This window comes from Diadema antillarum, unplaced genomic scaffold (assembly GCF_040938485.1).
Source record: "Diadema antillarum isolate AM-2024a unplaced genomic scaffold, OU_Dant_1.0 seq00000696_RagTag, whole genome shotgun sequence".
NCBI classification, from domain to species: Eukaryota; Metazoa; Echinodermata; class Echinoidea; order Diadematoida; family Diadematidae; genus Diadema; species Diadema antillarum.
The window spans coordinates 2,485,880-2,541,434 of record NW_027271601.1 but is presented as its reverse complement, the minus strand read 5'-3'; the positions used below and the strand labels follow the sequence as shown (position 1 = coordinate 2,541,434).

The window sequence follows — 55,555 nt, the reverse complement described above, 5'->3', positions numbered from 1 at the left end:
CGTAATGGAATCGTAGACTTTCTTTGTGCACAACAGAATAAAAAGATGAAACGCTTTAGGTGGAACAAATTTAAGAAATTAGTTTTAACTCAGCTGGTGACTCATAATCTTGTTTTTAAATCACTGTCAGATCTTCTTAGCTTCAGCAGATTTAACTGTGTTTAATTGTAAGATCAGGTACAAGTGTATCAATATTTAGAACAACTGCATCGGAGAAAGGGACCAGGGCAAGATATATTGTTTTTCTCAATTAAGCCCTTGTAATGTAAAAGACCAGCCATCTCGATATCTTCTTAGAAAACAAGTCCGAGATAGTAACGACCGCGTGATGATCCATGTGGTGTATATGTTATCGCCTGAAGCTCAATTATACACCTCAGAGAGGTGAGGGCACATTAATCAAACTATGAGCGTAGATTATAGGTTCTTATAGGTTCATATATTCATAGTGAGGTGCAGTTAACATACATTGTGGGGTTGTTTGATACAGTTGGACTTCCCGTAATGCCAAATTGAAGGCATTGAGTGATGGGTAGTCAGCTGGACCCTCCTCAAGTGTATTCCGTACACATCTCAGTATAAAGTGTAACGGAATGAGGAGTAGTTGAGAAACTGGTTAAAATGCAAACTGGTGTCCAGAAACCGCATGTGTGGCCGCTAGTGATAGACGATGGTGTAAAATAGTCAACAATCAAACACGATCAAGATCCTATCGTTTTGCACCAAAATCTAGTCCAGTAACACCTTCGAAAGGTAAAATAATTATGCGAGGTGCTTATTTTCTTTCTTTTATGTCAGTAGTTTAATGGCAATCTATATCCTATGATGATATGTAAGATACATACCAAATTTGAAATACTCTAAAATTTCTGTCATTTAGCATTTGAATATGCGCATCAAAAATCGTGTTGGTTTTGTGTCAGGACTTTTCTTATTTTCCTTTGTAGATGAAATCCATGCACTTGATGACGGTGTTTGATTTATGTTTTTAACACATTGTATTGTAAATATATATTCAATACATATACATATTGGGAATAATTTATTCCAATATACTGTGAAATTTCCTGTATCATGTGTGAACGTGAATATTAATTGACCTTGTAATCTAGATATCATAAATTCTTGGACTTGTCATCTGACTTGTCATAGACAAGAATAAATCATTCATACAACGAGTTTATTCATAAACCTGCTCAATCTATTGCGTCAGATAATGGTATCTAAAACAACCCCTTCCTATATCAATGAATGGAATATTTATTTTTGTTGTAAGATTCAGACCTCAGTCGAATCTAGTGTTCATAATTGGTACTCGTGTCGAAGAATGTATGGACTTATTTTGTTTGGAATAATACAAAATGTATAGTAATCACACTGAAATTGAACACGAGCATTCCCTTACCAACCATCATTTTCTGTCTGTGTGATGTGCTCTCTCTCTCTCTCTCTCTCTCTGTGTGTGTGTGTGTGTGTGTATGTGTGTGAGAGAGAGATACACTATGTTGAACGAAATCTATTTCAAAACACATGCATAAATACATCTATTTTTAATACAGCCTTCTTTTCACCAGTTGGTGTGTATACATTTTGAATAAGAAAGAGATATACAAGGCTAGTGAGTTTACAGCATCGAGGCCCTGGTTCCCATTCGAACACAAGTAGCCTCTTGTTCCTCCTGGCATAAGGATTTTTTCCCTTGATAATTATTGATTTCATTCAAATCATTCATGAATTAACCCATTGTGGGCGTGACATGAACAAAAACAATACAATACAATTTAGAACACAAACAAATCCATTTTTCCATTTATACTGCATCTCTCTTTAAGATAAATAACTCGATTATGAATCAATCCCACTTTCTTCACGAGAAAATATTGCCATATACCGAACATATATCCCTTTAGTATATTGAATCATATAACTCATTCTCACTTAAAATTAAAAGAGAAATAAATCATACAAATCTAGAATGAAAACATAAAAACCCAACCAGTCTTTTCCCTCCCAACCTAAAGAAATCTTCATCTATCCTAAATATGTAATCCTACCAATATCTTTCGTACAATTTATAACTACATTTCTTCAAATCAATTCCCAATCCCACCAAACCCCCGATTAACAAAAACGAAAGCACAACCACACCCACAAAAATCAATCCACAAACACACACACACTCACACACACACACACACACACACACACACACATACGCATAACTTACCAGTCATACCCATCCCACCAAAGCCTAACACCGGAGGAACCACCCCGAGCCCGGGGCGACAATCCGTGACGGGGCGACAATCCGTGTCGCAACAAATTTTTTGCCAGCACGGATTGTCGCCTTCGAGGTAAAAAACTGGGAACTGCGACAATCCGTGCCGCCAGCGCCCGTCACGGATTGTCGCCCCGAGCAGGAGGCGACAATCCGTGTAGGGGCGACAATCCGTGTCGCAACATACGTTCATGAAACAAAGTTCTGGTACAGTGGACTCCCGTTATAACGAAGTCCTCGGGACCGGCAGTTTTCTTTCGTTATATTGGTATTCCATTATAACCGAACAAATAAACAATAGAAATACATAGAGTGGATGACATTGCAGCCCAAATTTTTACTTCATTATAACCGGAATTTTGTTATAACCGTGTTCGTTATAACGGGAGTACACTGTAGTAATGCATTGCTTGACAGAAAAGTAGAATGCATGTGTAAGTACATGCATGGAAAATTTCTTAAATATGAAAATAACATATCTCATTCATGCAACTCATTCAAGATGTGAAAGCCCTTATACACACACAAACACCAAAACATTCATGGACATTGCATACCCTATTTGGTGGTACAAGCACAAATACATTCATTCACATTTACACTGCAAAGAAAGAAATTTTTTGTGGCATGTAATTTTGCAAATCTTGGCTCTCCCTAAATTTGCAAAATTAAAAATGCACAAGAAAAAATTTCTTGTTTTACAGTAAGCCAGCACATTCTATCTCAATGGCCCACTATCTCAGTGCCTGATCAGCCCTGTTCCATATTATCAAACAAGTATGTTTGAAATAAGATGTTGTAATATTAATTGACAGCAACAACATCCAGTAAAAAAAAAAAAGATCAGTTTTGCCTGGCTGAAAAGGCTATATAAAACATGTGTTAGATCTGCATCATTTTTTTTTAGTTTATGTAACAGGGCCAAGGACTGAAGAGCATTTCAACAGATTGAAACAAACACCACACAAGACAATATTACTCCAAATAATTTCAAAGTAGTCTGTGTGTTGACATCAAAATAATTTTCCCTCCAATAAATTTAATCTTCATCATTGTTTCCCCCCACCCAAACCCTCATTATCAGACATAATTGGCATCTTTAATAATAAACATAACTTATAATCCTTACTCAGTAATAAACAAACCAATAAAAAATAATAACAACAAGAGAAGTGAAGCCAAAACATAAGTATTGGAGTGATAGCTTGGGCAATGGCTTGAGAGCTCTTCTCACACACATATTCAGCTATGATACAAGAAAAGTACCATCTATTACATTTCTGCAGGTTGCCATTGCAAAGTCGAATAGTTGCACTACGTGGCTACAATCGCAGCACATTATACCAAACTACATTTTACTACGGACAAAGGAAAAAAAAAACTAGATACACTTTCATACAGATGTGATGTTAGTCTTGCTAGAAAAGTATGTTAAACCATCAATATGTCTTATCAAAATCAATTGTTACATTCACAGTCGGTGAAATCATAGCAACATGCATTCATGGTATACAAAATTAAATCTATTCCTACTTCCACAGCTGTCTGGCTGCAAGATTTCTTTAGATGTTTCGAAGGTATGCTCTTATCTAACAACATAAATCATTTGCATTCCAGGAATTCAAACATCCATTCCAACTACACATCAGTTATAAGTGGATTTCTTCACTGGCCAATCAACAGTTGCTTTAATATCAGTTATTGGACAGTCAACACAACCGTAGATAAAAAGTAAGTTGCTCTTGAGTCATCTGTAATAATACATGTGAACATGAACATCAGTTCTTAACTTGCAATCAAACTTTTTGCCTGGAAATCACACAACACATCCAACCTGACCCCCACCCCCTAAAAAAGCAATTTATAACAGAAAATGTGATTACATATATATATAGCACTAAGACAATTGCAGGTGAGGTTCAGTGTTGTATGCATATTGTTTCGATAAACTAATAAATGATCATAGACTGGTCGATATTCTTCCGTTTGTAAGTGACTGTCTATACAATGTAGAGTTGAGATTTAACGGAATATCATAGGAAAAAAAAGCATGATGTGAACTTGTAACAACTGAAGTGATGATAAAATGATTGCTTGTCAACAGTTTCAAAAGACATACAGACATGACCAAATTTACTACTGTATCAGACAGAAAACACTACAATGAAGTCTGGAATAAGGCATGAAGATGTGTGATCTCCACTAGCTTATTTCTCTTCTTCCTCTTCCTCTTCATCAGACTCTGCAAGAGGAAACAATTGGAAATGAAGAAAGGATTATTCCAAAAGATGAACGACAATATAACAAAACATTAAAAGCTAAAAAGCACTACATACCATGACCACTAAAATATCTTACACCGATCTGCAAACTATTACACAAATCATTACACATTCAAAGTGGAATATTTTATTTCTTTCCATAATTACTGCTGTTATTGTAAAATCTTGGCCTTTGACCTCTTAAATCAACATCTAAATACACACAGTCTGACAGACTAATGATATGAGCAAAGCAAGTGGAAGCTCCACAGCAAATGTGGGACAGAAGCATGCTGATATTAACAAACTTTCATCTTGTCAGCATGAATGTACAAATATTCCTTCATTTCCTCCTATTGTTAGCATCAAATTTTTCATGACGGCCATTTCTCCTAGATCAAGTTGGAAAATAATTGTCCTTCATTAAAACAAACAAACAAATAAACAAACAAGAGACCCCATGGGTCTAGCACTCATATGAGCAGCACCCTTCACCTTCATGGCATTCCACCTGAGGCAAACAATTAACTTAAAACAATTTAAGAATAAAACTCCATATTCAGGGATTGCTGTGTGGCTGCTGGGCAACATGCTTCCAATTTGGGATTTTGGGGATACACTCTTGGGGCCCCCTGGGGTCAATAGGGTGCACCACCACCATTTGTACAAACTATAATCTCCTCTCTCCATTAATTAATGTTCAGTCAAAATTCAGTCACCAGTTTAAAATTGAGGTGAAATGTGAAAAGGATTATGCACAATGCAAGACAGATGCTGAACACTGCAACATATCACATAAGCTTAAAGTGTTGCTTGAATTTGGAAGGAAGCTCATACAAACCTTCTTCAGCAGTATTGAGCCATTCGACAAACTTTTTCATCTGTTCCTTGAAGTGCGCCTTGCCTTTGGGGTTATCATTGCTGTTGTACCACTTCAGAATCTCGTCCTCTGACAGAATGTCGGCTGCAAGCAGTGAAAGACAGAAGGGTGATTAAAATACTAAAAATTCCCTGAAATTCAGGGCCTGAAACTGGACACTGTAGAACCCTCTATGACTTTGTGTTGCCTTTTCTTTCACTGTAATCAAAGTTTACATGTACAAGGCAAAAGATAAATCCTTGTCACACAACAATGAGACTTACACAGACAAGCCTTCATCCAGAGTAATTGCTATATGATACAAAGTGATCACAGTAACAGAAAATTCCTAATATACTGAGCTGAACTTCACATCTAATATGACATACAATCAGGGACACACTATTCAAATTGATCTGGCATGAGCCGATATTACATTTATCACTATTATTTGTTTCATTTCGCTTTGTTTTGTTTTGTTTTATTTCATTTATTTATTCATTTATTGTATATAAAATGGAAAAGCTTTGTGAATCAAGAGTCATATAAGATACACATATTCATTTCATTTCAATTATAAATGGAAAAGCTTCATGAATCATGGGGCATATTAGATAAACATTTTCCTGCAAAAGCATTTTAATGTTATTAGAACTTTACTATCCTTCATTGCACACAATCAAGACAATTCCTTCTATAGCATAACAATGAATAAAGTAGAAAATCCCACTGCATATAATCATATAAATTGTGCATTTCCTTGCCCTTACTAACCCTATAACATTTAACAGTAATGAGGACAAGATCTAACATCACTTAGAATATTACCTTGGTAAAGCCAAGTGACCATCTTTGTGAAGACCTTGCGCATGACAATGTTCGTGTGACAGTACTCCTAAGACACAAGAAGAGAGGACAAAGGTTGAGTGATTACAAAAACCTGCGAACTACAATACAATGTATATGTATTCTCCCCTTACTACAAAGACACGATACATTTCTGTGAAACCTTCAAGAAGTTATAGTGCATCATATTCAACTGGATTCTGTGTACGAATGGAAGAAAATAACAAACCAAACGATACAAATATCAGCACCAGTGCTGGAGACTAGCTCAAAATCAATGGGCATGGATCATTAACAATTTCTTCTGAAGATAGGTTCTGTAAGTGCTCTGTTATGAAAGCAGTGACCAATACCTCATTTCACATCAAAGTATCCCCACATCTACTAATTAAAAACGACAAAACTCCTTGAGAATTCTTATATTTCACTTGACAAATTGATTTTTTTTTTCTTTTCAATCTGCTACAATATTGCTTTCTCAAGATGTCCTGTATCTACTACGAGAGCAATCTCGTTATGCTACAAAGAACTTGGTTCAGTCCAAGAGAAAATTCCTCTAATATCTGCATTTTGATTGTTTAACTTACTTGCATCTTCAGCAGCAGTTCAGCTTCTGTGCGGTTGTGGGTGACCAAGGTCTTGAGAAGAGGTATGTATTTCTGTTAACACAAACAAACACAAAAATAGACCACAATGACTACGGTTTCATAGGGAATTTTTTTATCCTTCTTGCCTTTCATACAAATTTCCAAAGTTACATCTGCCAAGTCTTCTGATTACTCAAAATGCAAATATAACATGAAAACCTAGTTCTTGCTTGAAGTTTTTTTTTTTCTCTCTTTCATAAAAAGAAAGGGAAGAGTTATATAAACACATTTAAATCTTGCATAATTGGCAGTAATAAAATGGTAATATTCCATTTCTACCATGTAAGAAGTTACATATCACTAATAAGTTTGATGCTGCTGCATACTTGTACTTCACTGCCGCACAGCTTGGTTTTCGATGGTGGATACAAACTGTATTGTGATTGACTTACAAGCAGTGTTACCTACTGGATTTGCATGTAAATTCTTAGTTTTTGTCACTGTTATGCGTGGAAAAGTCATGCCTTTACAGTAATTTAGCTACAAGTCAATTAAAAGAAAAACAACCATAGATTTGTCAAACAATTTACATAAAAACAAAGCTTTGCATTTTCTCTATAACTAATAACTAACTATCATTTTAGCTTTACAGAAATCTATAGAAGTAATGTAGGTTTGAAAGCAGAATGTTTTCTCAAAGCATGACAACGTTGGTGTCTCAGAATAATATGGCACACAGGGGGTTTCCATCATGGCACATAAAGAGTTCAGCAAAAAACACAGACCTTGAAACACCGTCCCACTTGTTCAGGAACCAGATCCTCCTTCTTGGGCCATTCATTGGAGTTCATCACCACTTTGAATACCTGGAAAAGAGCAAGAAATACTTTGTCAATTGCCATGGACACATATGCACTCAAACACTACACTGGCATCAGGAGCTTTTTTCACTCTGCCACTTGAACTACCTATCTCTCCAAGTAGTCAAATAACATTTTGAGGACTTAAATAATAGCACAGGCAGATACCCACTGAACTTTATATGACCAAACACAAATCTAACAATTGCAATACATATCTTTTTTTTTTTAATGACCAAAAGTGAACATGTTTGGCAATTCCCTAATCACATACAAGCACAACTATGCGTAGGAGGGAAATCAAGAAGAGCTTGAATTGTTTCATTTTTTTAATGTGACTGCTAAAAGAGACAATGAATGCTTGTGGGCAGGCAACCACAGGACCAACAGCTTCAAGTCGCCTCTACAGGACTGCACAATGATGATGAAGTGCCTTGCCTAGGGCACACCAGTTGAAGCCAGGGGACTTGAACCATGGACCTTGTGATTCATAGTCCAGGACATATTCTGCAAAGTAACAGCCCCTCATTCAAAGTTCAAAGATCAAACTAACAGCAATTAAAGGCACATGGTCCCGGTGGTTTAGTCAAATGCGTACGCAGGCGCACGGCGAAAGTTTCCTATAGAGACCTACGCTTTATCGACTCCTCTTTAGCGCTTACGCGGTGACCCATTTCTCCCGAGTCCGAAGAAGTCCGATCCACTGTAGTCAGTGGTCCGATCACAGTTCGGTTCATGATTCGGCTGAGGAGGATGACAGCCTGAGCAAACTTCTTTTGTGATGTCATAATAAGAAGCACATATGCACGCACCCTGGCATTACTACAGATTGCGTGATGCGCAGACAAGACAGCGAAGGCAACGTTACTTAGCAACACCTTTACTCTTGATGACAGCTCAACTTCGGCAATTTTCATATCAATGCTAACGGTGTTCGGCAGTATCATCAACAGCGCCCTCTACACTACAGGGACTATGTGCCTTTAACCCTTTCTGTGCAAATGAGTCAAATGTTTAGAAGTATCGCACACAAACCTATGAGCAGGTATTATGATGTGGCAAGCAGAGGGTTAAATTTGAGACATGGCATTCTTGCTTTGGGCACACTACCATAAAACAGCTGGAAAAAGATACTCACAACACCAATGATGTCCTTGCCAGTGAATCCGTTCTTCTTCATCGTGTCCACGATAGTGTTCTCCATCTGTGACAAAAAGATTTATTACATGAAGTGTCAATACCCAGCCATCCTTTGAAATCTCATGTACTGATGACCATTAATCCATCTTCAGACTTAACTACTACGAATTAGACCAAGTCCATTTCATAACAAGCAATTTCAAGATATATGTGAACTATTTCATGGGACACCTCACAATTACATACTACATACAGCATACAGCACAGTATGAAACAACATTACAAAGCCCTTAAGATAGGTTACTTTTCAGTAAGCTCAGTAAACAGAGATCATACGAGTTCAGCTACAATTAGAGATGTCGGCTCATAAGCCAGCCAAATAAGTTTTAGTGCAAGATTTACTTTCAAGGTAACGATGTGTCACTGAAATGATTCATACATTTTTTTTTTTTTGTTCTGTTGTTGTTGTTGTTGCTTTTTTTTCTTCTGGAGGACAAAGGACGGTGAAATGTCACTGAAGGTCAGGGAATGATGATCACTTTATTTTTGAAAACCTTGAGGCAGCCAGAAGCAAAATGTAATCCCTGGCTGATATTTCTTCAGGAAGGAGAAGCTATTACCCTTTCTCTTAAGATTATATTACCTCTTTGATGTCTCCAGTGTCATGGATGATCTCAGACAGTTCTTGGTACAGCTCCTTCTTGCTTTCAGCATGAGCTCTTGCACGCTAATGGTACATCATGAGAGAGGAAAACAACCAAACATCCCACATAAAGGTTATTTTGGATTCTAGACTCCATAAAAGGGTAATTGGCAAAATGTTCTTAAACTTCATATGGATAATAAAACAGATGTTATCGTTTCATGAAACTGCAAAAATAATGTGCTGTTTCAATTCTTTTAGCAATGGAAACATTGGATACCTATCTATATTAAGAAAGTACAAGCATATTCCTATTAAGTGAATCTTCATTATAAAGCAAGTATCAGAAGGGATAATAAGGTTGTATTTCTGTATTTCTAAAAAGCTACTACAGTCGAACCCGTTTATAGCGACCACTGTCTATAGTGGCCACCTGTCGTATGCGACCATTAAACCCAATTCCCCCCAAGAGAAAAAGCCATAATAACCACCCTGTCTACAGCAGCCACCTGTCTACAACGGCCACTTTTTATCTCTCTTGGGGTGGTCACTCTAGACAGCTTTGACTATACTTCAGAACATTAGTCAACACAATGAATAACACTATTTAAATTCCAGGAACACATCAATTTATAAGTCAAGCTTATGCCATGAGGTCATACACAGGAAATTATCAGGTCAGGTGTTCTTCTCATGGCATGATTCAAGTCTTATCAGATTAAATCAGTCACAAGTGACTTCCACATTACAAGTCAAGGCTCTAGATACATCACTTAAGACTTGAACACAACCTCTTCATGAGAAAATAGGACACCCAGAACAAAATGCATGGGGCAATTACAACTTGCATGTAGTATTTACATGACGTTCCATTTCTAAGCCTTTCAAAGCCACTTGTGCGAAAACTAAGCGATCAACATAACTTCTGGCGATGTTTTTGATACTCTACATTACAGGCCCATGTGTTTCAGCACAATAACCCTGTTATATCCCACTTATCTACCAGCAATTTCCTTCAAATAAATGTCTTCTTCTGGTGTTAGAAGCAAAACACATACAAAAAGATTTCAGACATATGTACATGAAAAGAAAACTCTACTCATTCAAGATAATAAAGATTATACAGTGCACTCCCGTTAAAACGAACACGGTTGTAACGAAATTCCAGTTATAACAAAGCAAAATTCAGGTCGCAACATTATCCACACTATGAATATTTATTGCTTATTTGTTCTGTTATAACAAAAATTTGATATAACAAAAGAAAACTGCCAGTCCCCCAGACTCTGGTATAACAGGAGTCCAGTGTACTGCAAAAAAAAAGTATGACATATTAAGCCCACAGGAACTTTACGATAGAAGTTACTATATTTGACATGCAAGCATCACACAGAATATTACGAGTAGCCTTTAAAGTCTCCTAAAAATATCCAATCTACTGTAAAACCAGTAATTTTCGTGAATTTTGCAAGCCTAGGTTCACGAGAGTAAAATGCATGCAAAAGTTTTTGCCTACACAACCCAGCACATGCAGTATACTCATAATTTTTTCATGGTTAGCAATTCGCAAAAGTTTCATGTGGCGACAAAGGCTGTCGGTTCCCATTTGCGCAAGTTTCAAGCTGCGAATGTTTCTGGCATTACAGTGTACACGTTGTGAAAATGAGAGAATGCAGCAGAGATTTATTACCTGGTAGTTTGCGATCTCCGTCAGGCCAGCTTCACTGAAGATGTGCTCAAAGTTGGCTTCACTCCTCTTGGAAACTGGCATGAGTTCCTAGATGTCAAGAGAGAAAATAGCCTGGTATGTCACTCCCAAAATGAGTTGAGATTTGGATGACAGTGGAATACAAAAACGTGCAACTTGGTAATCTGACGCATATTGACTCCAGCCCTTCAATATTGTTCACATATCGCCTTAAAATCATAATTTCATGATTCCACATGAAACACAGCAAACTGAACCTGATACTTTACTTTGTCTAATCTTTGCATCCCATCAGCCTCATTAAATCAGTTTTACGTATGTTGACCTTCATCCACAGATGTCAGGTCAAAAGAGAACATCATTTGGGATGAGCAAGAGTCATATTCATTGGCCCTGCGATAACGCCTGTCCTGCCGAATACCTTCAATTTCTGATGCAGCAAAGAAGCATGCAGTCTTCTCCTCCCCACTCCCCCTCCCCCCCCCCCATGAGAAATATTGCATGTAATTGCGAGCTTGCTATTCTATTGCAACTCCATGTGATCTAAAATGTTGTCACAAGACAGATTTCTCATGTATAACTGTTAGTAATTCCACATTTCCCCTAAAAATAAAACGATGAATAAAAATATGCCATGTGTATATTTGAAAGTCTATTGTGCATATTTGTCAAGATTGAGTTCTTGCTCGTCAATTTTCATAACCAATCATGGTGGGAGATTTCTCTAGCTCTGTTCACTTGAACTGAGTAAAAAAATGCTTAACGCTAACCTTCATGAGATGCTGAGAAAATAGCAGACCCTTTGCTTACAAATACTGGTAGTATTACAACTACTATGTAAAGAAACTGAATCTACACTGCTTCATTCTGTGGTTCACATCTGCGCGTTCAACACTCAAACAATTAGAACATTCTAGGAACGTGCACAGACTTAAAATCTGAAACATTAAATTACAGGTTGGTGCGACATACAAAGCTGCCAAGCCTAAAATAAAAAAAGAAGACAAAAAAGTCGCGCTGCCATGCTACAGGAAGGCCAGAGCACTATCCTGTTCTGTTGACGAGTACATAATCCAAAGTTGGGTAATCATCATAACAGCGGATATAGGAGTGTCAGGAAAATAAGGTCCCTGAGCAGACAGGAAAGCTATGGCTCCTACTATCTGTACTGTCAGTGGCCGCATGCCTGACAGATGTGAATGCATACCAGCAGTCTGTTGTCAAGTTGCGCCTTGGTGAGTGTTGCGATGACGCTGTTCATGTCTCGCATCTCCAGCCACACAGTGAACATGTCCACAGCAAACTGTAAGGCAATGCCTGTCAAGCACGGAGATAGGAACATGCAGGGTGAGATAGATTAGGATATAGATACTACAAATGTATGTGATCCTACCTGAATAATTCATCACTGTCCAGAACAACAAACAGACTGATAGTCCACAGGCTAATTAGGAATAAGATAATGTATTTTAATACTACTATTTAGCTATGGTAAATAATCTGTTGACACACCGTCATCTCTGGGCAAAGAAATAATAGAGCTTAATATTTCCATTACTAATGCTAAGATAAACATGAACACAATATAAAATATCAATAAGTTTTCTCAGTAACTTTCTTTCACTTTATAGTACAGGCAAGATTTCAATATAAAATGGTTTTTTTTAAGATATAATGACAGAAATTATTGCACAACCCTCTCATAATCAAAGACATGAAATGAAAAACATGTGACCAACCCATCCCATTGCATTTGGTTTGTCACACCTTGGATTTGTTTTTCCTCTCACAACATGGTGCTCAATCTCTACTTTTGATGTTCTTTGTGGTAGGTAAGTCCTCATCGCACATTCCCCCTGATGACAAAATTTCAAGTTGCAAAATATAATCATGAATGGGAAGCCACATGCAGAAACTCACCATCTTTAACAAGATGGTCATTGAAGAGGCTGGTAAGGCATTTGGCATCCACCAAGTTTCTGGCCTGGAGGACGCCAGTAATCATGGCTACCTTCTTACGCTCAATCTCTGAGAACCCTTTGAGGAACAAGAGGATCTGCACATAAAGAGAAGTGGAGAAACACAGTGTTCAGTACAAATATTGTAGAACTTTATGTCTCGATCAACTCTCTTTACACAGTATTCTAAATCAAAGAATGCTTGTTTGCATCTCTGTATTTTGAGTCTGCTACTTCTCTCCATGGTAAGGCATTTATCCCATCAGTCTCATTAAATCAGATTTTAACCTCCATTGATACATGTCAGGCTAAAGAGAAACATCACATGGGATGCACATGAATACACAAATTAACTGGAAGTTGATAAGAAACCAGAATAATATCCCTCATAAAAATCTACATCTTTAAAAGTTTTGTCAATTGAAAATTTGTACTGTCTCACTAGCAAAGCTGTGTTAATGGCAATCATGATTGAAGGAGCAAATCATGATTTTAACAAAGATCAGAAATGCTAACATTTTGACAGAAGATGATTCAGAATACCTGACATATTGGTTGAATGGCGAGGTTCAAGGTTGGTGAGGTGAACAGATAATACACCACAGGTAAATGACAACTGCTGCAGATTCAAGATATGCAAAGCTGGTAAGAAAGCAGATTTTTTTTTTTCTTTTTAATGGTGGTTTTTGTTGTTGTTGTTGTTTTTTGTATTCTGTTGTTCCATGTTGGTCATTAAATGAGACAGGATTTTGCAGCTTAATGTCATCGTAGGCTCTGTAATCTGTAATCAAAACCCGATTCTCACCTTCTGGAGTTCATCTTGCAGTTTCTTCTCAAGGTACTTGTATCGTCTAGTCAGCTTGCTGAACACCTAATATGCAAAAAGAGAAAAAGAAAAAAGGAGAAGTGACAATTTGTACAACAACTGATATCTGTAGCAAAATGCTGGGAGCTTTCAATCTGTCTCTGATGGGCCTTCACGATACATATCGCTTTCTAGATACAACATGTGAAAATTAGACATTATGATGCAAGCATGAGCTTCCCTCATACAGTCCTTGAAATCTAAATACAGCATTCAATATCAAATATTATAAAATGGGTTCAAGAATGTAGCCAATTGGAAGCGCTGAAATGAGTCACGTGTGCGTGCATGAATTTCTCACTAACATGCACGGCCTGACGTCACAATGTTTACACTAGCAGTGCGCACTCAATCAGTTGTTACAAATGCGTCGCGCGCATCTATACAAGCTGTCGATCCTGTAAACAACTTCTAGTTCGGGCTGCTGCCAGCCGGCCTTTCTTGTGCATACATGTGGCGTACGTATACTCTTATACGACACATCTCACAGTACTTATATGTGTGGGATTTCCGAGTGCGACGTGCGTAATATGTTTGGGACGAACATCTTCGGACATCTTGACTTTTTGACTTCAGCTAGTGCTACATGTAGCTGACTGGTATTGACCCACAAAGGTACGTGAAAAATGCTGTTAGTTTTCGACCCATTTTATAAAACAAATGATGCACAGGATTATTTCGTGGCGTTAGTGGAGATGCAGCTCACTCTTGGGTATTTACAATGTAGCGCAACATGCACTCGGCTTCGCCTCGTGCATGTTTCACAATTGTAAATACCCTCGAGTGCGCTACGCCTCCACTAACGCACTCTATCCTGTGCATCATTTGTATACAATCACTTGTGGGGACTGCTTCACACATTACATTTACTGCACACTACCAGCCATATCCCAAGAAAGATTGTTTGATAAACGCTAGTGCATTTGAGTGTAATTTTTTTGTTCATTTCAGCAACACATGTAAAATAATTAACATGGTGAATAATGGAGGTCAGCATTAACTTACCTTTAATTTTCTGAAGCAAATACTGTTTAGACATGCAAAATTTTACCATGCCCCCATGACTCAAAGTGACAGCTTACCTCACCAAAGTTTTGCATAGCCTGGGCATTGTCTTCGGTGGTGAACACGCAGACCTCGCTGCGGCAGACCTTGGTCTTATCAGAGTCTTCAACTACTGATCCTCCAGGGGCTGTCACGGTTGCACAGGTGATGGTGGGTAAAATCAATATGAACATTTGTTGGTTTAAGATTGCATGAAGGAATGTGACATTTACCTGAAGAAACAACAATTTCATGTGTGTTTCTTAATGAAGTAGATTCTAAAATGTCCGGAGATGTCAATGTTTGTAAAACTTCATTAAGCCTGTATTTATTTTCTGTAAGAACAAGCTTACAGTCTTGGATATCATGATTACAAAGAGAAGAGCCTTACAAGAAAACAGTGTATTCTGGTAAAAGAAAACATGAACTTGAAAACATAAGTATTCAGCACTTAACATGAATTGCCATACATTCGTAACAAAAAGATCATCTTTCCAAGCAGTATTTTTCATCATTATAAATAAATGTAAATTCCCCCTTTTTTTTTCTTATTCAAAGAGTTTACACAGTACAGTGCTTAAAATTTAAAAGTACAAGTACAAAGCACAAAATAAAGCACATAGAATTCACACACACACACACATACACATTACAGACCACTTATTGGAACTGTAAAGTGAAGTTCTCTTTTTACATCCCATCAGTCTCATTAAATCAGTTTTTAGCCTCCATTGCAATGAGTCAGGTTTAATGGGAAACATCATCTGGGCTTCCGTATCACTTCACATTCTGAATGTGATATAAAAAAGAAATGCACCTACCCAGGATTCCACCAGCAAACAAAATGTCAAAGAGTGTTTCAGCATAGGACCGGTAGTTCAACTTAGAACCGGCGCCATCCAAGAATTTGGAAACTTGTTCCAAGTCGGTGCCTGCGTCGTTAAGACCTTGCAGGATGTTATCGCGGAACCCGATTGGGTCGTATTTCTCTTTTTCATCTGCAAGAAACAGAACGCATGATACAACATCTGTTAGTCAATCTTATATGAAATTTAAGTTGTCACCAAGACAAATCCATCTCAACTTGCAATCATGCAGAATGGAGAGAAACACTTAGTTTCCTATTTTCCTATCCCAGAGCTATGACTTGAAACAATGCTTGCAATGTACAAATGTATAGCCAATGTTAATTGTACAGGTATGAGCTTCAGTTGGAAGGTTTGACAATTTCAAGAATATCTCCGATTGGAATTCATACATCTGTGTATATTCTCTCCAGCATTGTCTCAAGTACATACGGAAAAAAAAATAACATTAAAAGTCCACAAATGCACACTGTAGATTCTCTTGAATATTAACAATACTGTTAAATAATCAATTAAGCTTGAAATTACATTCTTCATTAATACATACCGGTATTACAATACAAGAGATACTCTATTTAGAGTTTTTCAGCATATTCATCCAGATCTAAACAATGTACATACCCCTCTTTCGGGTCCGAGTTCGCTGGCCCGTGAGCGTAGGCTTTTGCTCCTTTTGACTCATAAAGTTTTTCTGAAAGAGAATGCAATGCAAGTTTATTAGGTCAAGGTTAAAAAACCTAACATTGCTTTGACAGATTTCTAATGTACTAAAACTAGTTGAGACGATGGAAAATGTACTGTACTGGAACACAATATATTCGCGGCATGAAAATTTTGCAGATTGGAGCCAACGGCCTTTCTCGCAGCATGAAATTTTCGCGACTTGAAACCGACATCCAATGTACATTGAGTACGGAAGAACTTTGGCGTGAATTTTAAGTTTGCTAATGTTGCTGCTCTTAAAAGCAAGGAGGCAGCAAGGAAATAAAAGACAGGAGCCGGAATCATTGACTTCGTCTTCGGTCTGTATACGGAGGGCATCCGTGAAGCCAGACGCAGTCTCCGCGGAACATTCCCCGACGGACAGATACAGACCGATCTTTCGGTCAAATTTTGGATATTTTCTATCAAACCAAATCACAGCGGCACGGCCCACAGCAGCTGCCAGCCAATCCACTTTGTCTCAGTCGCTCAATTCACTCTCGACTTCATTCAATACCCGGGCCGTGCCGCCGTGGACTATTGCCATTTGCATTGCCATTCGACTATATCCACACATTTACTAGTGTAGTAGAAACCCACCACACGCATTTGCACGCACGCACTGCACGACAGGGACATGACCACGGCATGCAGCACACCGTTGTAGACAATACTTCATGTAGGGCTACGTACAACGTGTAGCTCACCATCACGTTCATATCGCCTACCCACCCTTCCTCACTCGTGCCATATAACACTTATTTCGAATAATTCCTTCAGGATAAACACAAACATACGTACATATTTCGAATAAACTAATCAAAATCTTTCAGTCTACGTACACAAGTCTCTACTTCTGACAGCTGCGTGCAGTAAAATGTACAGATATTGAAGACAAACTTACGCGAATACTCTGTACTTGCAGAAATATCAGGTCACAACAGGTTCATTACCCGAACGGGGGTAGAAGACCTACGATTCAACGCATGTCACAAAATAGATAAAAATTGATGTTTGTAACTTAGTGTGATTTAATATACACAATTATGACTCGATTCATTCATAATATTAAATAAATTCTATGCATGGAACTACTAGCATTTTAAGAATTTTCACTTTTTCGTCAACATATTCTTTATTATGAAGAAATGAGCTTCTACCACTTTTTAACATAGAGTACGACCCCGTATTTAAGACTGTATCATGTGTCTCATCCAAAAATTAGATATTTATTTCAATTTATTAACAAATGTTTGGGAAATAAAAAAATTTGTGAAATTTAAATAATATTTTTTAACATCAGATTTTATGGAAAATTGTTTTTTATATATAGAAAAAATACCTACTTCTTGTTTGCTAGTAAATCAAAATGTGCTCACACACTTCTGGCCCATTCGCGTATTGTTTTGTTAACCGGAAGTGTACGTAACGTCATACTCGACGGAATTGCAACTTTCAGGTGTAACATCCCGTGTCGTGTCCTCCTACTCATGTGAGTAAACCAGGAAGTTCTTGGAAAAGCAGCTTTCCGCGCTCACACGCTGTGCTGGACAGATGGAAAAGCAAAAGGAAGAAAGAGAAATAAGAAAAGAACAGCCAAAGGCTACAACTCGATGTAAGATAATCAGGAAGTTCCCTTTCAGCGATAATCAGAAGAAAAAATAATAATGCGGATATACCACCATTAGCTCGCTCTTTCAGCTGCGAGAGCCGATTCATTAGACAAAGTAGATATAACAAAACAGGCAAATCGGAAATGTTAATGTCACCATTTTATCATAAAATATTAGTACTACATATTCCATATTTTCGGTGACGATAGCAATAGGAATATTCTACAATGATAAAAATGGTATCCATGGCAATGATGATGATGATGATGATGATAATAATATTGATAGTAATAATTATAATAATAATAATAATAATAATAATAATAATAATAATAATAATAATAATAACAATAACACCAATAATATTGGAAGCCACATTATATAGTTGCCAGGTATGATGACATGAGTTTTGCATTTTATGGTGTAACCCAGGCATAGCACAGTTTTGTTTTTGTTTTTTAATGTGGGAAAGTATGATAAACAGGAATACTCTAAAATTCCGTAGACAATTTAGATACCGCTTCTCGGCCTTTTGGCTGAGATCATGTGTAGAAGTTGGTCTTTATGAAATTTTCTATTCCATTTCCGGTGTAAATTTGAACGATGGTGTTTCGCATGCAGTAACGCTTCTCTAACTTTTCTTGGGTTGACCATGTATGTGCAGTGTGTCTTGAGGGCGGAGAGTAATCAAACTTTTATGAACTTTTTTATCTAAGGATTATATTTGTTGTTTTTTTCATATACTCCCAGATTGTGATCAGTATCAGAAGTACTTTTCACTGAAAAACTGTGATAAGACGACACTGCAATATTCCAACCCACTGCCAGGCAAATCATACTGGCTGTCAAAAAGCCCTGTATCTTTGGGGCAAGCATTATACGATGTATGTCAACATAGATTTGGTGCAATGACTAAAATGTCTAGTTAAGTGCGGACACGATTGTCTGTGGATCACTGCGCTGTCGATTCTTCTCCACAATCACATTATCGCAGTAGCATGCTTTATGATCGTCTTTGACATTGTATAAACAAAAATAGGTCTACTGGATAGTGTAACTGCATGTATGGGGAGGGGTATTATTGTATTCATTCCGGCTTCATAGTTTATGTGTACAAAGATTTGCACTATGTGTTTGATCCATCATTCAATCACTGTAATCTCTATACCTCCTAAAAAGTCATCATCGTTTTGCACATTGCTGTAATAACCCAATCACTTCTGGGGGAACTATTATGTAAAACTTCAGAATTGTATACAGACCCTATTTTGTTATTTCAGATCCAATTTTACTTTATAAACAACAACAGAAATGATGGAAGCAAGGTTGATGAGTATAGGCATAAGGCTGTTGAGATGTTTGTGTTGAGGCTGAGCTTGTCCCAAAGCTATCCTTTTGAAATCAGATCCCGGAAGTCACTAATATCGGTATTATAGATAACCGTTTGCTACGGGGAAAAAAAAGGGAGGGAATGGACATGAAAAGTCCCAAATTGCTGCGATTTGCAGAGATACTTGACCTATTTTGAAAGATGTGCGTCTATTTCACTTTTAGCTCAATTACTCCGCTGCTGAAGTGTGAAAGCAGAAATGAAAGGGCTTGGAACGTGCTTGCCTTTCTCTATTTTGCGTGAGTGTGTGATGCAGGGGAGGGATGGGGTCGGGGTTGTTTTTGATCTTGGGCGTGGGGAGGAATCCGGTGAAATTCTTAGTCATTGCCGTTTTTTGTTTTGTTTTGTTTTGTTTTGTTTATACTGGTTTGCACGGCAGGGGTGAACAAAGAGGTTACGTAATCACAATGCTTCGATATCCTCTTATGGCAATAAAACAATTATAATGGAAATGGGGAGTGTAAAACAGAATGGGCACACCCCAGTGGCCCACATATACGCGCGCGCGCGCACACACACACACACACACACCTTTGTTTTAATTAATAATTGAAATGAAAAATAACAACAACACACCATCGAGTATTGTACAAGAAAACATTATGAGAAGAATAATGTTATGGGAAGAATAATAACATTGTGGGAAGAATTATTGCTTTGACTACAGCACAGTCTTACACCTCAAGCCAAGGTCCCTCCATCTCATCTACCACTGAGAAGGACCTGGCTGTCACGTTCGACAACCAGCTGAAATTCTCAATCATGTAGATAACATGACAGCAAGCTCAAATCGTATAAAGATGGGAATTAGCAAATTGTCGTTTTCTTCCCGAGATCAACGACCATTCATCCAACTCTACAAATCTGTAACCATTATAGTACGCCCGTCACTGGAATATTGCTCCCAGATATGGCACCCTTGCTTGAAAAGGGATACACAGAAGATAAAGAAGATGCAATTTCTTTTTTTTTTTCAACTTGAGAACAGACAATAGAACTAGAGGGCACAAGTATATACAGGGTAACGAAGAACAGATGTAAAACTCAAAAGCAGTCATCTTCTCACAGCGCATTATCACTGAATGGGACACTCTCCAGGATTATGTGGTAAACAGCACATCACTCAACTCTTTAATCTAACTTGGAGAAAGGATGAAAAAAAAAAGGACAAATACAACCCTGAGCAGCGATTTTCATGCCTATGCTCTCAATAAACCGCACAGCACAGAAAACACAAGTTTGAATAGTCACAGCATCCAGACAATGGAGGAGCAGAGAAGCAAATAAATTCAGTACATAAGAACCAGGCAGGTATGGTCATTGCATATTGACCAAAAACACTCACCCCCCCCCCCCCCCCCCCCCCCCCCCCCGGCAGCTCTCCTCAACCTCTCCCTCTCTTGCACCTGTCGACTCCCCCCCCCCCCCCCCCCCCACCTCTGCCAGCTTCCTCCACAAACACCTGACACAAGTCATACACACACACACACACACACACACACTACACGCAAAAAACAAAGAATAAGAAAACACACGCACACACACGCATGTGTGTTGCCATTGCGCATGCGGTCAGCAGGCCACAGGCAGGCCAACAGGGTGTGGAATGCAGACTAATCACCCAACTGTAGAAATGGCGATCGTAAGGACGGAAAGGGTTGTTATTCTTTTATCCCTGTTGCATATGGTAAGTTATTGACACAACTCTGAACTAAATTAATTGGTAGGTATATTGCTTAGGCTCATAACTGTACGTAATTTACATGTGTTTGATGAACGATTTCGTCGAAAAGGACTTTTTATTTACTGTACCTAATTAGTCATCGGCAGGGATATGCTGAGTTAGCTAGTCCCATACCTTAAGATCTGTGATGGTCGTGACCTGAGTACGAGTACATTTTCAGCAGGCCTAGCACTCAATCTACAGAATAGGAGATGACGACAAAGACTCTTAGTGACAATTATAACATCGTTTCCTAACCAATTACGTTGACATTGTCTTTGCTAATGTTCATACCATGATGTTGTATGATTGATTAATTTTCCTGCATTTGTACTTGTACCTCAGTATGTAGACCTACATACATTCTAGGTCAGTTCGGGAAACCCACTCACAAGGGGGGCCCCTCCTTATGTAACCCGTCCCCCTTATAAGTAACCCCGTCCCCCTTATAAGTAACCCCCGGGGCACCCCTTATAAGGAGTCTCCACGCTTTTTTGCAATGCAACGCGAAAATGAAAGGACTGCGGCAATTCGCTTGATTATGTCCATATAAAGCTTCACAAGTTTCCTAGTTACTCACGAAATATGAGCAAAATCGGTTCAAGGCATCATATCTAAAATCATGGATTTAAATGCGATGTCAAACGACCCATGCGAATGCTGAAATGCGAGCGATTACTGGCGTGAGTGTCGCCAGGCGCGGCAAAGGGTGTGAAAACCAGACTATGTTCACGCCGTGTTTGTGCCGAGACCGTTTAGAGTCCCCTCGTCTGGCGTGAACACAGCACAACCTCCAGAGGTTGTGCTAGACTCGTGCTAGGCTGTCTAGCACGACATTCACCCCAGACTCACGCCAGGCTCACTCCAGACTCGTGCTAGATGCTTTGTGCCGAGACCGTTTAGAGTCCCCATCGTCTGGCATGAACACGGCACAACCTCTAGAGGTTGTGCAGTGTTTGGTCGGACTCTAAACGGGGTATGGCCCTTTCCTGTGCGGTGCGGCGTGATCGAGCGCAAGCAGACCCTAGACAAACAGGGTGCTGTGCATTGGCACACAACTTCCGTGCTTCAATCATGATTTTAAATGAATGAATTTTGCGTTATACCTTAAGCAGGGAATCACTAATTAACCTATTGCGGAGGACATATGTCCACTTGCGGCCTTGGCGAAATTATTCTGTGAAATAATAATAAAAAACCCTGAAATCTTATCCCGATTCGTCGGTCTGTTAGTGTTTATTTCGTCTACACAGTTACCGTTTAAAGAGCCCGACCAGACGCCGTGCGAAGTGTAATAGCTACCGATTTACGGGCAGCCACTACATGGACACACACACACAAGCCTCGCCCGCGTGGTTGGTTTGCGTGATTTTTGATAGGTTCGGATCGGGATGGATGAAGAGGCATGAAAATATTCACGTAACTGTTGTGGCGAGCTGGCGCAAGCTTAGCTAGGATGTTCAAAAATGGAATCTATTGTATCACTGACTACTGCCTACTTTCTCACACTTTGCGCCTAGCCCCGGAGACCGCGCCGCCAGGCGCGGTCCTGGCGGCTTCCCCGCAGTTTCGCTTATGTTAGTTCCTAAGTATTCTGTGCGCTTGTGCAAGTGATTGTGAATTCTGTGAACATCGGTGAGCTGCTTATAAGACATCATTTTGTGCATCACAAGCAATGAAATGCATCAAACAGTCGCCGATGATAGTCATTTAGGTTTCATCGACCCATGTAAGTATTCCTAGTAGTTTCTGTTGAAAAATTAAGGAAATATAGCGCCGCAAAGGCACCCGTTTGTTCAACATGAAGATCTTTTATGGGAGCACGGCGCAGCCGCCACACTGCGTGTGGCGGCTGTCGCAGTTAACTTTGCGCCATGATCATGGCAATTTTCTGCGATGCAACATTGTATGTAAACTTCAAAGCTGGATAATCCTGCAGCGGAGAGGAAAGGCACGCGAAATCGCGATCGCACATCAGTGTTCGATGTGTCCGCTAGCGCTGCAGAAGCACAGTGAGTGAGGCAGGCTTTTAGTGACCTTATAACTTGTCAAACGGCGTTCCATACAGCAAGAGAAGCTCACCAGCTGCTCAGTGCGGGGTGGTTCATGGGATGTCACTTTGGCATACGGCGAATGAGGTACCGATAATATAGGGCCGTGAAGTGCACAATTGCCAGTTCTGCTTCTGGGCAGTTCTGGTATTAGATTAGTGGTAAGGGTTTGAGAACCATCTTGCACCATTTCATATTTGCTTCCAATATATCAAAAGAGACCAAGAAACTTACTTGGCTGGTGCGATTTGCTGGGATGATGAGTTGTTTTGAGTTTTGGAGTATTTTGAGATCAAAGTGTAGAATATTATAGTCAGTATACCGATTTTTATTCCAGAAGGATCCATGCTAACTCGGTCTCAGGGCAGGGACAACTCGACCCTGTTTCGGACAATTCAAATGCAGTTCGCGATAGCCATATTTTATAGATAGGTGCACATTCATTTTGTATGCACCCCAATTTCAAAGAGGTTCTTTGATGCGCGCGTTGTATCAACTCGGCCCATAATTGCGACCAGCCAGAACACGAAGCGCTCCCATAATAGTAGATAGTAGATTTCTACAACACTTTACAATACAGAGAGACAACTTGGCCCCGCCGTCAAAGCGAGGCCGAGTTGTCCCCGAGTCCGAGTTAGCCTGACCCCGATCGGGTAAGTTCTGAGATTGCGACTCTGGCAAACCTTTTTGGGTAATATTTCACATTTTCGTCATTTCCCAACGGATACCTTGTTATTACAGTGTTATTCCACACATTTCTTAATCATACGTGTACATTTTGGAGCGAAATTTGACAGTTCTGCAGGCGTACCACAATTATTTTTTACCTTTATTAATGCTTACTGAAAATAAACTGAACTGAACTAAAATAATTGTACAGTTTGGCAAGTTATTCATGGCTACAAATGATTGTGGCGCAATGTAGATGACCTTAAACATATTTTTATTTGAAGTTGACAAGTTTGTTAATCAAAACTCTCATGGTAAATTACTAAGGTAAGCTGACTTCTTCATTTCCACTCAACAGAGTTGTGAAGGATATAGAGTATTCAGAGAATGGTGCAAGTTCTGCAATAAAGGGATCATATAGTTTTGATTGAGACCTAACTTGAGGATTCAAATATTTTTTGGCGAGATGAGAAACCTCTTATAAAATGTGAAAGGGCGTGTAATTCAAAGAGGAATTCAATGATTGTTTGATGAAAATTGGTGTTAAAATGGCTGAGACATCCAAAACAGAGTGATCCTAATAAAAGATGGGACCTACCTTTTATTACAATTGCTTTCTTTTACTCTGTTTTTGGCTGTCTGAGCCATTCCAAAACCAATTGTCATTGAATGAACATTGAATTCCTCTTAGAATGGTACACTTTGTACTAGTTATTTCATAACTAGTTTCCTGGTATCTCACAAAAAGTGAAAAGTTCAGTCTTCATCTCCACCAATACTATGCTTTCCCTTTAAGTCAAGACAATTGGTTACAGAGGTAATAACTGTACTTGTGAGTATAATTTTCCATCGATTAAATCAATCAATCATCAATCAACATTTAAATGCAATGTGCCTTGTAAGTTCCCCATCCCACTAGTTGAACATCGCAGGAACGTTATGAAAGAAAATATCTGTCGATTATATTTCTTCATATTTCTAGAGTACCTTTCTGATCGCTAATGGTTTGTTTTGATTTATAGAGATAGGCAAATTGCCACTTAATATTCATTGATGATGAAACATGCCCACAGTTTTGATGTTAAAGAGGAAGTTACAATTGTACATATTGAGCAATTATTACAAACTATCGTTAATGCCTGACGCATCACTCAGAAATTTGCCTAGAATATTCTAATAAATGGTTTGTGGGACATGACTGTCACACAATATTAAGTGATGAATAATCAGACCACATCATCATTATCATCTTCCATAAGTCATCCATTTTTATCCATTTTTGTCCCCCTCTAATGGGGATGACTGGATTTACCTCAGTCTTGCAGCAACCGCTATCACACCTTCTCTCCACCTCGCCATATTTGGGGTGTCCTCCTTTCTCATGCAAACCTTCATAAGCTCCTCCTCCACCTGTCTCTTCCATGTCTTCTTCAGTCGTCCTTTTCATTCATTGCTCGACGATATCCTTAACAATAAGACAATTCTTTTTCATAAAGATGTAAAGGGGGAATTTATTGTTGAGATAATGATGGCCTCATCATGTAATGTTATCCTTATTTTCTTTTTCAGATTCATGCCTACTACGGAATTCTCTCCGTGAAATACAATGATGGAAGAAGTAGTAGAGAATACTGTATCACCTACGACCCTGCACAGTTTCGTTTAGCCAAAGAACTTCAGCCAACTGTAAGATTATATTACTATTCTATCCATCTGTGGAACCATTGTTTATGATTAATTTACATGTGTGAAATTTAAATGATAATAATGATAGTAATTTAATAAAGCTGCAATAGATATGTTGAACATTGCTGGAATGTTTGATATATGAGAAACTTCAAATTACTCAAGGCTTAGTCCAAATAGAAAGTTTTTGATATTATGAAACAAATATTATCCAAGTTTCATTTGTTGACAATTTCAAATGATCTTCTATGACAATAGAAGATGCATGCCTTGTTATTTATAATTTCTTTGTACATTGTATGAAAACATACAAGTACTACAAAGAAAGTAAACCTCATCATATTCTCATGCTCGTGATATATCATATTTTCTCATATTTCTTTGTACAGTGGACTCCCGTTGAAACGTAGTCTTTGGGACCGGCAGTTTCCTTTTGTTGTGTCAAAATTTTCTCATCAATGAACAGATTAACAATGAAAAACATAGAGCGGATGATGTTGCAGCCTGAACTTTTACTCCGTTGTGACCGGAATTTTGTTATAACCGTGTTCGTTATAACAGGAGTGCACCGTATGTGTAAATGTTATAAAAGTACTACAAAGATACAATTTTCATGCTCATAATCTTGTTTCATTAAAAGGACTACAGACCCTTGGCGGATCTCCTGCCTTCCCCTGTGTGTAGCACTCCCAAGGTGTCCCTAGAGGGCCACATAGCTGCCATGCTTAGGGGAAACTGCACCTTCAGTGAGAAAGGCTTCTATGCGCAGCAGGCCAAAGCTGAGGGGGCAATAGTCGTCAGCAAAACAGGCACAGTGAGTTTGATGTCTGATTGTATGTGGTTCAAATGTTTCATCAACCATAAGTACTGTATTCCACGAATAGGAATTTTATTTGAGGTAAAAGATCAGTATTTAGGAATCAGTAAGAAGCACACTGGAAAATGACTTGGTAGTGCCATTATAGACCTCCTATACTGTATACGCTATATATTTCGCGGGGGTTTTATTTTCGCGAATTTCGCGAGTCGGGAGCTATTCGCGAAATTAACAACACGCGAAAATATCACCTTCCAAAATGAATCCCTTGCCTTGATGATGCGAACATTTTCAGTACTAGTATACCATGTCACGGCTTACCGAACAGACCATACTGGCTAAGCTTGTTTACGCACGTCCACGTCTACTTACGAATACTGTAGAGAGCCAATCCATTATCGCAAGGGGACCACTCATCAGAAATCTAGCGCGATGAACTTAACCACTTCAAAAATGTTGAATTCTAACTTACTAGTTCGCATAGTTTGGTAAGTTTTTTTTTTTTTCATGCAGTGTACAACTAGTATCATTCTTATTTGCGAGTAAGTTGAAAATTCACACTTTCTTTGCCACTTCATATTTTCTCTGGTCCCCCAATCGCGAATTTAACCACTCGCGAAAATGTGTGACAGCGGCAATTCGCGAAAATTTATGTACGCGAAAATTATAGAGTATACAGTATTATCAATTTTTATGGTTGAATTATATGTAATACTTAATGTAAAACTACAAGGTACCCATTGTGCATGATATTCATATCATCATGTTAAAGTAGTACACTTAGTGTATATTCCTAAGAATCTTGTGTGGTTTTCATGGTAATTATGATATGGAAGAATTTATTTCTGTGAGGATGATGAAGCACAGGATAATGATATGATATGACAGCTCATGTTCATTTGAAACATGCTCTCAGGCAGGAAGATGTAAAATAGCAAAAAACAGAAGCCCAGCACTTGTAATGTTATCAGAAAACATTGTGCCAACTAATTTACAAGCAATTGACACAGATCAATTAGAGTATGGTTCTCTTTCTTTTCCCTTCTACAGACCCCACCATCCTTCAATGAGTCCATTAAGGTCAATATTCCTGTTGTCATAGTGGACTACAAGGATTATACAGACATAAAGGTAAAGTGATTCAAAGTTTCTATCCTCTGTGTGTATTGAATACTTCTGAAGTAAAGTACGTCACATACTTATGTCCAGCAGTTGAAGATGAGGTGCATTGGATGTCAGTTGCTTGTATACATTATCATCACTTGATAATTCATAATAGCCAAGGGCCCAGCAAATGCATGATATATCATTAGACAGTATTCATATGCTTTAAGTGCGATAGTAATAGGTTGCCATACATTCATTGTGGAATTAATATGTTATTGGTACACATAAAGTTGAGTATCCTCAGAGTAGCATTATGGCAAGCATGGACATGGACATGCACTTGATCTCTGACAACTACATTGTAGATTCTTAAAGAAAAAAGAAAAACATCTATGACATTTGTAAAGTAAAAATGGTTAGTTTTATATCATAGGAGATACAGAACAATTGTAATTCATCACCACAGTGAAAGGAAACGGCTGTAAACTTCTTAACTTTCCCTGCTGGCATACAGGATAGAAGTGCCAGCCCTCAAGCAGCCCTATACAGCCCGGATGTGCCCGAGTGGGACTACAATATCTTCGTCATCTGGCTGATGGCTACTGGTACCGTTGCTGTGGGTGGATACTGGGCTGGTATCCTGGGATACAAACAGTATGTGAAGTCATCATCCGTGATTTTTTTTTTTTTCATTAGAGAGTTCCCTGCATATGTATCCACTCTCATTAGCTACTGTAAAGCAAAATATTTTCGCGCATTCAATTTTCGCAAATTGGAGCTGACAGCCTTTTGCTCATGGCATGAAATGTTTATGAATTGCCACTGGCATTCAATGCATAAAATGTAGACCAGAACTTTTACGTGCATTTTAATTTTGTGTATTTTGACTCGTAAAATTCGCAAAATTAAAATGCATGCAAACATTTCTGGTCATACAGTATCACATTTCAACCCTGTATTTCACCAAGTGAAAATCTTGAAATGAGATAATGGCCATGTAGCAGAGACCACAATTTTTTTTAAAATGAATATATGTCAAATGCTCTTCAATTACCAATCGATATTCTCTACCCATCGAATCAAAATGTATTGTCTTATATAGCTCATCATGCCAGTTATCAGCACTTGAGTAATCAATCCGAAGGTAATGTCAACCCACGGTCCTTGAGATCCCATGGAACAGATGTTCAGACCTGATCATGTGTAGACTGTTTTTTCAATTAATTTGTTTGAAGCTCTCGCTAAGAAAACATCATACGTGAATATTACATCTCAGACGATACAATGTAGATCTTCAAATGTTGTTCTATTTGTCTTAGTCTCTCTTTTCCTTTGCTCTGAATTTCTCACAAAAACTGACTTCGATATACAAATTAACAACTCCTTCATACGTACATGCACACACACATGTTTCCAGAAGCATGTACTCTTGCACCAACACTGCACTCTAATCACTAAAAATCTCTTTTCACTACACCCCTTGTCTATATCACTGATAAAGTTTAACCTCAAGTAAGGTAACTAGCCTCACTCAGTCTTCCTTGAAGCAACAATTTTTCAAGCATTACATACTATAATATGTATGCCAACAGTGTACATTGTAATTCCCAAATGGATAATGAGGTCATAGTTTGATACCAGCTGTGCATGACCTTGTTCTTGCATATATCTGAGTTTACATATGTGTTTGTGTTCTTTCTACTCTTTTTACACAGATATAGGAGAGAAAAGCGCCACGAACGACGCGATGGCCAAGGACACTACCAAAATGTGAACAGCGGCGAGTCCAGTGAATCAGATGAGGAGGAAAGTGCGGAGGAGGAGGCGGTGACCATAACCCCGCCCATTGTGATCTGCTGGGTCTTTATGATCATGGTTCTCCTCCTCCTCCTCTTCTTCTTCTATAGTCCAGTTGGTATGTATCAACATGCGGCCTTAATACGGTAGTCTGATTTGGTCTTTAAACTGAGTTTTAACCCAGGCAAATGTCTAAATAATTTTCACAATTGTGGTCTTAGTCAAGTGGGATTTTCGCAAAATGTGACTGCTAACAGCATTTCAGATTAAAAGTTGCAAACTTGATTTTTTTTGTGTGCATATTTTGAGTATACTGAGTCCCAAAAATCTGTTTTCCAAGCCAAATTCTTCATGTAAGACCATTTAATTTGCATAAACAAAATGGCTGCCAAATCATCATCTTTTTGTTTCATTCTTGTAGGCTCCTACTTTTTGTAAATTTTCAACAGAAATGACAAATTACTACTGATTTCATCCTATAATTAGAAGGTGGGGTTGCAGAAAAGAAGTTGAAACATCATCCACAATATTCATTAACATGCAAGTTACTGGCAAAATATGCAAATTAGGAGTTGTCATGCATATAGCTCAGTAAAGCATTTGGCCCATGTTTCATTATGTTTACAGTTATAGTGGACAAACTGATAGTGGTGTGTTCATAGTTTCAATGAAGATCGTGTACAATGTTAACAAATTAGGAAATGAATAGTAGATGCAAATTTGTATGCAAATTGAGGTATGCAAGAGGTTAAACTACCATACAGGTTTCGAAATTTTTTGAGGTCCGAGATCCTTAATCTGCATTGGCTGGACAATGATCTCATGAAACCTCGTGACAGTCAATAGACAAAAGAATGATTATACACTTTCTCATGTACATATCATTGAATAATGTACCATTTTGCGGGCATTATTTTGTCTAACATTTAACTCTTAGATAAAGCTGTTTCATGGAATACTGAACGACAGTAAGGCAAATGCTTTATATGACAATGTCTCGTATGATTTGCATTATATGTATTCATTTTCATGTCACAGCCAAATATGGGAATAAGCGACCTAAAAAAGGTACCTTATCTTTACTGATACCTTAAAGGTGCATAGTCCCGGTAGTGTAGAGGGCGCTGTTGATGATACTGCTGATCACCGTCGGCATTGATACGAAGATTACCGAAGTTGAGCTGTCATCAAGAGTAAAGTGCGTAGGTGTTGCTAAGTAACTTTGCCTTCGTTGTCTTCTCTGCGCATCGCGCAGTCTGTAGTAATGCCAGGGTGCGTGCATATGTGCTTGTTATTATGACATCACAAAGGAGGTTTGCTAAAGCTGTCATCCCCCTCAGCCGAATCATGAGCCGAACTGTGATCAGACCACTGACTACAGTGAATTGGACTTCTTCGGACTCGGGGAAGTGGGCCAAAGCGTAAGCGCTAAAGAGGAGTTGATAGCGTAGGTCTCCATAGGAAACTTGCGCCGTGCGCCCGCGTACGCATTTGACTAAAACACCGGGACCATGCACCTTTAAAGGTATATAATCATGTGGCTTTAGTGAATTCAGGCATTCTTGTGAAACACTCGGTGAAAGCTTGAGGAAAATCACATAAGCTTAGAAAAAATGTATTCGAGTTGGCACAACAATATTTGTATTTGAGTCATATATATTGCATATTGCTGTGGGAAAGGGATAACTTTGGGTGCTTCCCAGAGGGTTGCCTTTGAATGTGCACCCTCTGGCTTTTAGATATCATAGAGCAATGTTTCTTCTTTATTTCTGTGACATTTTCATGAAAATATAAGTATCTTTGCTGTACGGCCAGAATGACTTTTTTTTTTAAGGCATGTATTAGCTCAGAACAACTGTATGCGCTTTCATATAGTGCATGTTTTGCAAAGGGCCAAGGTGGTAGACTTTGGACACCTCCCAAAGGGTTCACTTTGGATATTAATTCATTTGAATGTGCATCCTTTTCATGACATGATATTGTAGATCAATGTCTCCTCTATGATCTAACTAAATTTCATGAAAAGAAAAATGTCTTTTCTATGTGACCTTCACACATTTTAAAGGTATGTACCCATAGAAAATATGTATTCGCATTGTATGCTGCATATTCTGTAAATCGCCACAGGGATGGGGTAACTTTGGGTGCTTCCCACAGGGTTGCCTTTGAATGTGTACACTTTTGACTCTATAGATGTTGTAGAGCACTGTCTTGTCTATCATTTCCCTGACTTTTCATGAAAATACAAGTGTCTTTGTTGTAGGCGCAGAATGATGTTTTTTTTTAAGGGCATGTAAACTTGGAACAACTGTAATTGCTTTCATATAATGCATGTTTTGCAAGGGGCCAAGGTGGTAGGGGTGACTTTGCAGGCCTGTAACTAGGATTTTTATGGGGGGGGGGGGGGGGGGGGGTTCAGAATTAGAAAAAGTGGACCCTTTTAGTTCAGGTTTATGTTCAGTTCCGTTATTTTACTTTTTGGGGGCGCAAAAAAAACACAAAAAAAAACATTTCTGGTGCCACTTCCGGGTTTCATCAGCTGATTAGCAAAAAACAAAAACAAAAAAAGAAGGCTTCAGTGCAATTTTCTTGTGCCACTGCAATCAGCTAACAAAGATGATTTCTTTAAAGATAGAAATCAGAGAGAGCGCACACGCCCCTTTTAATTTTCTTTTCTTTTCTTTTCTTTTTCTTTTTTGTTTGCTGCTGGCAAATGGCGGGGGGGGGGGGGAGGGGTTCTGTGGAACCTCCTGTCTTCTTTCTATTAACTCCTTTACATTTCATGAAAATAGAAGTGCCTTTGCAGGAAAAGAGAGAGAGAGAGAGAAGAATGCTGAAAAATTAGGATTCCAGTGCTGATGCTACCTATTTGCATATTTGAGCTATAATTTACATATTTATGATAGATATTACTATCCTCAGAAATAGTGGCCTATTCATCCATAAAACAATATGCACATTCCATTTCATGCATAAAGACTGAAAGTCAGTTTATTCAGCTTGATTTTACAGATTTTCTAGAAAATCTGTCTCTCTCAAATTGCTATTTCTGATGAATCAGCATCCATTTTGTTTATGCAAATAAAATGGTCAAGATCAATGAATTTTGATTGGCAGCCATATTTTTTGGATTCAGTATGCTCAAATTAGGTAAAAGAGTCTGATCCCCAATTTTTACTTGAGAATGCCACTAGGACCTTAAAGAGAGCCTTTTTCCAGAAATCCCACAAGACTATCTCTTACGTAATTCATGGCATTGTGTGATGGATTTCTCCTTTGCACAATTGATGGGTGCAAAAAACTTTGAATGAGCTTGGTTATTTGCAGTCTGATATCGGATATTGTTGCCTAATCAAGGCATTTAATAGAAGTAAGTGTGTATATTAAACAACTGTTGACCTTGTGTGCTGGAGATTGTTCAATTGGTGGTATTGCTTGGCGGAGGTTACAACTGAAATCCATCTCCAGAACCTCTTTGTCAAACTCTGGTCATGCCAAGTCCACATGTGGCACGACATCTCAGAAGCATACCATTGTGTCCACTGTGAATGAAAATTGTGGGGTTAAAAAGGCAAAAAATGGCACAAATATAATGCAAGCGAAGCATGAAATTTGCATTGAATGAAAGTGGGTGAAAGCTGTAGTATTCTCTGACATGAATTGACTCTAATGTCCAAATGTTTTGCTTTATACAGCAATAATCTGTGCTATGCAATTAATCGGTGAAATAACTAAAACAGGGAGTGGAATTGACAGGACCTGTCTACTTGACATGTTCATTGCAAAATTTGGATTCTTAAAGTCAGAACATGTTATGTTTATTTAAAAAAATAAAAAAATAAAAATAAATCTGTATATGTTTTCAAAAGAATACTGTAAAACGAGGAATTTTAGTGTGCATTTTAATTTCGCGAATTTCGCGAGCGCCAAAATTCGCGAAATTAAAATGCACGCGAAAGTTTTTGTCTACACTACATGCATTGAACGCCAGTGGCAATTCGCGAAAATTTCATGCCACGAAAAAGGCTGTCGGCTCCAATTCGCGAAAATTTCATGCCGCGAATATATCATGTTTTACAGTAACCACCTGACAAATTGTGGGTTTGTTTAAGTCTGTTTGATGCCCAAAGCCAGGCATGCAGGTGGGAATGTATTATATTACATACCAAACACATGTGTTTGAGCTGCCTCCACCCACAGTTGGTATGTCATAGAAACAGGTGTTATGTGTGAATTACACTCCCTATCAGTAAACAAGAAACATACAAGTAATCAATACTTCTGCTGTCAATCATTTTGCTGACAAAGGATGTACCAAATTTGGTAATGATTTCACCTGTCAATGAATAAATAAAGCAGGAAATTTACTTTGTTTACTGGCATTCTTTACAAACAACTCTTATCTTGTAGTTCATGGTTCATTCAAGAACCAGTTGTTGAAAAAAAAAATTAGTGTCACCTGACACTTCAATTTTCATTGCATCGTTGATAAACAGGATTTTCATTTCAGTCCAAATCAAAGTTCTTAGTTGATTTTGATTTAGTCCACACACAACCTTGATACAGATTTACTTGAAGTGTATGTCTGATATTTTGTTTAAAAAAATGAAAATTTAGATGTGAGCGATCAGTGTTATAAAGTATGACACCTTTGTGTATGTGTACATACAAGTCCCATGCACTTTATGAAATGGGCTATTTTTTTTTTATTCAATTAGATTTCGTCTTTGATTTCAGCACTTTTCATTGGTTATTTATGATCCACAATGACTTTTCTTTCCCTTCTTGCAGTGTACATTGTCATTGCCCTATATTGCATTGGTGCTTGGTCTGGTATGCACACCACTGTCTTGCCTGTTGTCAACTTTGTGTTCCCATGCAGAGAGAGGTAATCATCAGGCTTCAATTTTTACTCTTTGTCTCGACAAATACCCTCCTTTTTTTTTCTGGTCATATGCTTTTTGATTAATTGTACTTTTGCTGCATATGGTGGTACAATATTTATGATATTCATAGCATTAATTCAAACTGAACAAGTTATTAATAACTTGTAGTGCTTTGTTTTCGCTTCTGTGGTACCACTAGAACCATGCAGTAAGTTAAACAGTTAACATGTCTAACAAGATAGCAGATGCTTTATGAATTAAATCACCATTGTTGCATAGCATAGCCATATCCTATTCAGCTGTATGATGGAAAATATGATCTTCTCTACATATGAGAGCAATAAACCATGGACACCATGATTCAATCATATTTGCCAACAGGTTGTTACATCCATAGACTTAAGTTTGCACATTGGTAACATGTTACTGTATGCATGAAATATAATGTACTTGTAGCTATTTGAATGAAACTCATTATTATCTTACACAGGAAATACCAAATTAAGCCATATTTCTATTAAAAGTCTGTAGAAGGTTCTGGAAAAAGGCTGTTGCAGCGTTCAAGATAAAGCACTACCCTGTGTAGCTTAGTAATCTGCTAATTCAGTCCCTACCCTTCATTCTGTCCTGACACCAAACAAGGCTGCCCCTCATTCCCATCATTCACAAGCGGCCCACCATCACCAGTGCCATATTGTGGCTTGGCTGCGGGGCCTTCGTCATGTGCTGGTTCTTTTACCGTCATGAGTCTTTCGCCTGGATCCTCCTTGACATCCTGGGTATCTGTTTCTGCATCAGCGTGCTCAAGGTGGTGCGCCTACCCAACTTTAAGGTGAGCTAATGAGGCGTTTTAAAAGGAGTGGAAAACTCTTTGTAATGCAAGTAAACACATCCTATTGCTAATGATTGACAAATTGCTCTTCGTCGATGTAAATGAGCACAGATTATTCAGTGTTTTAGAGTAATAACTATTATAAGAATCTTGGGCATATGGTACTGTACTTGACACGACATTTACTCCTGCGACAGATGCTCTGGTCTTATTTTCTCTAAGGACTTAGGATTAGGGTTGTGATATTGTTTTAGGTTTAGTTTAATGTGAGCATTATGTTAGGGTTATGTCTGTGGATATGTTTTATGTTTGGCTTAGCGTGCAGATATTTCATAGGAGCAATTGTCATGGGAGCAAATGTCATGGAACCAAACCAGGGAGATGTTATGTTGTAGGAGGGGAAACTCTTTGTAATCCAAGCAAACACATATTTCATTTCAACTGATTGACAAATTGCCCACCATCGACATTACTGAACACAAATTATTCAGTGTTTCAGAGTAATTACCATTATAAGAATCATGGGCATTTGGTACTGTACTCCTGCAACAGATGCTCCTGTCTTATTTTCTCCAAGGACTTGGGGTTAGGGTTGTGATATTTTTTTAGGTTTAGTTTAATGTGAGGATTGGAATTAGAGTTAGGGTCGTGTTTGTGGGCATGTTTTATGTTTAGCTTTAACAGGGTGCAGATATTGCGTGAGAGCAATCGTCGCCGGAGCAAGTATCAATGGCTCATAGACCATGATCTACGTCTTCCTTTTATACAACTATTTTACTTTCATTATATGGCTGAAATATATTTGAATAAGAAAATCTTATTTTTAATCTTAAATAAGATATACCATGTATGGTTATTTCATTGTGATTTGATGCTCTGCCAAGCTAGCGTTCGATGTTGAGTACATTTAAATACTGAATATATTCATTAATCAAATTTGATCTGTAATTCACTAATGTTTGCTGTTTCGTTCATTCTTGACACAGACCTGTGTTTTGCTGCTCTCTCTACTTTTTGTGTACGACATCTTCTTTGTGTTTGTAACTCCTCATTTAACAAAGGTAAGAAAGCATTTACTGTGCAAAATGTGTCTGTTTTCCAGGATTCTTGTTACAAGAGATTATACATTTATACATAAGAAGTATGTGTCAGGAAGGATTTCATTATGTGAGCTTGAATTTATTCATAAAGGGAGTATGAAAATGGTAAATATTCTGATGAAAGAAGATTTAAAAGCACACCTACATCGGTGCAAAACTTCTGACTGCATGTAGAGCTATTATCAAGGCAAACATCAGCACAAAAACTTTTGTGATATATACACCATGGTATTAAATAACTCCTTGACAATTTGAAGGTTATCATCCCTGAACCAGATGGAAAGTAGGAATCATTATACCCACTGGACATGTAAACATGTCATAAGTCACCAAGTCATCAGATTAAGCAGTTGTGATGCTGTTCACAGATTTTAAACAGTTTTCGAGGCCCAAAATAATTCACTTTAATCATTTCACAAGAATTTATGGAGAACGCAAGTCATACTGTGTTTCATCTGACATTCAATGTATTGACAATGGTCTATCAGAGCACATTGATTTGAAATACGAAAATTCATTGAATTAGCCGGTTTTTAAATCGGCATTTAAGAGGTGCTACATAGTCTGAGATAGTGATCTCAGTTTGAAAGGTTTGTTAGCTTGTAAGCCTCCCTGCATCCTTTTTCCCCCCTCCCCAAATATGTAATAATGCCCTGGCAGCATACGACTTTTAGATATGAATAAATTTCCATCTTTTAACTTATAGACTGGAGAGAGTGTGATGGTGAAAGTAGCTACTGGTGGTCAGGCGTCTTCAGAACAGGTAATTGCATGATCTTTCTTTGGCCTCCTGATTTGGGGGCACTTCACTGAGTACCAGTATGCATTTGATTGGTTCTCTCATTTGATTAGTTCTAAGCTAGGAGAGGCATTTGTGGAAGTCCATGCGAAGAGCCACAAGAATTCTCTGTAGATTCAGCATGACATGAAAATATTTCAAAGTATAAGCCACTGTTGAAATCAATAGCTTCTAAAATATACCACTGTAGAGAAATTAGTTATGAAAGTGGAATCAAAGTGCAGTTCAATTAACAGATCTCTACAGATACATCTAATGCACTTATTGAAATCAACTTGAGTTTCCCTATTCAGAAGTTTAACAATACAATTCTATTTGCCAGAATCAAGTGTTTTTTCCACAGCATATCAACACATTTATGCTGCCATGTCATGGACACACTACCAGTATCCCTTTAAGAGCAAAGGTTGCTTGTTTGTCAGTGTTCTTATCATTTTCCCAAATTATAATCAGATGCTATGGTCATCAGTCATTAGATTAAATCATTCAAGGGCAAAAGTGGTTAATCAGTGTTAGCCTTACTTCAGACAATGCATAATTCTATAGAGCTTTACACTGGCATGCTGTAGTGTATGTCACAGTAAAACTAAATGTCAGAAAATGTCTTACTTTCATAACAGCAGATAGATGGTATAGAATTCTCTGCGTGAAGCTAAAATCCAAATAGAGAATGAATAAAAATGAAGCACTCATGAAAGCACTTAACACATTATTTTTATGCCTCCGCCCGAAGGGTGCCAGAGGCAGTATTTTTCATATTTCTCTGCAGGCATCCCCTAAGCAATGTTGAAATCATGCATTCAGGTTTAAATGTACCATAGAATTATCAGGGTTGTGCAATTTTTCATGCAAAATTCAGAGTAGAAATTGATAATGGTTGAGATAAGAGTCTTTGAAGTCATAAAGAGTTCTTTTTCTATCCTTCTAGATTCCTGTCCTCCTGACAGTGCCACGTTTCTGTCACTCTGCATTCTCTGTGTGCAATATCTACTCCATGCTTGGCTTTGGAGACATACTTGTACCAGGTAGGACGTCTCACACTGTTTTGCCCTACCTCTCCACAGTTTAGCATTACTGTATAGGCCACATATCTAGTTTTTTTTCCCCCCCATGTTTTTTTTCACAAATCGGGACATAAGGACAATTTCGTGAGTGGTTAAATTTGCTCTTGTGGAGTACAGTAATGAGCAAAGAAATATGCGATTGCAAGTCACTGAGTCACAGTCTTGTTGGGATACATGTGATTGCATTTGTGAATAGCACCTGACTCGTGAAATTTGCAAATATAAATATCTTGCTTTGCAGTGATGTGACTGTGCACCACAAATCCAACAAAAGTCGCACACCCCAATCTTATGTGAGGACTCAAAATAGATGAAATGGTTCAACCTAGAGTAAAATATCCCGTTTGCAGCAGTTTAAGCATTGTTAAGGGTTTTTCCAACTTGTAAACAAATCAGGCAAATCATTTTCAACCATTTTGTATATCATAGACAAGATTATTCACCAACGCAATTGTTTTCATAAAAGAAATTTACCATTAACCAACACAGTTTTCATGATTTACCAGGGCAAAACCCAGCACAATTTTCGCCGATAAGGGCAATATGCGACGTAGTATTTCTGCTTGCGGCACGATGTACAATCCCTATGCAATACGCGCTTGCTCCGCGATCTTGAGCTGAAGGCCTTCACATGTCTCGCGAACATTGCGTAAGTGCCAATTCCCATTGCGACAGCACGTGAAAATAGCGGGCGCACATGCATTGGCCGCAAACAAGATCGCAATTCTGGCGGTGTTGTTGATGTCTTTCTCGTGTTTTTCTGAATTTTTTCGATGGTAACATCCACTTTCCGAACAAAAATGGCGGCCCACATCGGCTCGCGAAAGTTCTATTTTATGTGAGGATATTTTTTCAAAATCCCTGAGCATCGGGAAAACGACAAAAAATCAAGTTTCTTGGACCATTATTTCTTAATTGTTATGTTAAGAAGTACCGAAAATTTTATTTTGGATGCGATATGTTGTCATTTAGGTGAGAAAATTTCACTTTCGTCAGAGATCGTGCCCATTTTATCGGTTGGTTTTTGTTGATTGCTAGTGTGTTAGTATATGTGTAGTGTGCATGTAACAGTGCAATGCTGTGTTTAGCGGTATATTACCGTGTATGTTGTACCTGCCGCGAACGGCTGCACGGCCGCTTACTGCCGCAGTTACTCTAGTCGATCTTAAGTTTTTTTGTATTTTCTGAAAGAGTAATTCTTCTAGATTATTTTTTTAAGTGTTGGATCATAAAACAAATGGGAAAATGGGTAATTTTATTTTTTTTGCAGTTTTTCTAAAGCACCTTTTTGTAAAATAATGGAGGTAAGTCTTACAGGCTCCTTTTCATTTCTTAAAAAACCTTTCAATAAACACTCTTCACTTTCAACCCTAAGACTAGTAACTTTGAAAGGATGTAGCTACTGCATTGAAAGCTGGTATTAGTCATGAATAGAATGTGCCAATGGAGCATGCCCAAGTTAAGCTTAACTGATAACCCCTTCATTGTGGTTGTTATGAAGTTTTACTTCCTGTTTTTTGTCCCGTTCACTGCACAGAGCGCAGTGTTGTGCAAGATTAGGCACCCTGAACTTCAAGTAACTTTAGATGTTGCTAGTCCAGCTACTGCATTGAAAGCTGGTATTAGTCATGAATAGAGTGTGCTGATAGAGCATGCCCAGATAATCCCTTCATTGCAGTTGTTTTGGAATTTTACTTCCTGTCTTTTGTCCCATTCACTGCACAGAGTGCAGTGTTGCGTGCAGCAGGTTAGGCACTTGAATAGACCCTAAACTTCACTTAGCTTTTCTCAGTATACTCTTAATCAGAGTGTATACTTTCTTTCTATTATTTAGGTTAGGAAATTCCATAATGTACTGAGTTATACATCATTTTAAAACTTAGAGTCTACTCTTTCAGATTCTACTCTCAACTTAAAATCCATGTCTGGGGACTTTTTGTTGGTTTTGTGATGCAAGGTTACATATGGCATATATGCAGTAATCTAGTTACAAAGTCACATCACTACATTTGATGGATCCTGACATGATAGGACATCAAAGCTCATTATGCAATGCAGTTGAGAGTGTATGATAAAGATGTATTGTAAGACAATGGTAAACCAGATTTCCTTTACAATTCAATCATATTGCTGCAACTACCGGTTAGGATCAGAAAGGTCCTGCATTCAGTTCTCTTAATTTTCTACAAAGATTTTCTGCAGAACATAGTGTAACTGAAAATGAAATTTTTTGAATTCATCCCTGACGGGTCTCATGCACTTGATTTAAAGATTTGACATCAATCTAAGTATTTAAATCTATAGATGTATTTGATTTTGAGTCTTTGATTGAAAAAGTGTTCAGTTCTATTATGTACTCACTCAATTTTTTCACATTTCATTTGTTTTTTCCCTTTATCAGGTCTTCTGGTTGGCTTCTGCCATACCTATGATCTCAAGATCAAATCCTCAAGGATCTATTTTATCACATCTGTGATAGGTAAGAAACAATCATCTTTTACTCACTTCTGTGGCAATCATTATTTTCAATTTGTTGGTTTTGCTTGATTTTTCCTCTTGTTTGTATGTCCTTGGTACATTTTTTTTTTCTGTTTAAAAGATATGAGAATACAGTGGAAATGGTAACATTGTGTAAAGGATATACAGTAATGCACTTTCACAAGATGCTTGTGCAGGAATGCTGTGTGTGTGTATGTGTCTATTTAGGTGCATCTTTCTTCCCATTACTCATACATGCATTGTCTTCATAGTGTCCGGGACAATAGAAATAGAGCCACCTGTGTTTAATGTTTTCAGACAATACAGTCTTTGTATCTAAGAATTTAGACCAATTTCATTACATTGACAAATGCTACCATTCTTTGAACCGTAGGAAGTACACAGGCAGTAGCATGCAAGCATATGCAATGTTATGACTCTGATTGCATAGAATTAGGCATTGCTTTATATTTGAATAAATTATGATTTGATCTTTGTGAGCAGTGGCCTTCACAGCTGATTAAGCAGATATTTCTTCACAGGGAAACTCAAAGAATAAAGTCTCACCAAGGACAGTAATCTTAGGTCATTAAACATCTTGCATTTAAACATCAATTGTGCCATTCCTCTTCTTTGTCTTTGCCACAGCATATGGTGTTGGTCTTGTCATGACCTTCATCGCCCTGACCCTCATGCAGACCGGTCAGCCAGCCCTCCTCTACTTGGTTCCGTGCACCGTACTGACCACTCTGGCCGTGGGAACATGCAGGAAAGAAGTCAGCGAACTCTGGAATGGTGGACCGGTGAATAACCATCACATATTGTGAACGCCAATAGGGGGGAAGGCGGTAGAGTGTAGGAAAGGAGGAGCTCAAGAGAAGAGGTCAGAACGACAAGATTTATAGCGCCCTCTGTGTCAGCCGTGTGTCTCGGTGGTGTCCTTGTTTTGCAGTGACTTTCATGCTTTCACTTTGTAAAGGCTTATCCCTCGCACACTATACTGTCAACTTTGCTGTGCAATTCATGTTTTACGTCTGCCACTTGCAAATAATACAGCCAATGATGTGAGATTAGCCTAAAGATGGCGCAAATGAGGCTTCTCATTTTCATAAGTGATATCACATCATACTTGTCAATTCAATGGCATCAAAAGACTTGCTCTGCACCTAAAGGCCCGAATTCATGAAGGTGGTACAAATGAAACCATGGTTTAAACCATGGACAAAAACCATGGAACGCCAAGTGTCGCACTGAATATTTCGTTTCAAAATTGGTCATTTCGTCGACAAAATGTCCATTTCGTTGACGATATTATCATTTCGTGGACAAAATGTCCATTTAGTTACAAAATGTTGTCATTTCGTTACAAAATAATAATTTCATCAACGAAATGACTGATTTCGTAACGAAATATTCCATGCGACACTTGGCGCTCCATGGTTTTTGTCCATAGTTTAAACCATGGTTTCAATTGTACCACCTTCGTGAATTCGGGCCAAAGTGTTTAGATTGCAAAGTGGTGTCACAAAAGCATTTCTATTTGTGTCTCAGTCAAATTTTTCATTTGAGACCTACCTTTAGATATGAAAAGGCCCTAGTAGAATATGGTATCGCAAGGTGTGTGATGTAACTTTTCATTCTGAACTGCTTTGCCGCAAGAGCGCTTCTTAAGTCTGTGTTGTCACAATGTCATGTGCTACCATGACAAAACTCCTAAACACCATTTGTAATTCTATGACTGCTATACCTTTTTTGTTCTTTCAAAGGAGGTGTATGTGCTGTGAATTTTTATCACAAATTCAGCACTGTCCACAATTAGTACTAATCAGAAATTCAAAGTTTGTGTGTGGAAGTAGAAGTAAACGTACTTTAAACTACACAAATACCTAAGTTCAAGTCATTTCCAAAAACAGCTATTGAAGTCCATCTCAGCTACTCAGTATTCCTTTTTAATCCCATAAACATGAATACGTACCAAGCCACCACATTTGACTTCCTATATTTCGTATTGGTTTTTTTTTTCTCTTTTTTTTTTTTTTGGGGGGGGGGGGAGAAAGTCCTATTTGCAAGTCACATGAACATCCCATGAGTAAATGAGTAAATTCATCATTGCAAACAGTAGTGATCCATTTACATCTGTTACAATGCAGTGTTCTTTTTTTTTTTTGGGGGGGGGGGTGAATTTATGGACATTTACAAGTGTGGCATGCTTGAATCAAAGATACAGTCAAGCTTGTTGCATGTCAGTTAGCCAGTATGCTTTTCAATTCACTTGAATGCATGTTCAGTATGTGCAAAAACCTTTTAACATCACATCCTGTCAGACAACATTGTGTCAGCTCAAAAGCTCTGGTGTATAGTGTGCCTTGATGTCTTGTGTTTATTCACTTGAGTTGTCATGGCAGGGTGTGTAGAGCTGGGATTTGTACAAATGTCTCACCGGGATTTGTACAAATGCTGCGAAATGTACAAACGTCTTGATTGGAAATGTGCAAATCTTTGAAATTTGCATCAACGAGAAATGTACAAATCTAAAAAATTGCATCAATGGGAAATGTACAAATGTCTCGCTGGGAAATGTACAAACGTGTTGATTGGAAATGTGCAAATCTTTAAAAATTGCATCAACGAGAAATGTATGAATCTAAAAAATTGCATCAATGGGAAATGTACAAATGTCTCGCTGGGAAATATACAAATTTTCAATTTTGCCGGGAAATGTACAAATCAAGCACTTCAGTGGTATTACGTACTGATGGTTTATATGTGTAGATGAACTCGATGTCTAACAAAACTGCTCATGAACCTTTACCGTTTTCATTTTCTTGTAAACCCCACTACAGATTTTCACCAAACTTGGCAGATAGCTTCTTTATAGTGATATATCCCCCCCCCCCCCACCACCACCAAAGGGGAGGGGGGGGGGGGTGGGAGAGTTGAGGCTTCAGCTTCCTTAAACTCTAGATTTGGGGGGAGGAGGAGGGGAATTTTCCACATTTTCAGCATCTTCTTGAAAAATCTATGACACATTTTCACCAAACTTGGCAGATAGCATCTTTATGGTGATATGATCTTGAGTATGAATCTGTTTAAATACCACCTCTCTCTCCCCCCCCCCCCCCAAAAAAAAAGGGGGAACTTGAAGCCTCAGAGTCCTAATCTCTGGATTTTTCTGGAGAACCCAAAAAGATAGAGCTATATTAGAGCTATTAAGACATTAAATACTGAAATTTCATGTTTGATGATTGGTCACTCCGTCGTGTAAGCCATTATCGTTCACTCCTTCGTTGCGCTGAGCCGTCATCATTTACTCATTCGCCTAGGCCATCATCGTGCACTCTGTCGTCTTAGCCACCATTGTTTACTCCATTGTCTCAGCCATCATCGTTCACTCCTTTGCCAGGCCATCAGCGTGCACTCTGTCGTCCAGGCCATCATCATGCCCTCCTTGTCTAGGTCGTTAACATGCACGCTGTCGTCTAAGTCATCATCGTTCACTCTTTCGTCGACTGAGTCATTATTGTCTTCTCCCTTGTCTGAGCTTTATTCATTCACTCCTTCGTCTAAGCCATCATCGTTTAATGTATCACCTACAAAGTTATCACTGATGTCACCTTCAAAAACGATATGAGCACTGTTTTGGATGATTCCGAGTACCTGCTCTCGATTGCGTGTTAGTGACAAGTAGTGCTTTTCGTTGCCTTCTGATAAGTGTCGTAACACAGTGTATGGCAAATCAAAAGTGAAAATATCGTCATCATTAATTTCTAATGACCAATACCTGGATGTTGTAGATATCTTAAATCATTTATAAAGTGAGATTGTCTCCATAACTTCCATTGTGCAACATACAAGAAAGGTAATCCTCCGGTATTTCTGTAAGAAATGCCAACTGTTCTCTTCCGTTCTCAAGGTATAAGTTGGTTACCAGGTATCGATCCACTTCTCTTGGGAGAGAAAAAGATTCCCATTGTCGAATTGTAACTGATCAGATATGGCACCAAATTGGCAATTGCCATCTTCCTTTGGATTTAAATGTACAGAGTCCTGAGTCTTTGCATAGCTGTTCAATCTGCAATGTCTGAGTTACAGGTAGCCCGATATGATAACATCTTAAGGTATTGGCCGCTTGGAAAGGTGACCCATTCACGTCTGTGTTGATTGGATAAAGTGTCAGCAGGTATGTCCACCAAAGGAAACCATTATTCAGCCTTCGTATTCATACACTGATGTGTAATAGCAACCTTACATTTGTGTTTCTGTAACTTCCTTTCAGTAATTCAGCCTGGCAAGATTGACATTCTGTTCATCACTCTCAAACGTGACTTCTTCGCTGGAGTAATCTCAATCTTTTATTTTCATGCTTTGTTGAGACAGAAGCCTGTTTTCTGATGAGGTTCACTTTCCTGCGCTATTCTTGCATGTCATTTGTTACACTCGTTTTTTTAAGGCTTGAATTATCATGGTGTCGGTCAAAGAAAGTATTCGGGAAAGCATAGTCGGGAAGTTCACATGCCCAATTTACACCATGTCTTTTAGAAATGAGGTCGGATTGTATCTTTGAAGACGTCAATTGCTGTCAGTACATACAATTGTATCTGTAATGCCTTTTCTTGTATGTAGCTGTGGTTTTCATTTTGAGAAGGTCAACCAGGTTCCTGTCCATCATGCATTTTGCTGTTATGGGTATATTCGGTGTCTTGTTCGTAAATCTCACATTCATGTGCCGATGAGTTGAACGCTGAGATAGTATCTTTCAGACAACTTCTGAAATATGGAAAACTTGCTCTTCAGTTTAAGATGATAATAATAATGATAATAACAATAATAATGATAATAATAATAATAATAATAATAATAATAATAATAATAATAATAATAATAATAATAATAATAATAATAATAATGATAATAATAATAACAATAATGATAATGATAATAATAATGATAATGATAATAGTAGTAGTAATAATAATTATAATAATAATAATAGTAATAATAATAATGATGATAATAATAATAATAATAATAATAATAATAATAATGATAATAGTAATAATAATAGTAATAATAATAATACAGACATTTATAATGCAAAACGTATCCACTCAAAGGTGCTCAAGGCGCTCACAATTAATGTTTATAACCAAACACACAGTCCAACAGTGTATTACATATCTAAGTTCCTACAGCTTCAAGCATGTTCCTCCTCAAAGAAAAGTGGACCAAATGTGTAATTTTAGCTTTCCCTTGAAGTCATTGACAGTGTCACAATCCTTCATGGAGTCCAGGAGTCTGCCCCATAAGCGGGGAGCTGCTGACATAAATTCTCTATCTCCCCATGATCTTCTAGTTTTGGGGTGAGATGACTAGAGGCTTTAGAGGAGCGCAATCCAGATTGAGATGGTTATGGAGGCTGAGCAGAGATGAGATGTATTGTGTGAAGAGAACTTCAAAGCCAGGTATATGATGGGGAGGACCTTGTAGGTGAGCCGTTGTTTGACAGGAAGCCAATGGAGTTGTTGGAGGACTGGTGTGATGTGAGTTGATCTCCTCGAATATGTCACCAGACGGGTAGCAGCATTTTGAACACGTTGGAGCTTTTGCACTTGACACTTGGGGAGGTCATACAGAAGAGTGTTGCAGCAGTCTATGCGGGATGTGATGAATGCATGCACCAGCTGCTCGGCAGACTTAGGAGTCAGATACTTGCATATAGCACAAAGATTGTGGAGGCTGTGAAATGCAAGTCTCACAGTGTTTGTCACTTGCAAGTCCATTTTCATATTGGAGTTAAAGATTACTCCAAGATCACAAACCTTGTTTCAATACAGGGCGAATTGATACTGTCCCAGTATGAAGACTGGGAGTTTTGAACTTCGCAAGCTGCTGTTTTGAGCCAAACATGATCAACTCAGATTTTCCATCATCATATTATGTACATTGTACTTTTGATGTACTTAAATGTACTTACTAATAAAGCACCGTATTATCCATATCACTTTTGGGTCAAGATGAGTTTTTTTTTTGTTTTTTTTTAACAATCTCTTAATATGGGCCTTTGTCTCCCCAAACTCCACCCCTCCATCCCCTGGACTTGTTGCCCCTTCATACAAAGTGGGATTTTATTGTCCCCGCCAAACGAGTTCGAGCAGGGGACTATGAAACGGGCTCCGTATGTGTGTGTGTCCGTGTGTCCGTCCGTCCGTCCGTCCGTGTGTCCGTGCTAACCAGAGTATGCTTGTGTGGCTAGGAGAACAATAGTGCACAATAGATGGCCTTTATTCCATCAGGCTCGTGTGGCTAAAATTTTTGCTTGTTTGTCTATTGTAACAAAAGGGAGAACAAAGGGGTAGACACACAAGTATATCACCGTAAGGTCGTACGTGTGTGCGTCCGTGTGTGCGTCCGTGTGTGATCAAAATCTTCAATTTGCTACTTCTCTGTCATTTATGAGCTAATTTTGATTCTGTTTGCTTTATATGATAGCACTACATGGGAGCTTTGAAACTTCTACACAGAATTTCAGTCGTGACCTTTGACCTTGACCTTTGACCTATATTGTACATTTTGCTACAAAATGCTACTCCTTCGCCATTTCTAACCCGATTTCGATTCCGTTTACTTTATGTGATGGCTCTAGGTGAGGGCTTCAAAACTTGTACACAGAATTTTGACCATTGACTTCTTTGACCTTTGACCTTGGATTTTTTGACCTATATTGTACATTTTGCTACAAAATGCTACTCCTTCGCCATTTCTAACCCGATTTCGATTCCGTTTGCTTTATGTGATGGCACTAGGTGAGGGCTTCAAAACTTCTACACAGAATTTTGACCTTTGACTTCTTTGACCTTTGACCTCGATTTTTGACCTGTATTGTACATTTTGCTACAAAATGCTACTCCTTCGCCATTTCTAACCCGATTTCGATTCCGTTTGCTTTATGTGATGGCACTAGGTGAGGGCTTCAAAACTTCTACACAGAATTTTGACCTTTGACCTTGATTTTTTTACCTATATTGTACATTTTGCTACAAAATGCTACTCCTTCGCCATTTCTAACCCGATTTCGATTCCGTTTGCTTTATGTGATAGCACTAGGTGAGGGCTTCAAAACTTCTACACAGAATTTTGACCTTTGACTTCTTTGACCTTTGACCTTGATTTTTGACCTGTATTGTACATTTTGCTACAAAATGCTACTCCTTCGCCATTTCTAACCCGATTTCACTTCCGTTTGCTTTATGTGATGGCACTAGGTGAGGGCTTCAAAACTTCTACACAGAATTTTGACCTTTGACTTCTTTGACCTCTGACCTTGATTTTTTACCTATATTGTACATTGGCTACAAAATGCTACTCCTTCGCCATTTCTAACCCGATTTCGATTCTGTTTCCTTTATGTGATGGCACTAGGTGAGGGCTTCAAAACTTCTACACAGAATTTTGACCTTTGACTTCTTTGACCTTTGACCTTGATTTTTTACCTATATTGTACATTTTGCTACTAAATGCTACTTCCGGCGGGGACATATATTATGCACCGCGTAATTTCTACTTTTCCTTGTTATCGTGGGGATGCTACCTTCCATGTTTGGTTATCCGTTATAGATTTTTGTTCAAAGATGCTGAAAATGTGGAAAATCCCCCGCCTTCCCCCTCATGTTTGGTAAAAATCTTCATAGATTTTTTTCAAGAAGATGCTGAAAATGTGAAAACTGTGAGACTTGAGGTCCCCCACCCCCACCCCCTTTCTTGGGTGAGGATGGAGGCTCATTTAAACAAATAAAAGTCATATCACCATAAAGATTCCAGCTGCCAAGTGGTAAAGGTTCATGAGCAGTTTTGTTAGACATTTAGTTCATCTATATACCATTAGTACATAATACCATTGAAGTACAACTGTACATGACTTGTACATTTCTTAGCAAAATTTAACATTTGTACATTTCCCAGCGAGATGTTTGCACATTTCCCGTTTATGCAACTTTCGGGATTTGTACATTTCCTAGCGAGACATTGGTACATTTCCTGGTGTTTTGTACAAATCCCAGCGAGACATTTTCACAAATCCTGACTTCACAGGGTGCTCCAAGCATGTTGATTTACCGGCCCCAGTCTGCAAAATACAGCTGAAAGGAACATCAAGGTCATAAATACCACCTATTAAGTCCATTGATGTCATCCTGTTGCCAAAAACAAGTTAGAGCACAGTCTCTCAGGCTATGTGGAGTACTGTAACTACTGAAAAGTTCAGCATGACATGAATCCATTCCCCTTGTATGTTTTAGCCACACTACATGCCCCTGGGGCCATTGCATGTACATGTATGATCCAGGCCATTAAACCTGGTGACTTCCTGTACCTACATGTATGTAGCACTCTTGTAAGCATCGCAAGTTGAAATGTGCACTGTGAATGTATGTTTTGGTATGACGATCTATTGCATGGAATCTTGATAAGCGTAAAAGTGTGGCATTTCTCATTATCTTATCATCTGATATTCATTCATTTCTAACCGTCTCTCAGTCGCATTACTTGTTTGTATGTCTTGCAGTGTACAGCCATTATAAGCTCTTGATTTGTTTGTTTTGTGTGTTTTTGCAATATTGTTTGATTTTCATTTCTAGACTTTCCCTTTTCTTTTGAATATGTAATGAAAAGAATAATTCCTTTACTGATCATAATTAAAATAGAATAACACAATTGTTTATGTACTAATCCCATTTTGTGAAATAATGTGAATAAAATGTGGCCCATTAGGTATTACGTATAAAGTGTCTACCAGTACTGACTTAAATTAAAGTTTGTTGTTGTTCCAGGTATCTTTACAGTAAAGGTGATTGAAAAATTAATAATAATGCACACAGAGTATTTGTTATATCATACATACAGAAGAAAACCACAGATGCAGCTTGAATATGTGTGAAATGTGTGAAATGCAAAAATAAAGCAGAGATCTGAACAGAGTATTTAATTGAAGGTCTTAACCTGTATTCATTTTAGTCCCAGATGTTTGTGACCATTGATCCTCAGGTGTACTTGTTTTGGATTGATGAATGTGCAACACTATCATGCTTTGACTGGTCTTTGATTTTGCCAGACAGTTAGAAAGCATATCATAACAAGCATCATGCTGCTAGAACATGATAGATGCATGCATGAAAGTGTGCATGATATTTGCACATAGCCGATGACACGTGATGTATTTTTTATCCGTGCAGAAGGAAAGTGTGGGGTCTCCAGCTAGCTCGAGAGCCTCAGCAAATGTTGATTCAAGTCAAACAGCCCAGCCGCGTACAGACGAAGGAGAACCGAGTGAAGTTGAACGAATGATTCATCCTGTTGACCCTCAAAGCAGTCAGTGTGTGGGCAACAAGGAGTCCGATGATAAAAGCAAAGAAGGTTAACAAAGGTTTTTTGTTTGTTTGTTTTTGGGTTGTTTTTTTTTTTTTTGTCCTTGTGTGGCAAACATCAAGAGTTTGGGTCGGCTAAGAGTTGTGCTTCTTTTAGCATAGTGCCCCCTACGAATCTTGGAATATATATGGATATGATTATCAGTATGCATTTGTATATAATATAATCTTGATACTTAACAGTCTAATGCACGGCACTTCTATCCCTCATGCACATAGTAAAGTTCACGTACAAATTTACCAAACCACTGTTTATATATTGGCGTCTGACATTTTGTTGTCTCACATTTGTGTTCATTTACCTAAGGAAGTGAGGTTATGTGTTGTTTATATGTGGAGCTGATGTTATCATGTAAAGTGGATTAGAGAGTTCACCGTCAATGCAGCAGTATAAAGGTGTCCTGTCAAATTGTGTTCTCTTGATGAAATGCACCCACTTTTGATGACAACAGTCATCATAATTCTGATTTAGTGTGTATTTGAAAGGCATTTTGGTGCTTAGGCTGCTCCATGGGGTGTTAGTGTGAGGTTAGCTACTCTACACAATGACTTTGGTTTTAAACTGAAATGAGAGTATTGAGTATTTTCCTTGCAGATTGAACTGCATTCTTTCCCTTCTCTCTGCTTCCACCCCCCCCCCCCCTGTTCCATCTAGCTCTGAAACATGGAACTATATGTATTTGAATTTATACTAGGCCTATAAGTTTGTTAAAGCCACACAATACTACAATAGTAGAACCTAATTCTTATTTAGTCATTATGCAGGTAGCACCTGACTGCGCATTTGAAGTCAATGTATGCCTTTGACAAATTGGACCAACACTGAGGACCAATCAGTGCTAGGTCGTAGATGTAACAAATTTATCATCTGTGTGTGTATGATGAAGATTTGTTTTGTCCTAATTGAGTTGGTTATACTGCTTCTACAGTTTGTTCACATGTGGATACAAGTGACTTTGAAACACGTACAATGCTGAGGAATGTAATAAATGTCCAGCTGTTTCCTTTTTTTTCTCTTTTTATTGTCTCCCAAGGCTATAACTAATTTTTCACTGTATTCTAAAGAGATTTACTCATGCTGTCCGCTAAAATGATACACTTAATGACTCTGTGAACAACAACAACAACAACAACAACAACAATAATAATAACAAACAAACAAACAATAAACAAGGAACAATCCTGGAACCACAGAATATTTGTCTGGATGTCTGAAATGATATGAAGATAATTCGATGAATCAGTCTGTCTCACTCAATTCTGATTTCACATTGAAATGACTTCCCCTCAGTGAAATGTGTTTTGGCAAAGAAAGAAATGGCAGATGTCAAATAAATGCAGAAAAAAAAATATTTTGAAAGAAATAATTTTTTTTTTGGGGTCATCACAACAGTTTCCATTTTTGTATTAAACTGCACTCACATTTAATACTCTTCTTCTTCTTCTTTTTGCGTGATGTACCTTAAAGCAGTGAATTATTTGAGTATGATACTCTTTGAGGTATGTACAAATACCAATGATGAGATTTTGGAGTTCTTTTTGTGTTTTATATCCTGCACACTGTGTGCATTATGTGTCATAACAATCCATTTTATCATGGTTGCAAGGTATGTGCAAGAATATGTACAGTTACAAGCTTACTTCCCCAAAGTCAGTGTATATGTATGCTCATTCAGTCACATTTTGTTATTTAACACTTTGTGCAAAAGTCCATGGTAACTTGTTGGTTGCAGGACACATTTTATGTGATCTGAACCAAAACACGTTATGTCCAGCTGTAAATTATCTAAGTGTCTAAGTACTGTAAAACAATATTTTTGCAGCATGAAATTTTCGCGAATGGGAGCCAACGGCCTTATTCGCAGCATGAAATTTTCATGAGTTGCCTCTAACATTCAATGCATATAGTGTAGACAAGATCTTTAGCTTGCATTTTAATTTCGCGAAACTCGGCTCTCGCTAAATTCGCGAAATTAAAATGCACACGAACATTCCTCGTTTTATGGTAATCTATGGTGTCCACTGCATTCTGTAAAATTGTTGAATAATAGTTGCATGTTCCTTTCCATCTACATTGTAGTTTACAGTGACATTTTTTTGATGTTCTTTTGAATAATCACTGCCTTTGTGTAAAGTTTCCTGAAGACAGGATTGGTAACTTTATCACTGATTTTTACCAAAATGGTGATACTGAAGGGACAGATTAGTAAGTATGAAGAGATTAACAAGAATGTCGCAACTGTTTATTGTATATGGATGTCATGTATTGGGCCTCACTGGCCTCTCAAAGACTTTTTCACTTTGTAAACAAACTGAGAGCATTATATTTGTTTAATGTGTGTAAATTTTTTGGCAAGCATTTCCATGATTCACCTACAGCAAAGTCATGGACAGAATGCTTCTTTTAAATAAAGTGTGAACTTCGTGACATTATATTTGAAGAAAAAAAAAACAACTAACAAGATGTGTTATGCAAATGATGTGATAGTAACTTTGTTGCGGAAGCTTTTATCCTGTGTCTGCAAGATTTTTCCCCCATGTGTGCTGTGAGTATGAATTGGCACAGAAAACCCCATTACACTATACCCATGTACACATTGTCCAAGGTACATGGCAAAGAAAGCATAGATAGCTTCTAAGCTTGAGACGAATTGATGATATTCTGTTCAAATGATCACAACGTTGAAAGCTTTGTTGTCTACATTATTTATGTTTCATTACTTCCATCCCTAATACCTTTTTTTTTTCCTTTGAGGTGAATTCTTGCTTAAATTGCTGTGGTTCCATGTTGATAACAATATTTGTGTACATGTTTGTTCTTTTGTACATCACTTGTTTATAATCACTAAGTTTTACCTGTATATTTTGGAAGAAGAGTATGTTGGTTAAAAAGTGGATTATTCAGAGGCTTTTTTTTTCCATTTGTTAGGATTTTTTCCTCCAAGACTAGGTCATTAGCCAGTAAGGTATATTCATTATCCAACCATCTATATCAAATTCAAGACTTATGTATTATGCTGTAGATGTAGGATTGATGCTGAAGTATGCAGTACAATGATAGCATGAGTTTAAATTCTCCCAGGAGAGTTTGGATGATAATGGAAGGCAATTCTTTGTTTGCAAACTCAGAAGACCAACACAGAGCATTATTTACTGTACTAAGATATCCATAAGTCTCAACAGGGCATTTTTGGTAGCATTTATCAAGAAGCTAACTCTAGATAGTAAGCCAAGTTGTTTTCCTCAAAATTTAGTGTGCAGTCTGTAGCTGAAGGCGCAATGTTTTTCATATGGTAAAGGAACATTTACAACAGTGTTAAACCTGGTGTTTGTGCCATCCAGATTGGGCTGCATTTCCACAGAAAATTGAATCCTAGTTTTTCAGGTAGCAGTGATGTGAGGGATTTGTGTATTTTACATTAGTCCAGATTAGCATAAATAAGTCCGCCTACAAAAGTGGAGTGAATTGTTTTGTTCATGCATTCTGGAAAAGAGATGAAACAGACTTGCAGATTAATTATGCAACTTAAGGAAGTTCAGGGGAACTTGAGAGAAAGAGGAGAATGTAAAACCTCATTTCTGAACATTTCTCTACCTCTCAACAGATAACTTGTAGCAACGTTTGCATGGTAATAAGACTGCTGAGTAAGACCGCCAAGCATGTTAAGAACAGTCGTTCATCATGTATACAAGCGATATAACTTACATGTATGTGCGTAATGCAAAGTAAATTCTATGTCAATGTTCATAATGTTGTATATCACCTTTTTGCAAAGTTTGTCACGTTAGTAAGCACTGTGAATAACATGTTTTTTTTATTTCATTATTTATGACCTGTCAAAAAAAAAATAAGTGATAAGTAAAGTAAGTAACACGTAAATGCAAAATAAGTATGATGGACTTTGTGTTTTGTTATAACATTTAGCTATCTGTCTATGTGCAATGTGCAACAAAAGCATGCAATTTTTTGTGTAAAGTATAAATGACAGCAGAACAAGTAACAAAATACAAAGACAGGATCCAAATGCACTCTTGTTTTCTCTAGTTTTTATGTGTGTGTGTGAGTGTGTGTGTGTGTGTGTGTGTGTGTGTTTGTGTGTGTGTTTGGAATGTTTTAAAATTGAAAGTCACGAGAAAACTTCCCAACAGCCTGTTACCCAATACATCTGTACCTCAAGTCATTGCATGAATATGTCGCTCGTGATGAAAACAATCGAACTTCATTCCGAGGAATCACAATAGAGTGGGGTGCATATTGAGGCACTATAAATGGGTCCTTCTCAGGATGATGTCAGAATGCAGCGCAGATGATGTTATGTTTCAGGGGCTGTATTATGTTGTGTATTTGTGTATGTGTTTGTGTGGGTGTGTGTGTGTGTGTGTGTGTGTATGTGTGTGTGTGTGTGTGTGAGTGTGTGTGGATTGGAGGGGGGAGGTGAGGGGGTAAAGGTGTTAGGGAAAGTGGTCCAGTCAAGGATCACCCCACCCATGGAAAGTCGATGGTCTTCTTGTGTTTGCTATTATCCGAGTGTTTTAGAGCAAAAATAGTGTGTGTGTATGTGTGTGTGTGTGTGTGTGTGTGTGTGTGTGTGTGTGTGTGTGTGTGTGTTGGGGGGGGGGGCAATCTAATCCCAGCCCCCTCCCCTTCTTCTGCCCTTGGGCTTTGTGGTCAGTTTCGGTATGCACCACGGGTGGAGTGCTATATGAATACAATGTAATGTAAAAAGAGAAAAAGAGAGGGGGGGGGGAACGAGCAGAGCTTAAATGAAAAGGAAAACGAGGATAATAGTGGCTTTATATCTTCCAGTATAAGAACCATCCTCCCGCGAAGAAGTGTTGCCCAACACTGACTCCTTAGCTTGGTCAAAAAGTTGATGATTAGAGTAGTGATGACAATTTGATTTTCAAAGAGGTTTTTTTTTTTTTTTTTTCGGCTGACATTAAAAATAATGATGCTAGTGGTTGCCCATCCGTTAAGCTCAACCAAATTCCGTCACCATGCCCCCATTATATCATGTTTTCTCTGTGCGCAGTGATGTATAATGCAATGTTCTATCTATTCATACCTCTTCCGTCATTTCTCATTCCCCCTCCCTCTTTTTGTTTATTATGTCTGTGTAGATCTATGTCATATGTAAAGAGATGAGGGAGGTTATTGTTCTCTTAGACCTTCCCTACGTCTGAAATGACTAAAGAGTTCGTGAGGTAAAATTCAAGTCTATATGTGATGACGTCATTTTCCGAATCTGTGCATCTGAAAGTGGGCGGATGACGATGTATGAAGAATGAGGAATGTCTTCTATAGGTAAAATGAAGTGAAAAAATTGTGTGTGAATAGCCTTTGTGTTCCATGAAAACTCGTGGTAAATTCCCATTGTAGTAGGTCTCATAATCCATATTTTAGAAGTGGGGATTAATTCTATTATACGAAAGGATGATATGTAAAAAAAGCAACAACAACAACAACAACAATTTGCAAAGGGGAAAGGTAATCTGTAAGTTCATTT

General features: G+C 38.1%; 2 protein-coding genes and 3 non-coding genes across 6 annotated transcripts; 1 reads left to right on the top strand and 4 right to left on the bottom strand.

The window, feature by feature from the left end:
- Positions 1 to 3,199: 3,199 nt before the first annotated feature.
- LOC139737613 (eIF5-mimic protein 2-A-like) lies at positions 3,200 to 17,553 on the bottom strand. Its single transcript, XM_071648292.1, has 15 exons — positions 17,522 to 17,553; positions 16,537 to 16,606; positions 15,871 to 16,047; positions 15,088 to 15,197; positions 13,946 to 14,011; positions 13,103 to 13,238; positions 12,390 to 12,499; positions 11,165 to 11,251; positions 9,475 to 9,558; positions 8,830 to 8,895; positions 7,617 to 7,697; positions 6,832 to 6,903; positions 6,227 to 6,293; positions 5,381 to 5,503; positions 3,200 to 4,520 (listed from the first exon to the last, which is right to left on the bottom strand). Exons 2-15 carry the CDS (start codon positions 16,595 to 16,597, stop codon positions 4,486 to 4,488), a joined length of 1,275 nt encoding a protein of 424 aa, XP_071504393.1. The 5' UTR covers positions 16,598 to 16,606; positions 17,522 to 17,553; the 3' UTR covers positions 3,200 to 4,485.
- On the bottom strand, positions 11,471 to 11,549 carry LOC139737620 (small nucleolar RNA SNORD57). Its single transcript, XR_011711388.1, has one exon. It is a non-coding gene; the product is annotated as a small nucleolar RNA SNORD57 (small nucleolar RNA).
- On the bottom strand, positions 13,400 to 13,470 carry LOC139737618 (small nucleolar RNA SNORD57). Its single transcript, XR_011711386.1, has one exon. It is a non-coding gene; the product is annotated as a small nucleolar RNA SNORD57 (small nucleolar RNA).
- LOC139737619 (small nucleolar RNA SNORD57) lies at positions 15,747 to 15,818 on the bottom strand. Its single transcript, XR_011711387.1, has one exon. It is a non-coding gene; the product is annotated as a small nucleolar RNA SNORD57 (small nucleolar RNA).
- Positions 17,554 to 21,246: 3,693 nt separating the features above from the next.
- Positions 21,247 to 50,431, top strand: LOC139737612 (signal peptide peptidase-like 2B). 2 transcript variants are annotated; one of them, XR_011711385.1, is made up of 14 exons: positions 21,247 to 21,307; positions 25,633 to 25,749; positions 26,390 to 26,563; positions 27,617 to 27,697; positions 28,188 to 28,327; positions 29,389 to 29,588; positions 34,262 to 34,358; positions 34,999 to 35,188; positions 36,175 to 36,249; positions 36,995 to 37,051; positions 38,016 to 38,112; positions 40,553 to 40,630; positions 41,278 to 41,512; positions 49,857 to 50,431. XR_011711385.1 is itself a non-coding variant. In XM_071648291.1 (13 exons), the coding sequence occupies exons 1-13, from the start codon at positions 21,254 to 21,256 to the stop codon at positions 41,454 to 41,456; spliced, it is 1,539 nt and encodes a 512-aa protein (XP_071504392.1). In that variant the 5' UTR covers positions 21,247 to 21,253; the 3' UTR covers positions 41,457 to 41,761. The 2 variants fall into 2 exon arrangements, 1 of the variants encoding a protein (XP_071504392.1); XM_071648291.1 differs by lacking the exon at positions 49,857 to 50,431 and having other exon boundaries at positions 41,278 to 41,761.
- Positions 50,432 to 55,555: the final 5,124 nt, after the last annotated feature.

Bases quoted from the DNA above. Each gene is read 5' to 3' on its own strand.
- LOC139737613 (XM_071648292.1), bottom strand. From the start codon at position 16,597: ATGAGTCAAAAGGAGCAAAAGCCTACGCTCACGGGCCAGCGAACTCGG. The intron at 14,012-15,087 runs GTAAGCTGTCAC...TTTGCATATTAG, and splicing joins CTATGCAAAACTTTGGTGAG to GTGTTCAGCAAGCTGACTAG. The intron at 12,500-13,102 runs GTGAGTTTCTGC...CGTGCTTGACAG, and splicing joins TGACCATCTTGTTAAAGATG to GCATTGCCTTACAGTTTGCT.
- LOC139737612 (XM_071648291.1), top strand. From the start codon at position 21,254: ATGGCGATCGTAAGGACGGAAAGGGTTGTTATTCTTTTATCCCTGTTG. The intron at 29,589-34,261 runs GTATGTATCAAC...CCCTTCTTGCAG, and splicing joins CTTCTTCTATAGTCCAGTTG to TGTACATTGTCATTGCCCTA. The intron at 38,113-40,552 runs GTAGGACGTCTC...TCCCTTTATCAG, and splicing joins TGGAGACATACTTGTACCAG to GTCTTCTGGTTGGCTTCTGC.